General features: G+C 34.5%; 4 protein-coding genes and 1 long non-coding RNA gene across 7 annotated transcripts; 3 read left to right on the top strand and 2 right to left on the bottom strand.

The window, feature by feature from the left end:
* Positions 1-3,067: 3,067 nt before the first annotated feature.
* LOC131600289 (uncharacterized) lies at positions 3,068-3,712 on the bottom strand. The gene is made up of 2 exons (XR_009283091.1): positions 3,459-3,712; positions 3,068-3,367 (listed from the first exon to the last, which is right to left on the bottom strand). It is a non-coding gene; the product is annotated as an uncharacterized LOC131600289 (long non-coding RNA).
* Positions 3,713-16,107: 12,395 nt separating this feature from the next.
* LOC131595919 (phragmoplastin DRP1C-like) lies at positions 16,108-22,881 on the top strand. The gene is made up of 16 exons (XM_058868448.1): positions 16,108-16,320; positions 16,437-16,500; positions 16,690-16,797; positions 16,870-16,971; positions 18,124-18,174; positions 18,261-18,322; positions 18,730-18,820; positions 18,948-19,012; positions 19,098-19,292; positions 19,439-19,558; positions 19,650-19,720; positions 21,041-21,266; positions 21,370-21,420; positions 21,851-22,094; positions 22,416-22,555; positions 22,687-22,881. The coding sequence occupies exons 1-16, from the start codon at positions 16,189-16,191 to the stop codon at positions 22,810-22,812; spliced, it is 1,848 nt and encodes a 615-aa protein (XP_058724431.1). The 5' UTR covers positions 16,108-16,188; the 3' UTR covers positions 22,813-22,881.
* Positions 22,882-23,012: 131 nt separating this feature from the next.
* Positions 23,013-23,917, bottom strand: LOC131595917 (uncharacterized). The gene is made up of 2 exons (XM_058868447.1): positions 23,470-23,917; positions 23,013-23,296 (listed from the first exon to the last, which is right to left on the bottom strand). The coding sequence occupies exons 1-2, from the start codon at positions 23,815-23,817 to the stop codon at positions 23,120-23,122; spliced, it is 525 nt and encodes a 174-aa protein (XP_058724430.1). The 5' UTR covers positions 23,818-23,917; the 3' UTR covers positions 23,013-23,119.
* A 9,190-nt stretch (positions 23,918-33,107) lies between these two features.
* LOC131598317 (uncharacterized protein At4g02000-like) lies at positions 33,108-34,013 on the top strand. Its single transcript, XM_058870932.1, has one exon. It carries the CDS (start codon positions 33,108-33,110, stop codon positions 34,011-34,013), a length of 906 nt encoding a protein of 301 aa, XP_058726915.1.
* Positions 34,014-41,917: 7,904 nt separating this feature from the next.
* LOC131595916 (two-component response regulator ORR21) lies at positions 41,918-47,548 on the top strand. Of its 3 annotated transcripts, none has more exons than XM_058868446.1 (6): positions 41,918-42,271; positions 43,565-43,717; positions 43,805-44,203; positions 44,341-44,417; positions 44,723-45,844; positions 46,603-47,548. In XM_058868446.1, exons 1-5 carry the CDS (start codon positions 42,103-42,105, stop codon positions 45,839-45,841), a joined length of 1,917 nt encoding a protein of 638 aa, XP_058724429.1. In that variant the 5' UTR covers positions 41,918-42,102; the 3' UTR covers positions 45,842-45,844; positions 46,603-47,548. The 3 variants fall into 3 exon arrangements, with proteins under 3 accessions (XP_058724429.1, XP_058724428.1, XP_058724427.1); XM_058868445.1 differs by having other exon boundaries at positions 46,438-47,548; XM_058868444.1 differs by having other exon boundaries at positions 44,723-47,548.
* The last annotated feature ends 24,541 nt before the right edge of the window (positions 47,549-72,089 follow it).

The raw sequence follows: 72,089 nt of genomic DNA, 5'->3' as shown, positions 1-72,089 counted from the left end.
CTTGTCATTTATCTTCTGCACTTAAATCATTGCTTCATCTCACCTTAAAATTGACCAAGTTAAAATCAATCAATTTATGAAAAGTTTCAAAAACCATATAACACAATCCATCCGCTCTTGTGTTTGAAGTTACTTGGTCAGCAAGTGGTATTATAGCATAACAATTGTTATAAACTAACCGTCTTAGAAATTAGGGTGACATTAAACAATTTACTAAACAAACCTTCATCTTTTAATGTGGAGGTGTATGCTCATTTAAAAAAGAAAATGAAAATCTTTATAGTGGGAATGAATTGTGATATTTGGTCCGCTATTAAAAAAATGACCCATTTGTTCCCACACATCATTGTTAATGGTGTTGTGGGAAACAAACCTAGTGATATTTAGACCAAAGATGAAAAAGAAAAGGTGTCGTACAATTTGAAAACTAAAACTGTTATCATTATTGCTCTCAATATATATGAGTTTTTTTGTAGGGGCGGTAAAACGGGTCTGGCCCATCAAGCATACATGTTTTGCCCATATTTTTTGCAATGCGGAGAATGTTTTAGGTCCGTACCCTCTAATATGTTTGCCCCGTGCCGACTTGTGTTTTTGCTGGTGCGAGCATTAACATGAAATTTTGCAATTTTTACACTTAAAAGGTGCAATGTCCGTGGGCCCGTCCAACCCCACACTCATTTTTTGCAGGATCGGTAAGGTTTTATGCATGCACTCTTAACAAAGCCTTCCTGACCCCATTTTTTTGCCAGGCGGGCCTAAATTGGATGGGCATGCCCATTTGTCACCCCTAGTTTTTTGTGTTTCTCACTGTGATATTTCAAAAGAGATGTGGAAAACCCTTCAAGTTTCCCATGGATCTACAACCAACATTAAAAAGGCTAGGATTAACAAATTGATCCATGAGTATGAACAATTTATAATGAAACCTAAAGAAAATATTCAAGACATAGAAAAACAATTTATTCACATTGTTAATCACTTAATAACTCTGAGTAAATTTTTTCAAAATGAAGATTTAATTAACAAAGTCCTTAGATGCCTATACCACAATTGGATACCTAAGAATAACAATGATTTCTAAATGTAAAAACATGTATTCTATGGAAAGTAATTTCTCTCCTTTGTTCAAAACCTCAAGCTACTTCTGCTAGGATCACTAAGGGCCTCCTTGGGAAGGTGGAAAGTTGCATATCCACCTATTTTTGGGATAAACTTGGTTCGACCATACACCCTTGAGAGTTATTTTTCTTCGGATTTATCAGGTTTTGAAGCAATTTCTTAGAAGAATAGGAGACGTAGGTTCATTTATGGACGTGAAATGGTCTTGAGATCTTATATTGAGAAATGATATGTTTTTTTTGAAACTTGAGTTAGGATTAACTTGAAAGATGTCATTGATGGCGTTTCTAGTACCATGGAAGAGGATCGTTGGTGTTGGTCGCTTGATAAATCAAGCATGTAGTCAATGAAAACAATTTTTACTTCCTAGTTTAAGTATCTTCAAGTTAATGTGTCTATCTCTCATTATATTGGAAAAGTGCTTCTTTTTATCTGGATGAGTTGAACGCATTCAAAAGTTTTAATTTTCTCCTAACAATTAATTAGAGATATGATTTTCACCAAGGACAACCTATTTAGGCGTAAGGTGGTTGTTGACCTATATGGCATCACTTGTGTTCTTGGTTAGGGTACAACTGAATATGCTAATCACATATTTATCTCTTGTGATGTTGCATATTTTATTTGGTATAATATCTTTAGGTGACTTGGTTGAGGGTTGGTTTCTCCTAAGTGTTTTTTTCCTTTTTGGTCATTCTTAAAATTAGTAAGGTCTCTAGGGTCTACATATAAAGTTAGACAAGTTTTTTATTTGGTTTGTCATTATGATTTATGGGGATGTGAATATCAAAAAAATGAGGAATAGTTGGATTGGGAAATTTTTTGATTTTCAGAATGTTTTTTTTGTTAAGACCTCTTATGTTTTCTACACCTTCTCAGAGTGAGAGATGAATCCGTTTTATGCATGAATCCATAGTTGGTTTTGAAGTATTGAGGTCCTAGATTTAGGAGGTGGTGACTCTTTAGGAGTTTGGTATTGTTCTCTCCTAGGGTTTTCTCCTATCGGTTTCAAAGGTGTTTGTTTTTGTTGCTTTTTCTTTTGTTATTTCCCTTATTATTTTTTTCTAATAGTTTTTTTTTGTTTTAAGGCAGTTGAGCATCACTTGTGTTGTTTTGTTTCGTTTTATTTAAAATAAAAACTTCATGAGTTCCATTGGTTAGACTTTTAATTATTAATTTATTTAACCCAGACAATATGAGATAATTTTGATGAGACCAAACTCTTAAATGTACACGATCATATTTTATATTGAATGGTTAATTGAATTTGCTAAGATGAGACCAAACTCATGTTTTATATTTTATATTTTAGATCAAAGTCTGTTAAACTTCTTAGCTAATCTAAATTTCCTAAAATGCTAAGCAACTTTGACATCACATTAATTTAAAATCTTAAGGTTTTAGATATAACAAACATTTCATCCATTTTTAGTCGATGTTTGAATTAACTACTCACACTTGAATGATGATAATATTGATCCACATTAGAATCTCACTCTTACACCCTTACCATGTTGAACTAATAATAGGTGGTTCGATTGCAATTAGCACTATGTGGTCCAATAGATCTTGGTCCTGACTCTGATATTACTTATAATTGCGATTGAGACTAACTCAACCTTAAAAAGTTGTCTTGTAAGGCGAAGATTTCCTCCACTTGTAAACATGTTTTTGGATCTTATCTCATATTTGATGGGAGACTATTTAACAAAAAGATTGCAAACGGTTTCTTATAAATAAATCTTAACATTAGAATTGTAATTTTAACTTAAATCCATATTTTTTTGGGAATGAAATAGAAAAATCAATTCTCATAAATTAAAATTAATAACTTGTTTATATTTAATTTAAATTATAGTATTGTATGAAATTCTTATTGCTTTGATGAATAAAATTTATGCACGACTCTTGATTGAATAACTGCAAAGACAAAGATGATAATGAATTTTATTCAAATCCATAAGTTTAATTCAAATGTGCCTTTGTGATAAAGGCAATGTCACTCTTGACAACAATCATATTGATAATTTAAAAACATCAAAATCAAAATAGATGATTTAAAATAACATTTGATTAATCAATTGTGACAATCTTATTATCAATCTCCTGGAGTGCCTGCTTAATCAGCTAGTTGACGTCCTTTCTGTTCTTCAACAACCATGTCCTCTGCTAGGTTTTTTTCTTTTTGCAAGATCCTTATCTTGAGAAATTTCTTGCACGATGAATCTTTCTTGGTTTGGTTCATCTAGATTCAAAGAGATCGATGTTTTAGAATAAAAAAGATATCAAAATACAATACATGCCTGAATTTCAAAAAGGGTTATGACTTTGTTTACCTTCTTTGCGATAGCCTTCATTCTTTGTGTATAGAAAAGTTTCACCTTCTTCTTGAACATGGTTGCAACATAATTGCAACGAAAGTAACACGAAATCTGATTTTTTGTGTGTATTTTCCTTGTACCGTCTGGGTTTTATAGAGCTACTTGAGATTACAATCAGTCCTTATATGGATACTAGGTAAACTTTTGGCTTTCAAACGAAAACAAATCTAGTGATACACTTTTTCCTTATTTTATAATGTCTAAGTTCTATGTATTATATTAAAAAGCTAAGCAAAAGGTGTGTGTCACAAATCGTAACTCCTTAATATATTTCTATTGTTGCATAATAAAATAGCCTAAATACGTAAATTCTACATCGGGGTTGTTGAAACACATTGAATACTATCTAGTATTCTTTATGCTTAATTGTTAAGATTATTTAGTCTAGGATGATAATTTGGCCCATCCCTAGTGGGTACCCACAAAAATACCCATAGCGGGTAGGGTAAAAACCTGCAAGAATGTGTACGGAAACAGACTTAGATAATTACCCACTTAAATAAGCGGGTACGAGTGCAGGTATGGGCACATTAGTATCCATCCCACTCCATATCCGCATAATAAATATTTATTTACTTTAATGTATATTATTATATTAAAATAAATGTTTATCAATTTTTAAAAATACATCAATGTTAAACCATTATATATTTAATATAAGTGTTCATTTATTTCATAATTCAACAATAAATATTTTTAAAATATTTAAATGTTCTGAAAAACTTAAATATTTTATAATTGATATAATTATTTTTATTAGAAATGCGGGTAACAGGTCCGGGTATGGATACTTACATATCCATAGGATACGAGTACGAGTGATAAAGTTGTTACCCAAGCAAGCATGAGCTCGGGTATGATGAATTTTTATAACTGCGGATATGAGAATGAGTACTATAGTATCCTACCCATTTCCATCCCTTCGTTGAATCATATAAGAATATATGAGTGTGTAAATTCTTCATTTAAAATAAAATTCAAAGTCAATACTATTAGTTACATTAGAAGAGACTCAAAATCTTGTTGAAATCAGGGTCGTCTCAAAAAATTCAGAGCCCTGTTCTAATTTTTAAAATTAGCTCTAATAAAAAAACATAAAAAATAATAAATTTGATTAAATTATAAATGTTATTAAAATAACCTAAAGAGAAAATAAATTATTTTAAATATTTTAATAATATGTTATTTGGTAAATATTTATTTAATTATATTTTTATCCAAACTTTATTTTAAAAAAATTTAATGATAAATATGGGTTTATAGATTTCAATTAGTAATTCTAATATAAATATATAGTTTCCCTATTTTTCGAGCATTTAACCTGACACCCCCACACTTTTATCTGACACCTCCAGTGATGGTGCTATTATTTTTATACCCACACAAAAACGCTTTTATAATTTTTTTTATGGAAATACCAGATTTTTTGAAAAATTCGATAGTTTGTTTTCGAACTTTTTTTATACTACCGAAAATTTCATTATATTTCATAATTTCTGGCAAAATAGAAAAAAATTATTTAATTTTTTTTTCAAAAAATTCTACCAGAAATTTTGCAAAACTACCGAAAATTTTATTCTTGGCCACCCCCAAGTTGTTCATGAGCATTTTGGTAATAATGGAAAATGGAGGGTGTAAGGTATAATTTGGGGGTGACAGGTTAAATCCTCCTATTTTTCTATAGTTTATGACGGTTCAGTGGTCAATAAATGTCATGTGAATTAAAAAACTGGGGTTCGAATCCATTGAATGCTATTTTATTCACTTTTAATACAAATAATGCAATTTTGCGCCGCATGACATATAATATAACTTCCGCTCAGCAAATAATATATACACATTATTTTTTGTTCATAGTTCGTAAAAATATTTGAGGCCCTCATTTTTTGGAGGCTCTGGGCAAATGGGCCAGGTTGCACGGAGCTAATCTGACTTTGGTTGAAATACTCATGAAATTTATTAGTGTTTATTTACCCGTTAAATGAATTTTTTAATTCTTCTAATAGTTATTATATGTAGTTATGATTATTCAAATGTTCATACAAACTCTTACTCTTAATAAGGGTCTCTTACAACCTAACTAGAAGTCCTAAATTCAAATCTGCCATAGATATGCATCAATGTTAAATATCATAAGGGAGATAATTGTTACCTATTGTGGTACTCATTGTTTTGAAGGAATAATTTTTGCAGTTGTGCATAGAGGATATCTAGTTTTAACCAAAAAAACTCATAAATAATTTAATTTGTGTCTAGCTCTTCTATGTGTTGTGCAAGTACAAACGTATGCATCTATTAGATACTTTTGTCAGTTTTGATGATGACAAATTCTTATGTCTAGTGACATTCAAGTGAAGTATTTATCTACTAAGACGGTTCGATGGTCAAAATATTCTTAAGCAGTAAAAAATAAAGTCATCTCGATGACGACAACATCTTATGTTAAATAGAGTTCGGTGAAACCTTTAGCGAAACTATTTATAGCAATTTTTATGATGATGATCGTGAATCATGGGATGATGCAAAAGTGATGTTATTCAAGAATAAAAAATAGTATGAATTAAATATTGTAAAGTTGAATCTGAATTTAAAAGAGAAAAACTGTTTACGAATATCAATTTTTTTAACCTAATTTATATTTTAATTCCATGTGATGATTTAACTACTTAGAAAGTTTTACTTAGAAAGTTTAAGAAAGAATCAAGTTAAATTAGATATGAAGAAATAAACAAGATATTAGAAAATCTATACCACATAAAGATTTAATTTGAATATATTAAAACTCTAATTTATCAATTTAAAGAGACCACTGATTTGGTTGGATGAAAGTATGAAAGAATAGAAAAGTGCAGGTGAGAAAAAAAAGGATGTTGCAAATATTAAAAAAAAAAAAGAACATCTAAAAAATTATCCAAAAACAAGATAAAAGAGTAAAGTCCAATAATTTTACACGATTTTACTGATTTCAGAGTGTTTTAAAATTTTTAAATATACGATTTTACATAAAAACGTTTTTACTTACAATTTAATATAAAACATTGATATAAAAATGTGACATCTATATAGTTTTAAGTTTTAATTCACGATTTTAACAATCTTAAAATAGACGACAACTTTTTCTTGTTATATTAACTTTTAAAATCTCAATTGTCCCTTATGAAATTTTCTAATTTATTTTTTCATGTTAGATAACATCTTTTTATCCAACAACAAAAAGGTAATATTATTTTAAATATATTTTAGGCTAAAATAAAAAATAAAAAAAATTATAAAATGAAGGGAGCATATGTTTACATTATATTATATTATTCTCTAAAATATAAGTAGTTAGTAGACTTAAATAACCTCACCAAAAAAATTAAAGACCAGAATAAAACTCATTTGAGTATAAACAATATCTATTATTCTCTACAAATACTCCCTAATAAATGATGAAAAATAAGAGAGACATGTGAATATGAGAAAAAAAAATTTAAATATCTAGGTTTCATAAAAAAAATACGAAAAAAACCATGTTTTCGGGGTATTTACCAAACTGTCTAGGTTTGGGATACCAGAACACTGAATGCGCCAAATGAAATGGCGCATAGGTGTATATTTTGGGTGCATGCGCCAAATGAAATGGCTTGCCCTAAAATTCCCATTGCATGCGCCAAATGGAATGGCTCATAAGTCTAGGGTTTTGCCCTAGAAGCCAAACCATTTGGCGCCATAGTTCTAGGGCCTTTTTTTTTTTATTTTTTTTTTTCAATTTTTTTTTAATTCATTTTAAATTGGGAAAATGATAATTTTATTTTTTATTTTTTTATTTGTTATGATGTTTACTTAAAAAAATTAGTAGAATATTTTTTTCGGCTTTAAAATGAAATGCAGAAAACGATAATCAAAAGTGTAACATCGATTGCAATATAAATTAAAAACTAATCATCGATTACAATATTTTTTAAAAACTGAACATCGATTACAATATAATTTAAAAGCTAAACATCGGTTACAATCAAATTCAGAAACGACACAGAAGACTAATGAATAGTACAACAAAATGATCAATGACGGCCATCACCAAGATAGCCATCCGTTCCGCAACCTGGTCTTGTAATGAGCCGTTTACCGCGATCGTTGATTCCGCCGCGAATATTGACACCGCCTCTTGCCCTAGCCCTACCCCTGCCCCTTTGTGCTTCTTGTTGGGTTTGTGTCACCGGGGCTGGTACTGGGATGTCACGTGGATCGCTGTCTATGAATTCGTCGATGCCCCCATAATTATCCGGAAAACCGCTGTTGTAAAGTCGGTTACCCATTCCGTCAAATGTGCTTATTCGTGGCGGTGGAGTGGGGTGGGAAAAGACTTCCGGCGCATAGCATCCCGCAGCACTAGAACTACCTTGGTTAAAGGCGAATTGGTTTGTAGGTGTTGCGTAGCCGGAGGGGGCGCCACGGTAAGAGGATTCACCATGAGGACCATCGTCGGGACTAAGATGAAGGCTAGATGAACCGGGAGTTAGGTTTTGGCCGAATCCCCTTGATGACCCAGCAAATGTTGAAAATCTGAATGGTTGCGAGTGGGTCTGATATTGGTCAGAGGAAGGATGGCGGTCTTCATACCCTTGTAATGGTTGAGATTGGGATTGGAACATAGTTGATTGGCGGATGTTGCGTGCGGAACGGGATGGAGTACTGAAAATGTTTTGTTGTTGTTGCTGGAGTTGTTGTTGTTCCTGGAGTTGTTGTTGGCGGTGTTGCAGGCTTTCTTGTTGTCGCTGCTGAAGTCGTTGTTGTTGTCGGAGTTGTTGTTGTTCATGTTGTTGTTGTTGTTGTTGTTGTGGTTCTTCTTCTGGTTGTTGTTGTTGTGGCAAGATGTAGTTTTGTGCACGGGGATCATTTAAATAGAACGGAGCTGCAAGAAACAAGTTTGGGGTTGTGGCTGTACGATACCAATTCATGTATTCAGGAGATGGTTTCATTTCATGGTCACTAACGGGGAAGTTCAGGACATACTGGCGACGGTTCTTCCACATCTGGCGATGATCGGGTGCAAAATTCTTCCAGTGTTGGTGTGTCCATTGATGGTTCACTCTTTTTAGGTGCCACACTCCCAAGTCAACAGGAGGGTCGGGTATCCGTTGACGCATCCCAAACTGAAGCATTACCCGGTCGCTGTGATGCATTTCTATTATGTTGTACCGGATTAAGCAGCACTTTGTCGTCCAGATTTCTGCATCCTGCGCTCTAGGCTCATACTCGCACTCGAGATACGGTCGCCATATGAACTGCATGCATGAGATTTATACATTACTTTGGGAAAAAATATTTACGGAAAATACTTATAAAACAGAAGAAAAGAATTAGAGATAATACCTGATGGGGACCAAGGTGATCAATTAGAGATCGGTACATTGTTATGTTTGATCGAGGATTACGTGTGAAGTCCATTTTTTTCACACAATATCTACAACAAAAAAATAATGATTTAGTTAGAATGGAGTAGATTGTGTAAAGAGAAAATGGTATACTACAAACTTACCTCAAGGCATACGGAAAGTCCCAACTACCGTTGTTAACCGGGGCCAGTATGGGCATCCTCCACCACCCCCACACCTGCACCAACAGGGCGCATCCGTAGAATGTGCAGGACTCAGCAACCGCGTTTTTGCATAGTGACTGGTACAAGGTAGCCAGTACCGCAGACCCCCAGCTGTACAGACCAACTCTACTAAAATCCATTAGCAAACGAAGATACATAAAGTTAACCGTGTTACCAGTGCTATCTGGGAACAAAACGTTTCCTATAAGCAACAATACGTAACACCTAGTTTTCTGCAGTATGGTCTCTTGGGGAGACGCATCATTCAAGTGAAAATTTTTATAATAATCCTTTAACCTCTTGAGGTTAACACCTTGCCCCCTAGCACCAACGGCTCCTTCTATCAAGTCTATTCCAAGTGCCTCTTGGCATAAGCTATTCGCCTGCATAACACAACCATTAATTGCCTTACCATCAACAGGAAGGCCTAGTAGCATATGGACATCTTCAAGGGTGATGGTGCACTCCCCTGTCGGAAGATGGAAGGTGTGTGTTTCTGGCCTCCAACGTTCTAGCAAAGCAAGAACAAACTTGTGGTCAATAGAAGACTCGGCGATCCTGCTAATCGGACCGAAACCAGCAATGTTCAGGTATGGTATAATGCGTTCGTCCGGGGCGATGGTATGTTTACTACGAGTGCGAAAGCGTTGAACGTTCTGAAAAGAGTAAGAATGCCAAAAAAAATCAGTTAGTTTATCAGTTAGCAAGGCGTGATTTTAAAGTAACACTAATACACTTACGAAGGTAGCGATGTTCTGGGGGGTTCCTCTGTGTGTTTCGCCCATGGTTAGGAGAGACATGGTTGAAGGCTGAAAATTCGTAAGCTGATTGCAAAAGGATTGTTCTAAGAGTAGATGAGTTACAATGGTGATGTATCTGCAGAATTCCAAGTGCTATATATATTGATGAGGGAAAAACGGTAACATCATGCATGCTTGACATGTCAACACAGCCATAATTGTTTGGTGTTGCTTCTGCAGGATGTGTTGGCATGCATGCAGTCAAAGTATCGGTGACAAGGCATGGTTAGATGCATGCAGCTCAGGTCTATGTGACAGCTCGGGTAGCATGCATGCAGGAGTAGGAGGAATCCTGGCAGGAATCTGATCAGGAATCTTAGCAGAAATTTTTACAGTCGCATGCTTGTTAACAGTAACTCCATGCTGGTTTACAGTAACTCCTGGAATCGTTTCAGCACATGCATGTGGGGACCATGTGGGGCCAGGTGGTGGTCCACACCAACAAGGCATGCGCCAAATCAATTGGCATTTTTTTAAAAAAATTCTTCTAATGCGCCATTTCATTTGGCGACTTCCTGTAAAGAAAAGGCACTAATGCGCCAATTCAAATGGCGCATTAGAAGGATCATTTTTTTTTTTCAAAATTAGGGTTTCCGTTTATGAATTAGGGTTTTGGTACTGTCACCTACTTGGTCTTCCCAGAAGAAACCCTAATGAGAAAATGAGGCAACGGCAAGACGTCTATGCCTCTATAAATTAGGGTTTCGGGCGCACTATTACCCACACTGAAAAATGAGAACTCGAATAAGGCCAGATGGTTCGCACCGGACTTCTGAGCCTCCACCTCCTGTTAGGCGTCTGAATTATCAACCGGACGTTCGTAGAAGGAACGGCTACGTTATCTTCTCGGCAGTCAAACCTCCCATGCAAGTGATGTTCTGGAATATCCAAACCATGGAGCAGCTTAAGAGAAACATCCTCAGGTTTCTGGACGGGGAGTTCGTTCCAGGCGAACAAATCCGATCTATCAAGAGACTTCGAACAAGGGGAGGTGTTTTTCTCGGAAGGCAACGTTGGTGGGAGACTATGGAAGACGACATCCAATGCACTCTAATGATGGAGGACAGAGAAGACATTGTTTTAACCGTTGTTATATCCTAGGCGCTACTATTTCTATATCATTTCAGTAACTTCTGTATTGTTCAATTAAATGCTCTTAGCATATCTGTACCTTTCAATTAAATGTTGTTAACATATTTCAATGAAATGATATTTTATTAAAGTTATTAATAATTAACAATAAAATTTCCCTCTGCCTTCCACCCGCTATAAATAGCAGTGTCTGTGTGGAGTTGAAGTCCCAACCCTTATTTCAGTCATAGTGTAAACACTTAAAAATGAACTCTGTTTGGGCGGTGGTCTTCTATGAGGAAGGTAGTCACATGCGGGTTTGCCTCAACCCTCACTGGAATTTCCAGAGAGTTGTTAGAGCCATCAACACTGGGTTTCGTCAACTCGATGGTCCAACCAGAAAAGTTAAACAGCTAGAATACCGGTGTCCATACATTACGTTGACCGATAATAACCCTGAAGGCACCTACATGTATTATTGGGATCGTGTGAAAGACGATGTGGACGTGGATCTAATGTTTTGGACACACAGTGGAGAAGTTAACCGAGGCGTTGAAGATCCCCTTGTTATTGCAGTGACACTAGAGTAGTTTAGATTAACTGTTGTTTTATTTGTTCCAAAGAGTACTAGTTGTTCTGTGTTCTTTTCTCTTCTTTTGTATTCTGCAACGTAACATCGTGATTTACCGATGGTTTTGTGTTGTCAACGCATGGTCATGGAATTAAAAAAAATGTGGTTGTTGTGTTAGTTGTTTTCGTCTGGACAATATTTAACCTAGTGGACGGGTACAATAATTAACATACATATAATTGATAATTTATATACGTAATTATTAACTATAGTTATAATTAGTAAAATATATTATTAAACTACAAATAATTGTTAATTACAAATTTATTTGTTTATTAAATAAAATATATATGAACAGACCTAGATCAGTGTGACTGTCCTTTTTTAATCAATTCGGAATCTGGTGGCAGGCATAGATCAGTGTGTCTGTCTTTTACAGTCAATACGGAATCCTGTTGCAGACCTAGATCAGTGTGCCTGTCTTTTATAATCAATTCGGAAGATAGTGGCAGACCTATACTAGTGGGTCTGTAAGAACCACCATATATATATATATATATATATATATATATATATATATATATATATATATATATATATATATATATATATATATATATATATATATATATATATATATATATATATATATATATATATATATATATATATATATATATATATATATATATATATATATATATATATATATATATATATATATATATATATATATATATATATATATATATATCTATATTTATATATATATATATATATATTAATCTATATTTATATATAATTATATATATATATATAGAAATAAATAAATATATATATATATATATATATATATATATATATTTATTTATTTATTTATATATATATATATATATAATTATATATATATATATATATATATATATATATGTATATATTTATTTATTTATTTATTCATATATATATATATATATAAATATATATATATATATATATATATATATATATATATATATATATATATATATTTATATATATATATATATATTTATATATATATATATATATATTTATATATATATATATATATATATATATGTATATATTTATTTATTTATTTATTTATATATATATATATATATATAAATAAATAAATAAATAAATATATATATATATATATATATATATATATATATATAATTATTGCAGAACTAGCTGCCAGATAGGGTTGCATGCATGCTCTGCCTAGGGGAATCGTTACAGGAATCTTATCAGGAATCATTTCAGACGCGTGATGGGGTACAGGACATAGATCAGCGTGTCTATGTGTTGAGATAATGCAAGGACATATGAACCTCAATTTATAAGACATCCAACATATACTGAACATTACAACTCACACCAACAATTTTACCTAATCTGACCTGAGATTACAACACCCGCACACTTTCCCCTCCAAAAATGACTTCATCAACCCAGTATCTTGTCCATGCCCATCTAAACGGTGAGACCTACTCTCATGAGATAGCCGGTTTTGTGATGAGAAACACTCAGGTTGTACCATTGTTGTTGAGCAAAAGAGCAACATTTTCGTACTTCATTCAACGACTGTACTCTAAGATTGCAATGGGTCCTATTGCAAGCGTTTTTTACCAATGTCCCAATTTCAATGAAGACAACACCGTCAAGTTTTACGAAATGGAGATTGCCAATGACGAAGACTTGCAAGATATGTTCACCGCCCACGAATACTGTGGGTTGGATTCCATCGAGCTGTACGTCACTCTTCAGGCTGAGACACAAGAAACTAATGTTGTCCAGTCACAGGTTATTGACCCACCAGTCAACGAGCAAGACGAGGTTGACGTCATTGACGAGGAAGAAGACGATCTGGAAACCGAATTTGACGACATGGTCAACGAGGAATCCGACGACGAGCAGCAAACCTTGGTGCCTCCAGCTCATGCGTACGCACCTCCAGCACATATGGGTAACTTGAACCTCCAAGGTGACGAACCATCATCTGACATCTTCTTCACGCCCTACATCCAAAACGACGAAGAATTAAAGGAAGGAGACAAGTTTCCGTCTAAGGAGGCATGTCTGAGAAGAATAAAAAAATGGCACATGGCGAACAACGTTGATTTTGAAGTAGATCGTTCAAACCTGGAACGGTATGTAATCACTTGTAAAAATCCAGAGTGCGGGTTCAGACTGTTGGCCTCTTATAGGAAGAGAAGCAATGCATGGAAAATAGGGTCGATTACGCAGAAACACACGTGTGTCAACCCTAACAATTCCCAGGATCATACAAAACTCAGTGCCGATCTTATGTGCCAGGAGATCTTGCCTCTCATAAGCTCCGATCCGTCTCTGAAGGTTAAAAATATAATATCCCACATCGTCACAACCTTCAACTACACTCCATCTTACAGAAAGGCGTGGGTTGCAAAAACAAAGGCAATTGAGGCAGTCTACGGCAACTGGGAGGAGTCATACAAAATTCTTCCCCGATACCTCAATGCGCTACACAGTTACGCACCTGGCACTGTTACGATTCTAGAGACACTGCCCGCGCATGCCCCGGATGGAAACCCTGTCCAGGGAAACGGAATATTCCATCGGCTTTTTTGGGCGTTCAAACCTTGCGTCCGAGGTTTTGCACACTGTAAACCCATACTTCAAATTGATGGGACATGGTTATACGGCAAATACAAAGGAACCATGCTCATGGCGGTTGCACAAGACGGTAACAGCAACATATTTCCAGTGGCATTTGCTATCGTCGAAGGTGAAACTGCAGCGGCTTGGAGTTTCTTTCTAAGGAACCTCCGGGAACATGTTGCTCCCCAGCCTGACATATGTTTAATCTCTGATAGGCACGCTTCCATAGAGAGTGCTTACAACAATCCAGCGAACGGATGGCATGACCCCCCTTCAAAACACGTATATTGTATTCGCCACATAGCCCAAAACTTCATGCGGGAGATCAAGGACAGACATCTAAGAAAGGCCCTAGTCAATGCTGGTTATGCGTTGACCCAACCCACATTCCAGCATTATCGGAGTGAGATTGTAATGACAAATCCAGAGGCAGGTACTTGGGTAGATAATCTTTCCAGGGACAAATGGACAAGGGCTTACGACAATGGCGTGCGATGGGGCCATATGACAACTAATCTCGTGGAATCCATGAATGGCGTTTTCAAAGGCATCCGTAACCTACCAATCACAGCACTGGTGGAAGCCACATACTTTAGGATGGCTTCACTCTTCTCAACAAGAGGCAGGAGATGGGGTGATGTTAGGCAAGCTGGTCAACTATTAAGCGATAGTTGCATGAAATTTATGCAACAGCAGTCGGCAAAAGCGAACACTCATCAAGTGACTTCTTTCGACCGATTCAATCGCACGTTCAGTGTGCGCGAGACAATTGACCACAATGAGGGACTGCCAAGGCAACAATATAGGGTTCTTCTTGACGAAGATTGGTGCGACTGTGGAAGGTTTCAAGCTTTTCGTATGCCTTGCTCACACGTCATAGCTGCATGTGCGTATGCCCACCGCGACGCTATATCACTACTGTCTCCGATTTACAAGACTCAGACGTTGCTCAGAGTTTACAGTGTTGCGTTTCCTGTGGTGGCCAAGGAGGATTACTGGCCTGAGTATGATGGAGAGGTAGTTTGGCACAACGACGCAATGCGGCGAAAGAAAAAAGGGCGTCCCAATAGTACACGGATTAGGACCGAAATGGACGTCCGCGACAAAATGGAACGAAAATGCAGCATTTGCCGTCAGGTGGGGCACAATATAAAGAGATGCCCTAATCGTGGCACGACATCGTCGCAAGTTTAGTATAATCTGTATTTTTTTTAATGCAATGTATCAGTTTCGCTTACCACCTTTTGTAACCGTTCACCTCTTGTAACCGTTCATCGGTCTTTCATCAATAAATTGAGCTTTAATAAAAAACCGATATCGATAACGCATACATTACATTATTTAGGGTTAATAAGATTTTACAAACTTGATTTATTAGACGTTTTTACGAAAATAATAGACCGAAATCGAAAAAAATAATAGGCCGAAAAAAATATTCTACTAATTTTTTTAAGTAAACATCATAACAAATAAAAAAATAAAAAATAAAATTATCATTTTCCCAATTTAAAATGAATTAAAAAAAAATTGAAAAAAAAAAATAAAAAAAAAAAGGCCCTAGAACTATGGCGCCAAATGGTTTGGCTTCTAGGGCAAAACCCTAGACTTATGAGCCATTCCATTTGGCGCATGCAATGGGAATTTTAGGGCAAGCCATTTCATTTGGCGCATGCACCCAAAATATACACCTATGCGCCATTTCATTTGGCGCATTCAGTGTTTTGGTATCCCAAACCTAGACAGTTTGGTAAATACCCCGAAAACATGGTTTTTTTCGTATTTTTTTTATGAAACCTAGATATTTAAATTTTTTTTTCTGAATATGAAAGTGAAAGTGAAAATTCCATTTCAGCATTAATTCCTCAATCCCCGCCAAAAACCGTTTTTCAGTTATCTCTTCTTTTCCGATTCACATTCTTCATTCCCATTCTCTCTGCCATTTTTGATCTAAAAATCACACATTCATAGATTCACTCTTCTTCATCTGATCCCAAAATGGCGACTATGACTAGTTTGATCGGTCTCATCAATAAGATCCAACGTGCATGCACTGTCTTAGGTGACCACGGCGGCGGCGGTTTGTCACTCTGGGAGGCTCTTCCCTCCGTCGCCGTCGTTGGAGGACAGGTCTCACTCTTCTTTCCATTTTCATAATCATATCACGTGTTCGATCTAGAATTTACTTTCATTTTGTGTGATTGATTTTTCTGAATGTGTATGTATATTTGGAAAATGAAAACCAGAGTTCAGGGAAATCGTCGGTGTTAGAGAGTGTCGTTGGAAGGGATTTTCTGCCTCGTGGATCTGGTATGTAACCGTTGCTTGCTAGATTAGTTATCACCTTTTCTGATATATAAGTTCTTCCAAACACGCTCTTAGTGGACGTGTTTATCGCGCGGTGGTCATGCTGTTTTTTCGCTTATATTTGAAGATGAATAGCATTTCGTTGATGCGTGGAGAGTGGTTATTTATTTATTGTTATTAACTGTTTGCAAGGTATTGTCACACGAAGGCCGCTAGTGTTGCAACTTCACAAGACAGAGGATGGACAACAGGATTACGCCGAGTTTCTTCATGCGCCTAGAAAGAGATACACTGACTTCGGTAAATGAAGTTTCTAACAGCATTTCTTTTACTAGATACTGAACTTTGATATTCTTTTTTTGTCCCATGCAGTTGCTGTAAGGCAGGAAATTGCGGACGAAACAGATCGTATAACAGGAAAGTCGAAGCAAATTTCAAACATTCCGATTCAACTCAGTATACATTCTCCAAATGGTATTTTGTTTACAGTAACCCTTCATAACATGATAGATGAAAACAATTTTGTTCATATTTTATAACATATTGTATTGTGTCATTTTTACCAATTTTACCCTTTCGATGAACAATTTAAAGCAGTAATCAATGGCAGAATGTGTTAAAAAGAAAGGCTAATTATTGTCGATTTGTTGAAATAGTCTTCTCTTAAATATTGAAGGGCTTTTTGTTAGAGAATGAGCCATCCAGAGGAAATAAGAACCCTGCAGATTTTCTTTATGAAGAAGCAGAAAATTTGGTGTCGCCTAGGTAGTTAGGTTGCAGCTAGATTATATTAGGAAACATCCAATTGGATAGTATTCTATTAGTTTTCCTCTCTATAAATAGCTCTCTAAACTTAGAGGAAGGCATGTATCTGAATAACTAATTTTGACTGAAAGGAGAGCTGTTGGATTTCTCTCTTTTCAGTTTGCTTTCAGTAACATTATAATTTAATCTGTAAGCGAGCCTATGGAGAACTACAGATGCACATGACAGATATTCATATACATACTGTTCAGGGATAAATTTAAGAGTGAGAGAGGAGAAAAGTGTCAGGAAAATTGGCTTCCTCCCTTTCTCATTGTATTGGATACTATATATAATAGTGTCGGTAATTACAATTCATAATGACTAATTACAACTTGTAATGACTAATTTGCTATCCTATGAAAGTAAATTATTCACAATAAATACAAGGATTATTTCCTGATTAACAAAAAGCTTACCAATCTAGTTTATATTCGTAAAGATAGATGTCAAACAGATGGGACAGATCTCGATTGAGGAGTTCCTAGTGGTGGCCACCTGCAGAGACTTTGACTATCAATTGTGTGAGAAGGATGTATCAGTTGTGAATGAAACTGTACCTTCACTTGGGGTAAATGTCAACTTATATAGGAGCCTTTGGGGGACTTCTCGGGTCCATTGTAAGAAGATATGACAAATATTTTATAATATCTTGATATTATCTTCTCAGAGGGCTAGTTTCTTATTGTCTAACAATACTTTATTTCTAATAGACATCCTACTAATTGAGAAATGTAACATAATTTCCTCTTCATAAACATTCCTCATTTGGTGGAACTTTAATATGAATTGCATGATAAATTTGTATGTTTTTGTTGGCAGTTGTAAACTTAACCCTCATAGATCTTCCTGGATTGACAAAGGTTGCAGTAGGTAATACTTCACCATTTCTTAACAATTTCAGAGATAAAAATTGTTGGTATAATGTTTGAATAACATAACGTATGCTTTTTACACAGAGGGACAATCCGAAACTATTGTTCAAGATATTGAACACATGGTCCGATCCTATGTCGAGAAGGTAATTATTGTCTTGATATAAGAATAAGTAGATATGTTTAAGAATTGTAGTAAACATGTGTGGTACAAGACATTAACTAAATCGAAGTTATCAAAAGAGGAAAATTAATTTTTTATAGTATAAACTCCCTTTAAAGAAGACACCTTGTTCAAGTAACCGATCAATAAACTTCAACATTGGAAACCATAGACAAAAACTTAGATATGACACCCAGTTCAAGTGACCAACCTTTTATGCTTTCATTTAATAGTTACAAAAGTGTCATCTTGTTTTCAAATATCCGTAATTCCGTACATTATTTTCACAGTTTTCTTTATAAATCTTGTAAGAGAAAAAACAATTAGAAGTCACATTTTCTGATTAGCACTGAATAAAAATTGTTCTGATAGAGTCTACTTATTGTGCAGCCCAACTGCATTATATTGGCCATCTCTCCTGCAAACCAAGATATTGCCACTTCAGATGCAATAAAAATTGCAAAAGAAGTTGATCCTTCGGGTCTGTCATTTTATTCTTGAAGGAATTTAAAATTTAGATACTATTTCCTTTGATCAATCTCTCTCTGTCTTTCTGTTTTAGCCAAGATTCATTTTGGAAAACATTAGTTCTTTAATTCTTGTTTCAGGTGAAAGAACATTTGGAGTGGTGACAAAACTTGATCTTATGGATAAAGGAACAAATGCCGTTGATGTATAATTTCTGATAAACTTCATGGTTATCTACTGTTTTGATGTTCTACTCCAAATTGAGTCGTGTTATTATGTGAATCTTAAAGGTTCTGGAAGGAAGGCATTACAGGTTGCAGCATCCATGGGTTGGAATTGTTAACCGTTCACAAGCGGATATTAATAAAAATGTTGACATGATTCTTGCCCGCAAGAAGGAGCGTGAATATTTTGAGACAAGCCCTGAATATGGACATTTGGCTCATAAAATGGGTGCAGAATACCTTGCCAAACTTCTATCAGAGGTATTCTCATCTCATAAAAAATTTTCACATTATTTTTCTTGATGTTCTGGTTATATTACTGTTTTCTTTAAGTAACTTTTAGGCTGTAATTCATCAAATGACTAGTCATTTTCATTCCTTTCCTTTACTGGCGTTTATGACATCAGCATCTGGAGATTGTCATTAGGCAGAGGATTCCTAGTATCATTGCCTTAATAAATAAAACCATTGACGAGCTTAATGCAGAGTTGGATCGCATTGGCAGGCCTATAGCTGTGGATTCAGGGGTCAGAACCTAGACCATTTCTGAATTCAATCTTCATAGATTTGAAACTACTTGATTTATTCATTCTAAGCAGTGCCACTTTTTTTTCTTAGGCCCAATTATACACTATTTTAGAGATGTGTCGAGCATTCGACAAAGTATTTAAGGAACACATCGATGGAGGGTAAGTACATTTGCTGAGTTTTGGCATTAGCTACAAATTGTAGTTGAATAATTTTATATGGGTTCATTTTATTTATCGCTTACAACCTTTTGATAGATTGACAAAATAAGTGAGTCTGGACAAAATGTTTCTGATACCATTCATGGGTTGGTAACTGATAGAAATTGGATAGAACCAGTAACATTTATCAAACAGGATATTAGCTTTGACTTAGTAACGGTTCCTCCTAGAAAGACTTCAGTAACATAAAATTAAGATAAGGTAGAAAAGGTGGAATTTGTTTTTATCAACTAATAGTGGTTACTCTAACTGTGTGGATCAAATGAATGCTAATTAACTTATTTTGTTTTCTTCATCTCAAATAGTGTTTCCTTATTAATTAAAGGATATTTATTTACCGAAGGCTAATATGTCGCGCAAAATGCTAGTTATAAGATATATCCTCACATAGAAGCAGAAATGAAGGTAGTAGAAAAAACCATAATATAAATGAACTCAATAGGCTCTTGGAAGGCAAACTCTTATTACACCCCTTACTTGATTGACAATAACTTGTCAGCAAAAACACTTTCATAGACAGTTATCTCTACTTGAAAGTTCAATCTAATAGGGTTAGGACATTATCAGCTTAATAGTTTGCTTCTAATTTATTGTTTACCTGTGTTGTCTTTTGTTTACGATTTTTAATACTCTAGTTGGGTTCGTGTTTGCGTTGGCCTTCAGCCATTTGTTTATCATTTGTCGATTGTGGATTTTGAAATTATGACAACTTAATATCAGGCATTTTGGCAGTAAATGTCAGTATGGTGTTCTTGTAGATGGCATGTCCTTTGGTTTATTTTTCCTCTTTTAAGAGATTCTATTTATGGATACATTTGTACAGGCTCATTGTGCATTGCAAGTCATTCATTCTAAATTATTCAAGTATACTTTCTATTCTCGTTAGAATCTAGGCATTCCATGCTTTAACCCAAAGACTCTTGCTTGTGGAGGCATGTTCAAGATATAAAACCATTAGCAATTAGCTTTAGCATTTGTGTTGATTTAGCGCACAACAATGTGTAAATTGAAAATGTCTATCATTATTTTGCCAAGGTTTTGTTTTGAAATAATAGGGATGAACGAAATGATACCAGTTATGTTTAGGCCGAAGTTCTTTTAACTCAATAAAATTGAGTTTAATCATATCCGCTGTTACAGATACACCTTTACAATACACTATCATTTTATCATGAAATAATTTTATGCAACAAATATTTCTCACTGTTATTCTTATGGGAGCTAATATATTTGATCGAGTAACTAACTGCTATATTTCAGACGTCCAGGCGGGGACAAAATTTATGGGGTTTTTGACAACCAATTACCAGCTGCTTTGAAAAAGCTCCCCTTTGATCGTCATCTTTCACTAAAAAATGTACAGCGAGTTGTTACTGAAGCCGATGGTTATCAGCCCCATCTGATTGCTCCAGAGCAAGGGTACAGAAGACTTATTGAAGGATGTTTAGGCTACTTCAAAGGCCCTGCTGATGCCTCTGTGGATGCTGTAATCCTCTTGCCTCTATTTTGTTTAAATATCTGTTCTACGGAGGAAACTCTAATGCTTTTATTCCCTGATCAGTATTTGTTTTATTGTCATCTGCTTTCAGGTCCATCTTGTTTTAAAAGAACTTGTACGGAAGGCAATTGCAGCAACTGAGGTTAGCAATGCTTTAAGTTATGCTAAAGTATAAAAAAAATTGCAATATTTTGACATTATTTTGAATGTGAGCTAGTGTGTAGTCTTCCGTATTAGGTCAATTATCAATCATATTACACCATAACTATATTTGAAAAGTATTTAGTCTTTCTCTTTGTATATTTAAGATCAATTAATTCAACAAGTTGATATAAATAAAATCCTGGTTTTCAAATAACACACGTCTAAGTATAACTTTTTCACTAGGAAGTCTGAAAGAATAGCTTTGAAACGATTACTCTTTTGTCTTATTAATTAAAATTTCATTAACTTTGGCTTTACATGTATGGAAACTTAACATTACCTAGCTCTAATTCACTCAGAATCCAGGAATTTGAAGGTAAAATAAAGAATATACTGTTATAACTTATAACTTCATTCATGGCATGCAGGAATTGAAGAGGTTTCCAACACTTAAAAATGAAATAGCCACAGCTGCAAATGATTCTTTGGATAGATTTCGAGAAGAAAGTAGGAAGACAGTGACCCGGCTAGTTGATATGGAGTCTAGCTATCTAACGGTAGAATTTTTTCGGAAGATTAATCTTGAATCAGAAGCAACCCCTGGCCGGAATACCCCTAATAATCCTAATCCTAATCTGGACAATTACTCGGATAATCACCTCAGGAAAATTGGTAAGTATTAATCCCTGCGCACCACATGAGCAACACATAAAGTTTTCTGAAAATTCATTTATTTTGAGTAGCATGCTAAAGTTAGTTTTGAATTTAAATGCTATGGCATGATTGTTTGAAATGGTTTGAATGGTCAATCTACAAAGGTGGTTCTCGGCATGGTGTTCCTAGTTGTTGCCTGTTATATTCTTACTTGTTTTGGATTTTAAATACACTATACAAATCTGTAAGAATTTGAAATTCATGATTCCGAGACTTTCCTTTTTAAAATTTCATAAATTCACTCTTGATTGTTAAAACATTTTATCATTGTTATTTCAGGATCAAATGTTAATGCCTATATCAACATGATATGTGACACACTTAAAAATTCTATACCAAAGGCTGTGGTTTATTGTCAAGTTAGAGAAGCAAAGAGATCATTGCTTAACCGCTTTTATGTTCAAGTTGGAAAAAAAGAGGTTTGAATCTATCTTTAGTATTTTCTTTCAAGTTTCGCCCTTATGAGACTCATGCAAATAATTTTCAATAGCATATTTGTTATTAACCGCCTTGGCGACAAGGCTAACAAAAAACGTATGGTGTAATGCAGAAGGAGCAACTCGGGAACATGTTGGATGAAGATCCCGCACTAATGGAAAAGAGAACACAATTAGCTAAAAGGCTTGAATTGTACAAGCAAGCTAGGGATGACATTGATTCAGTGGCTTGGAAATGATAAGTTGCAACAAATTTTGAGTTCATTTTTGTCCATCAACCGCGTAAGGAAGACTTTTCATAGGTTTATTGTTAGTCTATTATTTTTTATATTGAATTGGAAAATAAAAATTTAAAGATTATTTTATCATGTTCTTGTTTTATTATTTTCTATAGGTAAGAAAACAATTTTGGAATGCTAAGTTAGAGACAATAATGCTATAGGTAAGAAAACAAATTTGTTTTGACAAAGTATTGGACAATGTATACAAATTAAATCAAATAGAAAAAAGAAATTATTAAAAAAATTAAGAAGCTAAATATGATCTTTAATTAGAAAGATTTGTCTTGAATTCTTCCCATGGCACATCTTTCTGCAGATACTCTATATTGGCAGGGTCAAAAGGCCCTTTGATTCTATCTATAGACTTTATCACTGCTCTGGCTGGAAGAATGCTTCTTGTTGGGTCAGGGGAAGTACTATAGCTTAAGGATGAAGAAAACCCCTGAAACAAAATCCTAAAATTCAAAACAAATTTAATGTGCTTTTTGCTTTTTTTTTTTTCAAGTAGATTCATTTTGGGGGGCTAAAATAATTTTAAATAGTTTGTTTGTTTAATTGGTTATTGAAGAGCAAGACTTAAAATCAATTATGGCATATATATGATGACAAACTGACCTTAAAGATAAGCACCTCTACTTCATTTTGGTCCACAAGTGCATGAACAATAAGTGCTTCTCTTCTTGCTGATTGACTGTAGAGTTCCAACTTTGAAATCTCTTCATTGTATCCATACTCATCATCTCTATCTTCGTCTTCATCTTGGTATCTAATTTGCCTTCTTGCACCACACCAAAGGCTTTTACCTCTTTGGTTGCTCAAATCTAGTTCTTTAAAGTTACAACACAAGCTTACATTGTGAGTTTGAATGTTGTCAATTGGAAATGGTATAGGAAGCCTAGGCCATGGCATCATTGTCCATCTGGCCAAACCATTGGGAAGTGTTGTAGTAGGAGTAGGATGCATATTGTATATTGTATGTGGTAGTAGCTCCTGTGATTTGTCAAATTATTAACTTGTTTTCTTTAACAGCCAAAGGGTGGGAGAAATTGGGAAATGTCCTGAAGATAAGGTTGGGATTGGAGCTTGCGGAATGACCCTTTTGGGCTTATAATTTACTCCCTCCGTCCCATAAGGTCCCGTTTGATGCGCAGGATAAGAGACAGGATATGATATCTGTATCATATCCTATCTCAATCCAGTGTTTGCTGACACAATAGGATATAATGCTAAAACTTATCCTATCCTGTCTCACTAGTTCAAATTGTTATCCTAAATCTGAGCTGGGTTAAAATCTGGCAGGATATGATAAGAAAATGATTTACTAACTTACCCCTAAAAAATATAATTTAAAATTAAAAATTAAATATGACAAAATATATATAAAATTTAATTTGATATTAAATTAAAAATATTAATAATAATTTTAAAAAAATATATATGATTGTCAGAAGGATAATTTTTTAACTTAATAAAATATAAAAAATTAAAATTTTTAAAAATAAAGTAATTATTAAAATTTTAAAAATATGAATACTAATTTTATTTTTTATTATATTAAATATATGTTCTTGCAAGGGTAACTTGTTATTTACGATATATATATATATATATATATATATATATATATATATATATATATATATATATATATAAAAGAATTCATGATCTTTTTTAAGAAAAATTGAAATTATTTACTCAATAGCGTTAAAGAGTTTTTTAATTTTAAAAAATTACCATTTTAATTATCTACTTATAAATTTTAAAATATTTTACAAAATAATTTAAAAAATATATAATTGTTTTACAAGGTATATATATATATATATATATATATATATATATATATATATATATATATATATATATATATATATATATATATATATATATATATATATATATTATCATGTGTGAACCAAACACATAATAGGATAAATCTTATCTTGTCTCTATCATATTCTATCCTTATCCTATATGATATCATATCCTGTCTCTATCATATCCTGCGCACCAAACGCACCCTAAATGAATACCATTTCACACATATTTAGAAAATGGTATAAAGTAAGAGAGAAAATATCGTTTTTACTATAATACATTTATTATGTATTGAGAATGATTTATTATGTATTGAGAATGATGAAACTTTTATTTATTAAAGGATAAAATTAAAAAAGTGTATTAGAAATTGAAATGAGTCATTAATTTTGAAATACTATTTTATTTTAAATGGATCATTGTGGGACGGAGTATTTTTGTTTATACTATTTTTTAAGTACTTAAAATCATCACTATCTTTTTGAATAAAAAAATATGGACAATGTTAAAGTTAAGATACTAAGTGTGGAATTTTTTTTAGTATTCTTATTTTTTTTTCAATAAGCAGTATTCATATAATCACTTAATATATTACTCACAAATAGATGACAAAAGGACAGACAAATGACAACTATTTTTTTTTAATAGGATTTTTTAACTATGCATCATTTATTTATGGTGACTAGATATTTTCATAGGAAAGAAAGTGATAAAATAGAAAAAGGGGGGTAAATATGATGAGTGAGAGTATATATAATTAGGGGTGGCAAACGGGCATGTCTGTCCCGTTTAGGTCAGTCCCATAAAAGTCCGCGAAAAAATGGGACACGGTGGAGGGGACATATTTGATTGTGCGGGTCTAAAATTTTGCTCCGTCCTGCAAAAAGTGAGAGCGAGACAGAGAAAGTGCGCGGACATTGAACCTTTTTGGTCTAAAAATAGTAAAATTATAAGAAAAAACTAATGTTCGCAAAAGCCCAGAAAAAAACGAGGCGGGGCAGGGCGGACACATTAAAGAGAGTGGGCCTAAGTCCTGTTTTACCACTCCTATTATATATAGGAGAGAAATAGAGGAAAAGATAAATGAAAGTTTCCTTCTTAATGTCAGAGGATCCATATCTTCTTTTTTCCACCATATATCTTCTTCCGAGCTTAACATAACCTTGAAATGTTTTCAACCCATCTTCACATTGTGAAGATTTTAACTCGTTAGTTCTATTAATAATATTTCATTCAACGTATGGTTAATGATAAATTATTTTAACAACAAAAAAAAGAGTAGACTATTACCTAACTAAAATAACATACCCTTTAACCAAATTCCACATATACCAAAATCAAAAACAAAAAAAGTTTAAGAAAGTAAAAATAAAAATAAAAATAATAACTGAGATTTCCTAGACAAACAAACAAAATAAAAGTTTAAATTCAGTTTTGACCTCCTATTTACATTATTTTGAACTTTTAAACCCTCTTTTACAAAACTCAGCCTTTTAGTCCCCACACTTACTAACTTTTGGCAATTTTTTTGTACCCCGCCAAAATTGCATATGTGGCATGTTCTAATGATGACATGGAGCAATGACCTTTGTGCCACATAATATAGATATTTTATGTTCTTACTTTTAATTAAAATATATTTTATGAAAATTCATTATTTCAAAAATATAATTTCTGAAAACGTGATTTAATCCTCTCTTATCTCTCAAACCCATAAGTCTCTCAACCTAACGACTCAACCCTAAACATTGGTGCTTCGAAGAACCTAGAAACACTAAACATGACGCAAAGTTCAAACCCAAGGACTGGTAACAACACGAGCGACATTCCACCCATTCCACTTTCAATGAAGAACTAAGAAGATGTCAGATTTTGTTTGAGGTATGTCATGATTCCCATTTATTTTCTCCTCGTGCAATTTTATCTTGTTATCTGGTTGTTTTAGATAATACACTGATTATAAACATTGTCGTTCATATCATCTCAGAGTCAATGCATTAAGTTGAGAATTCATCATATAGGAAAGTTAGTAGAGCATCCTGTTAAATGGTATGTGGATGGATTAGTGTCTGAAATGGATTGGTTGTGGGATACAGATTACATGTCATATATGCAGTTTGAAAAATTGATAATAAAAGAGGGATATAGGAATATCAAATGCATGTGGTATTAGAACCCCAAGTATAGTTTTAGTCGTGGTCTGAGACCCCTTAGCTGTGATGGTGGTGTTCTTAAGTTAGTTGAGGATTTAAAAGAATTTGATTTGGTGGATGTTTATGTTGAGCACACAGTAGAAGTAATAGATGAGGCAGCCATAGTACATGGTTATGATGAGGATGTGGTCCAAAATATGTTGAGGATGAGGTTGATACTGATGTTGAAGTTGCAAATGATAATGATATGGTTGAGAATGAAGTTGCAAATTATATTTTTGAAATAATGAATTTTTGAAATTATACTTTGTCCAAATTATATTTTTGAAATAATTAATTTTCAGAAAATATATTTTAATTAAAATTAAGAACATAAAATATCTATATTACGTGGCACAAAGGTCATTGCTCCATGTCATCATTAAAAGTTAAAACATGCCACATATGTAGTTTTGGTGGGGGGCTAAAAAGTTGCCAAAAGTTAGTAAGTGTGGGGACTAAAAGGCTGAGTTTTGTAAAAGAGGGTTTAAGAGTTCAAAATAATGTAATAGGGGGTCAAAATTGAATTTAAACTTTTATTTTGTTTGTTTGTCTAGGAAATCTCAGTTATTATTTTTATTTTTATTTTCTTTTTCTTAAACTTTTTTTGTTTTTGATTTTGGTATATGTGGAATTTGGTTAAAGGGTATGTTATTTTAGTTAGGTAATAGTCTATTTTTTATTGTTAAAATAATTTATCATTAACCATACGTTGAATGAAATATTATTAATAGAACTAACGAGTTAAAATCTTTATAAATAAATAAATAAAAGGTGAAGATGGGTTGAAAACATTTCAAGGTCATGTTAAGCTCTGAAGAAGATATATGGTGGAAAAAAGAAGATATGGATCCTCTGACATTAAGAAGGAAACTTTCATTTATTTGTTCCTCTATTTCTCTCCTATTATATATAGGAGTGGTAAAACGGGTCTGGTCTGCGGAAAAAATCCGTTTTGTCCGCACTTTTATATGAAGTGGGGTAAGGTTTTAGGCCCACTCTCTTTAATGTGTTCGTCCTGCCCCGCCTCGTTTTTTTCCGGGCTTTTGCAGACATGGTTAACACATAGTTGACCATCATCAATTCATCTGTAACATGGTTTGCATATAGTTGACCATCATCAGTTGACTCCCTGACATGGTTCACACATAGTTGATCATCATCACCTCATATGTAACATGGTTAACACATAGTTAACCATCATAAGTTGACTCCCTATCATGGTTCACACATAGTTTACCATCATGAGTTCATCTGTAACATGCTCCACACATAGTTGACCATCATAAGTTAACTCCCTAATATGGTTCACACATAGTTGACCATCATCAGTTCATGTATAACATGATTCATATAGTTGACCATCATCAGTTGACTCCCTGACATGGTTAACACATAGTTGATCATCATCAGTTGACTCTCTGGCATGGTTCACACATAGTTCACCATCATCAGTTAACTCTCTGACATGGTTAACACCTAGTTCACCATCATCAGTTGAATCATTGACATGGTTAGCACATAGTTCACCATCATTAGTTGAATCCCTGACATGGTTAACACATAGTTCACCATCATCAATTTAATCCCTGACATGATTAACACATAGTTCACCATTATTAGTTCATCTGTAACACGCTTCCTACATAGTTGACCATCGACAGTTGACTCCCTGTCATGGTTAACACATAGTCAGCCATCATCAGTTGTGTCCCTGACGTGGTTAACACATAGTTAACCATCATCAATTGACTCCCTGACATGGTTAACACATAGTTCACCATCATCAGTTGAATCTCTGACATGGTTAACACATAGTTGACCATCATTAGTTCATATGTAACACGCTTCCCACATAGTTGACCATCATCAGTCGAATCTCTAACATGGTTAACACATAGTTCACCATTATCAGTTGAATCCCTTACATGGTTAACACATAGTTGACCATCATCAGTTGACTCCGTATCATGGTTAACACATAGTTCACCATCATCAGTTGAATCCCTGCCATGGTTAACACATAGTTTACCATCATCAGTTGAATCCCTGACATGGTTAACACATAGTTGACCATCATTAGTTCATCTGTAACACGCTTCCCACATAATTGACCATCATCAGTTGAATCCCTGACATGGTTAACACGTAGTTCACCATCATTAGTTGAATCCATGACATGGTTAACACATAGTTGACAATCATCAGTTCATCTGTAACATGGTTAACACATAATTCACCATCATCAGTTGAATCCCTATCATGGTTAACACATAGTTGACCATCATCAATTGAATCCCTAACAGGGTTAACACATAGTTCACCATCATCAGTTGAATCGCTGACATGGTTAACACATAGTCGGACATCATCAGTTCATCTGTAACATGGTTAACACATAGTTGACCATCATCAGTTAACTCTCTGACATGGTTAACACATAGTTCACCATCATCAGTTGAATCCCTGTCATGGTTAACACATAGTTAACCATCATCAGTTGAATCCTTTACATGGTTAACACATAGTTGACCATCATTAGTTCATCTGTAACACGCTTCCCACATAATTGACCATCATCAGTTGAATCCCTGACATGGTTAACACATAGTTCAACATCATCTGTTGAATCCCTGACATGGTTAACACATAGTTGACCATCATTAGTTCATCTGTAACATGGTTAACACATAGTTCACCATCATCAGTTGAATCCCTGCCATGGTTAACACATAGCTGACCATCATCAGTTGAATCCCTGACATGGTTAACACATAGTTCACCATCATCAGTTGAATCCCTGACATGGTTAACACATAGTCGGACGTCATCAGTTCATCTGTAACATGGTTAACACTTAGTTCACCATCATCAGTTGACTCTCTGACATGGTTAACACATAGTCGAACATCATTAGTTCATTTGTAACATGGTTATTATTATTATTATTATTATTATTAATATTATTTTGGTAATTAATATTATTATTATTATTATTATTATGGTTATTATAACCATGTGTTGTTATTATTATTATTACTATTATTATAATTAATTTGGTAATTATTAATATTTTTATTATTATTATTATGGTTGTTATAACTATGTGTTATTATTATTATTATTTCTACTACTAATATTATTATAGTTTTATTATTATTATTATTATTATTATTATTATTATTTTAATATAAATTTTAATTATGCAGTTTTTCTATTATTAATTTTAATTTTAGTAACGTTTATATGTTAATGAGGGGTGCAAGTTGCAAAAATGATACTATTTCAATTCTTTGGTATTGATATTTGCTTCATTTTTCAATTTGCTCCACGCCCATTTTTTCATGTTTTCAATTTCTTCACCGTTTAATTAATGTTGCAATCATTTGCTTCAGAAAACTTTAGCTTTTACTATTTGGTCAGACATTGGAAATAGTAATTCAATTGTGTTGGGTGCACCATACTATCATATGTGTTATTATTATTATTATTATTATTATTATTATTATTATTATTATTATTATTATTATTATTATTATTATTATTATTATTATTATTATTATTATTATTATTAGGCTAAATTACAGTTTTGGTCCCCCTATTTTAGTCAACTCATGAAATCAGTCCCCCTATTTATTTTTTAAACAGTTTTGGTCCCTCATTTCTATTTTTCGTCCAAAAAATATTGATTTTTCAGTTTTTTGTATTCCTGGGATACTTTCTGAACGAGAGAGAACAAAGAGAGAGTTTTTTGGAGAATGAAAGAGATGAACGAGCAAGTTGGGAGAAAAAGACGACGATTAGAGAAGACTATTAAAGGAAGAAAACATCGTCAATAATTAATATTTCTTATTCCAAGTCAATAAAAGTATGCTACGTATCTAAAAAATTGTACACAACATTGTTTTATGAATGAAAAATGGACATGGGGGACCAAAACTGTTTAAAAAATAAATAGGGGGATTGATTTCATGAGTTGACCAAAATAGAGGGACCAAAACTGTAATTTAGCCTTATTATTATTATTCTGGTTATTATTATTATTATTATTATTATTATTATTATTATTATAATTATAATTATGTGTTGTTATTATTATTATTACTAATATTATTATAGTTTATTATTATTATTATTATTATAGGTCAAAAAATTTATTTAAACGTCAAAATAAATTTTTTAAAATAAAAAACTTATAATTTAAATTAACGTGAGATTTATAAATTTATACATAATTTATTTGTTAAATTAAAAAAAACAAATTTAAAATAACATGAGATTTTATAAGTTAAACATAATTTATTTTTTAAATTAAAAAAAATCAAAATTTAAATTTTACAAAATAAATTTAACGATAGATTTATTTAAACTTTATTTATTTTTTAAATTTTAAGAAAACATCAAGTTTTTAAATAAAAAACAATATTAATTATTATTTTAATGCAAATTTTAATTTTCTACAAAATTTAACGTTTATCATTTTTAATGCTTGCAACTTAAAATGATGCAGAATTAAAAATATCCATTTATCATGTTTGCAACGTTTCCATAATTTTTCTAATGACATGAAGGCAAAGAAATGGTGGTAGTAATATTTTTCATTTAAATTAATCATCATTTAATGTTAATCATTTGCTGCAATTGAAATTGACTTTTACTGTAATATGCAGGCATTGGAAACCGCAAAGCACTCTATAGAGTGTTATTGTGTTTTGGGTGCACCATACTATCATATGTTCAAATCTGATCCAATGACATTTAGTTATCTATTATAATAGTTATATATTATAAGGTGATTTTACTTTTTAAAATATTTAAAATATTTATTTATTTAGTGTACAAGATAAGAGTCCGATAAGAGTCGTAATAAAATAATTGTATTATATTGTTTTCTTAATTTAATATCTTTTATTTTTTTAATCAAGCGAAAACCAAATGAATTAATAACTATTCACCAAATTGACACATGATGTGCTCAATTTAAAAGTTAAGTGAAAGTTAAATACAATTAGCATTAACACAATCAAGCAAAGAAATAATTTTTTTTCTATAAATCCCTCATCCTCAAACAAAACAAGGAATTATTATATCAAGTGTTAAATACAATCAAAGCCTTTGAGCTTCGCCTTAAACCACCACCAAATATGTAATTTAATTTGTGTTACTTCAGAGTTTGCGTCAAAAACTTTATTATTGAAAAAAAAAATCATTGTGAGCTCTAAATTGTTGTTTGTCAAATAATTTGAAATCAATTCTTAATCTTAAAAAAAAAATTGCAACCCAGTAAATTCTTAAACCTGTAAAATACATTATTACGAGAGACATTTTACACTCCCAACCAACAAAAGACACCACATCAAACCTTATGGGATAAAGATTCAGAAAAACCGTAATCAAATATGCAATTTTGAGCATCAACCCTTAGAACACCCCTTTTTAAAGAAATTATCTCGAGTTGGTATTCGATTATCCGAGAAATGCCAAGCAAAATCAGATACTTTTAACAACACCATTTTATTTCAAACCAAAATATTAGCATTTCACTCCATTTCACATTATCTTCTCTCTACGTCAAAGTCTGATAAGTTTTTTTAATTAAAAAATTTTATGAATGAGTTGTCCTCCACATTCAGATATCAATATCAGACACATTAAGTTTGTAAAACAAAGTTATTGAAAAGACCATAGCACCCTTCCAACAATTCCTCATCCTATCCCAAAAGTGGTTGCATCAAACTCCAACCCCACCCCCTTCAACACATCTCATCCACGGTCACCCCTTGCTATGAGAAAGACCAATCAACTTAGGAAAATAATCCCTTAACAACAATCCCTCTTCCAACCAAGGATTGTCTTAAAAACAAAAAGATTCCTCCCTATTACCCATCTTACGAAATAAATTAAAAATTCTCACACCATCTTTTTACACCGTTAAACTGTTGACCAAATGACTCCAAATACAAAAAAAGGGAAAACTAAATTGGTTGAAAAATGAAGTCCAATAATAAAAATTTTGATTTATAAAATCATTTAAGTTAATTTTATAAAATAAATAGAGATTAAGTAGCAACATAATTGGTTATTTTTTTTAGTAATTAAATTCTATTTTTTTCCTGGCTCTGCTAGGGTTTGTTTTTTCTTCTCCTTTTGAGAAGCCTGTGTTTTTTACTTCTGGTTATAATAATCCAACAGTTTCCGTTTTGCTTAGTCCGATTGGTGTTCTTTCTACATCACAGTTGTTCGATGGCGGCTACGTTTGTGGATCCTAATATGGAGGGTTTGTCGTTACATGATGAAGGAGAGGAGGAAGGATTTTGTTTTGACGTTGAAAGTGAAGAAGGAAGTGTGGAAAATCTGAAGTTCTGTCTAATAGGAAGATTTCTAAGCGATAGACCGATCCACGTAAAATCTATGAAGGCTCGCATGGCGGATATCTGGAGACCAGTCCACCAAGTTACGATCAAGGAAGCTATAGAGGGGCGCTTTCTTTTTCAATTCAATCATAGGTTGGACATGGAAGCAGTGCAGAAGGGCGGGCCGTGGACTTATGATAGTCACCTTTTAATCTTGGATCAGGTGCGATTGGGGGTGCAGATTGAAAATATACCGTTGTATCATGTCGACTTTTGGGTGCAAATCCACAACCTTCCAGCTGGCTTTATGTTAGAGAAAATCGGAGTAACAATGGCGAACTTTATTGGTACTTTTGTTGAATATGATAAGAACAACAACTCTGCTTTCTGGCGACAATACATGCGGATAAGGGTGAAGATTGACGTCCGATTACCGTTAAAAAAGTCCACAAGAGTGAAGAATAAGGGTGGAGATTGGTGCAACGTTATCTTTAAATACGAGAAGCTCAGTCCTTTTTGCTTTGTTTGCGGTGTCCTTGGTCACTCGGAACATAGATGTGCGGTACGATTTGCTATGACTGAGGATACAGGAGTAAGGGGGTGGTCAGCGGAAATCCGGGCTGAAAATAGGAGGATTGTGGGCGGTAACTCTCGTTGGTTGAAAGAAGATGATGGAGGAGAAGTGCAAAAATCTGGTGCTGACCACACTCCACTAGCGCGTGAAACTCAGCCTCCAAGGGGAGAGAGTGGCGCATCTGATTTTTCCAGGGGGAGAATCATTCACATTTACTGCTAGAGACAATCCAATCATTCTCCATAATGAGCATTCATTAGTGGCTAACAGTGGCCAGACAAGCAATCAACAACATTTAATTTCTTCCCAATCCCAATTCAATTCGTTGACCGACAATAATGGTAGCAGCCAACATTTTCCGCCTTGCTTTCCCCTCCAACTCGCGACAGCTAACTTAAACCTTGCAATACCGGACCCACATGCTCCCACTCACATTAAACCAAATGCACTCAACCTTAATTATTCCGATGGATCCCCTGCTTTTACCCAAACAGTTCCCTACACGATATCTCATGCTAATATGTCCCCTATCCAAACAGCCATCAATACCAACCTTATCCCTTCTTCCACTCACCTGGTAGCCCACCATATTAATAACACCACATTTTCGTCCCCCACAATAACTTCCCAAAAATTCCTTCCAGAATCTCATGCAGCCCCTAACCAAAACATGCAGAACCTTAACCCTTTGCTTGGACCCGTCAAAACTAATACTTCCATAAAAAAAAACCACATGCCAAACAACAAACCAACTCAAGCCCGCATCGTAGAGTTAAAGCTACTATCCCTCACTGTCTCTCTGTTGCTCATAACAGTGCTACCAATCCCTCAACCTCATCGAGCAGCACCACTTCCGAAATATTGCAGTTAGAAAAGAAACGTCGAAGGGACGATGTTGTTGAAGAAAAAGCAGCATCTCATAAAGACCAGCAGCATTTTTTATCGGCAAGTCCTGGCAGCCAGGACTGCCGGGAATAATGCGTATCCTTAGTTGGAATTGTCGGGGTTTGAGCAGCCCGAGCGCAATTCCTAACCTGAAAAAATTGGCTCAACAGCACAGGCCCGATGTTATCTTCCTTGCGGAGACTCTGTCAAATTCTCGGAAGTTAGAAAACATCCGGGTCATGCTGAAGTTTGACGCTTGTTTGTCTGTTGATGTTGAAGGAAGAAGTGGCGGGATTGCCGTTCTATGGAAAAATACCGGTAGTTGCAGTATCATTAACTACACAAGAAATTTTGTGAATGTTATTGTCACTGATAAAGACACTAGTGCATGGAGACTTACTTGTTATTACGGTTACCCGGAAAGAAGTCGTAGGAAGTTGGCTTGGGACCTATTACGAGAAATTCGTGACATGTCGAGCTTACCGTGGTGTGTTATTGGAGATTTCAATGATCTCCTTTCCCAGCAGGATAAAAATGGTAGACTCCCCCATCCTAATTGGCTGTGCTCAGGTTTTCGTCAAGCCGTGAGTGATTGTGATCTTTCCGATATTTCACTTGAAGGCTACCAATTCACATGGGTGAAAAGTCGAGGCACTGATCATATGATTGAAGAAAGACTAGACAGGGCTCTTGCTAACTCCGATTGGTTGGTGACTTTTCCACATGCTAAGCTAACTAATCTTATCGCATCGCATTCCGATCATAGCCCTATCCTTCTAGATTGTGATCCGATTCAGCAAGCTAGTAGGAGCTTTAAATTTCGCTTCGAAAACAGTTGGTTACATGAAGATGATATATCAGCGGTGGTTAGTAATGGTTGGCATTGTGAGGGAGAATCTGATGTTATTAAGCGCATTTCACCGTGTGCTGAAAGTCTTGAAAACTGGAGCCGGTATTTGCGGAAAAATAGGAGAGGTGATATGGATCGGTATAGGGCAGTGATGGAGTCTAATAGAGGTGGTGCTGACTCGCACTCGGCAGAGCGCTTTCGTGAGGCTCAGCATAAGTACAACAAAGCTTTGATCAGTGAAGATTTGTATTGGAGACAAAGAGCTAAGATGCACTGGTTAAAAGACGGGGATTTGAATACGAAGTTCTTCCATCTTTCGACGACTGTTAGAAAGAGTTTTAAAAAAATAGTGAGCTTAAATCATGAAGATGGTAGTTTGGTTACTGATCCGCAAGGCTTAGGGGTTATTGCGCAGAATTACTTTGAACATCTTTTTGCTGGCAGTAGCAATAATGACTATGAACAAGTGTTATGTGGTATTCAGCAGCGTGTATCATTGGAAAATAACACTAATTTGACTTCACCTCTTACTAAGAATGAGTTATATGTGGCATTGGCTGAGATGCACCCTGACAAATCTCCTGGGCCCGATGGTTTTAATCCCGGTTTCTATCAACATTTTTGGGAGGTTTGTGGAAATGATATTTTCGAGGCAGCTTCGTCGTGGCTACAGCGCGGCTATTTTCCTGAAGCCATAAATGATACCAATATCTGTTTGATCCCTAAGTGTGCTCACCCTAACAGAATGCAGGACTTTCGGCCAATATCGCTGTGTAATGTCATTTACAAGATTATTGCAAAAGCGTTGGCGAATAGGTTAAAGCCGTTACTAGATAATTGAATCTCGGAGGAGCAATCGGCATTTGTGGAGGGTCGGTCTATTCTACATAACGCCATGATAGCATCTGAAATCATTCATTCCCTCAAGAGAAAGACTCAAGGCAGGAGAGCTCAGTTAGCGCTTAAGATTGATATCAGTAAGGCTTTTGATAGAGTTGATTGGGGCTTCCTAAGATGTATGATGCTGAAGATGGGTTTCTCAGAAAGATGGACACATTGGATGATGATGTGTGTTACGTCAGTTCACTATTCGGTTCTAGTTAACTCGGACTCTGTTGGACCTATTATACCAGGGAGAGGACTCAGGCAAGGAGACCCACTGTCTCCTTATCTTTTTATTCTCATATCAGAAGGTCTCTCAACCCTCATCAAGGGATCTGTAGCGAAAGGAGATATCCATGGTATCCAAATTTGCAGAGGGGCACCTAGTGTGTCCCACCTGCTTTTTGCTGACGACTGTTTTCTTTTTTGCAGGGCTGAAGTGGAGGAAGTTTCTCATCTTATGAGAATTTTGGACATCTATGCAAAAGCCTCCGGACAGGAAATCAATCTTTCCAAATCCGAGGTGTTTTTCAGTCGGAATTTGAGTTTACCTGCCCAAGAGGATCTTGCAAATATCATGGGTGTCCGTCATGTCTTAGGGACAGGCAAGTATTTAGGGTTGCCCTCGATGATAGGGAGGAGTAAGAAGTCTACTTTTGCCTTCATCAAAGACCGTATTTGGCAACGAATTAATTCTTGGAAAGGTCGGTCCTTGTCAAAAGCTGGTAAAGAAGTCATGATTAAATCCGTTCTTCAAGCTATCCCGGCTTACGTGATGAGTATTTTTATTTTTCCCGAAGCGGTGATTAATGATATTGAGAGAATGTTGAACGCCTTTTGGTGGGGTGGAGGTTCCAATAATAAGAGTATCCGTTGGATGGCGTGGGATCGTTTAGCTTGTTCTAAGAAGGTTGGAGGTCTTGGATTTAGAGATTTTAGAGCTTTTAATATGGCTATGGTGGCTAAGCAAGGTTGGTTTATTATGAGTCACCCGCAATCCCTAGTGTCCAGATTCTTCAAAGCAAGGTATTTCCCAAACACATCTTTCTTTGAAGCTAACCTTGGTTCTAATCCGAGTTTTGTTTGGAGAAGTATTTGGAAAGCTAGAGATGTTCTTTTGCTTGGTTGTAGGTGGAGTATAGGTGATGGCAGCCAGATTAAGGTTATGCAGGAACCTTGGATCCGGGGTAAGGTTGATAGGTGTGTTCCGGGTCCTCAACAACAAGGTATCTATAATTTGGTTGTTCAAGATTTGTTGTTACCAAATGCCAAACAGTGGAACATGAGTTTGATTAGAGAGTTGTTTGACTTTTCAGGAGTGGACGCTATTACCTATGTTCCGTCAGTGGAGGATGTTGTTGTTGACCGTTTGGTGTGGAGGGAAGAGAAAGATGGGCATTATAGTGTTCGTTCTGGTTATCGCCTTTGGAAAAGTAGTAAGAAGCCTCCTAGCCAGGATAATATTGAGGTTAATTGGAATGGTTTGTGGTCTATCACTGCTCCCCCACGTGCAAAACACCTTCTTTGGCGGATTTGCTCGGGTTGTTTGCCTTCTCGGGTTCGACTACGACAACACCATGTTCCTTGCCCCACTATGTGTCAATTTTGTGGGGAGGAGGAGGAGGATGATTGGCACTTGTTTTTTGGATGTCCTGAGACTATTGAGTGTTGGAGATCAGCAGGTTTGCATGACACTATAGCACCCTTCCTTCATCATAGTAATGACATTCGATCTCTTATTCTTAATTTATGTAATAGGGAGGATAGGAAGACAGCGGGACGCTTTGCTATGATGATTGAGTTATTGTGGCATAACAGGAATGACTTTATTTGGAATAATGAGAAGGAGAAAGTGTCAAGGCTCGGTTGGTTAGCTTTTCACAAGTGGCAAGAGTGGTGGCTGGCTCAAAATCATAAGGATGGAGAACCGTCTCTTTCTTCCACTCTTTCTTGGAATTCCCCCCCTCCCGGATGGTTTAAATGTAACGTTGATGCGGGTTTCAACCGTACTCAAGGAACTACTAATAGAGGTTGGTGTATCCGAGATAATTTGGGGAATTTTGTCAAAGCAGGTGTCGCTTGGGATGTTGGCTCGTTCTCTATCCTTGAAGCGGAAGCGTTGGCCTTAAAGGAAGCTATTCAAAGTGCTTTAACCCTTCATCTTGACAATGTTATCTTCGAAGGCGATTCTCTTCAAGTTGTCCAAGCTATTCATTCTAATAACATATTTACCATTGAACCATCTTGATATATGGAGACTTTGGACCTATGTTCTTACAGGTAATATCAAGGTGATCCAAAATGTTGGAGTTTATTGATATCAAAGTTGCGATCAATTGTTTGGTTTTGATAATGATTACACTTAATATCCAATGGTATATAGTGAAGTCTATATCTCTTAAAGATAGCTCAAGAGGTCAAAGATGCTCTCAATATCAAGATGTTTTATTAATATATCCTTTTGAAGGCGATCTTCTTCAAATGTCTAGAAAACTCACCTCTAACTTCAAGTCATCTCTTTGAAGTCAGCTTCGCCATCTAACAATGTTTAAGTGAAGACTTCTCATTTAAGATTCTCTAGTGGTTTGGTCTCTGGTGATGGTAATCAACTTGAATACTTATCAAGCATTATCAAGCTAGAATATCCAAGGTTTTTGTATCATAATGATGCCAGGACTTGAAGCTTTGGAGTTTTAAAAGAGAGAAAGTGTGAAGGCTTGTCTGTTCGTGTTTGTTTAAGTGAATAAAGTCTTGTTAATGCCTAAGATTTCTATGGAATTACTAATAAAAGAATCATATAGACGTTTAATGCCTTTGAAGATCCTCTCTTAATTTGTTAAAACCACCTAAAAATGTTTTAAAGGCCTAGATAATTGATTAGTGAAGTGTCTGATCAATTAGAAGCACTTTTTACAAAGAATAATCAATTAGTCCTAGTGTTATTATCAATTATTTCATTTTTAACGCCTATAATCGATACTGCGGAGGTGGTGATGAGATTTTCTAGCATAACTTCATGGATATGTCTTGGTTCTTTCAGCTCAATGTTATGTACGACCGGCTTCCCAACGTCGTTGTGAAATGTTACCTTAAGGTGGACCGGGGAAGTTAGGATATCCAGCTATGCCAAAAAGGACTTTTAATGGAAGCCGCTGATAGAACTCTTACATGGAACTACCAGAAATTAGAGGGATACCTTCCTTTCATATTCTGCTTCTCTGAGCGATGGTGGTAAATATGCCATTCTACAAGGGTGAGTTACAAAAGCATTGAAGGCTATGAGACTTATGTCACCGCAAAGACTAAAATCTAGCTCATGGAGTCCTAGCTGCTTGAGTGTATCGATGTAGAGGACAATACACAAACTCCCATCATCTATGAGGAAACATGCTATTGTATGATCCGCCACGGTAACTGTTATAGCCAGCAGTAGCTCTGCATTTGGGATTCCATCTACCTTCTCGCGGTCTCGAGATCCTAACATCGACATGTCTTTATTTTATGATATGGTATCATTTTTTGCTTGGATGAGGCTCTTCCGTGGTGGATCTCCATCGCACATCGCTTTCACGCGGATCTCATCGATGACTAAGGTTTGAGGTGGTACAAGATCGGGGAATTCAAAGGATTTCTTCAATGCGATGTAGGAGGATATTCTTCTTTTCATTTTATAATGACTTTGGTAGAGATTTGGCTTCTGGATCGAACATGATTTGATCGTGGAATTTCGCGGGAATTAGAAGTCAATTTTCACAGACGACATCACTATTTCGCGCAGGAACTTAAATTGATGTTGATTGACGATGTTAGACTCTTGAGACAATGTTGTTGATTTCTTATACAATGGCGCGGGGTGAACTTACAAGTTAACACTCTAACACCCAAGTCAATTACAAAGTTCAAGATGAGTGACATGAAAAATCGAGATAAATAAAGTGTACCTTGAATATTCTCATGTGTTCATTATATATGTTGGATTACTTTGGTTGTGCTTTCGACTTTTGGGCTGGATATTTAGATCTCACTCGTATTGGGCCTTTGGCCGACACAGAATAATGATGTTGCGGAATCCTTCCAGGAAAGTCAAGGATTATACAATGTGTTTACATGGGGGAAATCATCCACGTAGAATAAATGCCAATACTTAGAAAAAGTAAAATTAGAGTGAAACATACTTGGAGCGATGTTGGGAGGATCTAACATTGGTCGTGGAAAAATATGAAGATATTGAAAGGGATCAGACTTGCCCCCTTAATAAAGAAATATGTAGAACTGAGGTTGTAGCCACAATTTACTTTGAACTAGCCTCAAGTTGGAAAAGTAAAAAAGCACTAAGTCGTCTCTCGTCATAAAAAAATTGAGAATAGAGTGCTTGTCAACACTTTATGTGAAGCTTAATGGTTACTTTATCTTCTAAAAGACTTCTTTATCCCTCATCCTCGATCAATAACCATTTTATGCGACAACACTATTCTCATTCATATTGCCTGAAACATTGTTTTCTAAGAGAGGACCAAACACGTTAAAATGGACTATTACAAGTACACGATAAAATACAAGCAAATATCATGAGATGATGTCCATTAACAACAAAAACTAAATTATAGACTTATTCATTAAACTTCTCCATCTTGACCATTCTCTTCGTTTTTAAAATCAAAATATTTAACATCCATTGAGCTATTACATTATAACTTATAACTACATAGTTTATTTTTCTTCTAAACTATATTTTTTAAACATGTTAGTTACTTTGTACTCCCTCCGTCCCACAATGAGTGATCCATTTGGAATAATTTAGTGTCCCAAAATGAATGACCCATTTCAATTTTCAATAAATTTTTTACAATTCTACCCTCTAATTAATTAAACTTTCACAATTTCCAATACATGATTAGGGTTACTATGATAAAAGTATTATTCTCTCTCTTACTTTTCTACATTTTTCTTAATATGTGTGAAATGGTGGACTGAGTCACTCATTATAGGACAGAGAGAGTAATAATTTATTAGAGATAATTCTTCTAACAAACTCTAAGCCCAACATCTATGTTTAAGAGTTAAGATGATATTTCTTCAATTTTTAAATTGTTTTTCTCTCTAATTCTACAATCCTGAAAGAATCAGCTTTCGTTGCCATGTGTCATCAAATTGTTTTTGGATTTTCGGTTTTTGGTGAACACACAATTATGACACTTTAAAATCGTTTATGGATTTGTTTGTACTCTGTTCACATTATGATAGTTCATATTTGCACGCTTAGAAGAGGAAGTAGTAGTAGTATATGTATACGTATACGTATACATTTACATATACATGTACGATCAGTAAAAACAAATCCGTACGATAAAGAGCAGAGAACTAGTTGTCAAAAAGAGAAAAAATCAGAAAACTAACGCGGGATAAAAAACCTGAACAAAACATCCGAGCCGTTGGATCTTAATTCAACGAACCCGATTCAACACTCCAGATTCCCACATTATCAACTCCATTTTCGAATTTTTCCTTTCCTTTTTCCAACTCCCACTTCTCTTAACTCACATCTTTCTATTGTCAAAAAAAAAAAAAAAAAAACTCACATCTTTCTCCTTCCAAATCAAACCCTCTTTCATTCCTTCATTCATTTCATCTCCACACTTTTACATTTACACAATTGCCCCTACGAAACGACGTCGTTTAATTGAAGAACCAACCATGCCCGCGTCTTTGCAGAAAATGGCGCACTCCAGCACGAGCTCCGGCGGCAACTGCAAAGGCTCCGCCGTTTCTGAGTTTCCGGCCGGGTTAAGAGTTCTCGTCGTTGATGATGACGTCACTACTTTGAAGATTATCGAGCGAATGTCTCTTCGCTGCCATTACCGCGGTTAGTTTTCGTCAACCTGAAGTTTTCTCATTTGTTTTAGTTTCTTCAAATAAATTCGTTGAATTAGTACTGATAAATCAAATTCACGTGTTTTTGTTTTAATTTTAACTGCATCATTGTTGAATTTGGCGAAATCATGTTGTCACTGTCATTTTGTTAGTTAGAGTTCTAATATCTAGTTTTTGCTACAACATGATATTGATAAATCGAATAAGCGAACCAAACCATAGCAAAAGTTCACTATAACGGAACCCAAACGTTTCAATTTACTCAAAACCAAACCGAATCAGAAATTTTGGTTTGGTATACCGTTTCGAAATTCCAAACCTTACCGAACTGTTAGAAGACAATTTCCCGAACCAATCCATTAAACTACTTATGGGATTTTTTATAAATAATTTAAAACTTGTTTTTAGAATTTTCATTTTCAGTTTTGGTTCGGTTCGGTTTATTTATCACATGGCAGTTTGGTTTATTTGTCATATGGTTCGGTTCTAGATTTGTTTGAACAATATGGTTCGATTATTAACCAAATATAACGGTTCGGTTATTTTAACTTCGGTTCGGTTCATAGTTTTTTTTTATAGTCCTAGTAATACGCACAACATAATCCACCAAATAGTATATGCTATATCCTATATTGTATGTTTGAGGCAGATTAGATAATGACATAACATGATGTAAATTATAATTTAGCAGCAAAATCACCCTTATGTCAAGTGTTGGTAGAGGTGGATCAGCTGTGGCAGTGACAATTACAAACTGTGCTGGGTGATAGAGATATTGTTTTAATTAAGGTTATCAAGTTGGCGATGGAAGACGATTTTGAATATATACGGTGACGAATGATCTTAAGTGGCTGGCAATTAGAATGGTAATGGATGCAGAGGGGCAGTGGCTAATGATGCTAGGTGGCAATAGCAACTGTATAGGATATTGAGTGATGATATTGGGAGGCGTCAGCAGGAGGTGATGAGAGGATGCTAGGTTGCATATGGTGTCATTGGGGGAGTGAGGGTAAAGGAAGGTCACCGGTAAGGGTGAAAAAGGAAAAAAATATATACTATTATGTTTATTTCTAATACAAGTCTCCCTTAAGATAAAAGTTACACTAATGAACTCTTAAGTTTGAAATAATATTCGGAGTTTTTTTTCCTCCCAATGCAACAGATATTATAAATTAACTAGATATATATGGTAGATCTAGTTCGGATGCTGCTGATTTGCAAGTCCTGTTAATTTAAATAATATAATTTCTTTTTAATTTGTAATATACTTTTATTTATCCTGCAGTCACAACATGTTCTGAGGCTACTGTTGCTTTGAAAATTCTGCGGGAGAGGAAAGGCTGTTTTGATGTTGTGCTGAGTGATGTTCATATGCCAGACATGGATGGCTATAAACTCCTTGAACATGTTGGATTGGAAATGGATCTTCCTGTTATTAGTAAGCAACAATCTCTTGTTTGTAGAGTTACTCTAGTGTACATGTAATGTGTAATACTGAAAACTGGTTTTGTTCTGCATATTGCAGTGATGTCTGTTGATGATAGGACAAGTACTGTCATGAAGGGAATTAGACACGGGGCTTGTGATTATTTTATTAAGCCTGTAAGGTTGGAAGAACTAAGGAATATATGGCAGCATGTTGCCAGGAAATTTTTGAACGAAAACAAGGAACATGATAATTCTGGCAGCGTAGAAGATAATGACCGCAATGCACGAGGGAATGATGATAATGATAATGATAATACTTCTGTTGCTGGTACAACAAAAGGAATAGTTAAAGAGCAAAAAAAGAGGAGCAATTTAAAATATGAAGATGTTGAATTGGAGAATGATGATCTATCTACATCTAAGAAGCCTCGTGTAGTATGGTCAGTAGAACTGCATCAACAATTTGTCAGTGCTGTGAATCAACTAGGGCTAGACAGTAAGAATTTCCAACTTTTTTCTTTCTATTTCTTTTGCTTTTGTATTGAATGACTAGAGCCGTCTTTTGAATGAAGTAATCATAAAGTATTTTAAGCATTTATTGCTTATTAGTTGTTTCTTATCCTCGTGTTTCAGAGGCTGTACCAAAGAGAATACTTGAATTGATGAATGTCACTGGTTTGACGAGAGAAAATGTTGCAAGTCATTTGCAGGTATTAGTCCAATTTGTGGAGTCATTACTTACAACCTTCCTTTAGAACCGTTTTCATTTTTTGATTTACAATAACTTAACATGCAACTGACCTAATCAGTTACACTGACTTTATGCTATTAGTCTTTTATCTCCTTCAATTTTCATATATATTATGTGCTATGTTTCATATGTTTGGACTTCAGGATACCTCTATTTTGATTATTATTGCAAGCTGAGGCATTAGATTGTTGATTAATGAACTTATGTTTTGTAGTGCCTAACTGTAGTTAACTTACCATTGGGAATTGACATATCTATTGGCAGAAATTTAGACTTTATTTGAAGCGATTAAGTGGAGTCGCACAACAACAAAATGGGATGCTAAACAGAGTTACTGGGACTATAGAATCCAAGCTAGCTGCTACGGGAAGATATGACATAGAAACTTTGGTAGCGTCTGGCCAAATTTCCCCTGAAACACTTGCAGCTCTTCGTGCTGGGCTCTTAGGTCACCCGGTAACTAACATAATGCCTACTTTGGACCAGACTGCAATAGTACATGCATCTGTTCACGGGCCAAAACATTCTTGTGCTGATGATCCTACTGAAGCATATGGTCCGCCTCATGTAAACTTCCCTTCCAACAGTGTCAATAATTTCCCTCACTCCATCTTTAAAGTAGATGATTCATCATCCAGATTTGGAGCATGGCCGCCATCTAATACACTTGGTTCAGTCTCAAGGGGGAGGTTAGGCATTCAGAACAATAACATAGTGATTGATATATTGCAGCACCAACAAAGGCATCAGCATCAGCAGAAACAACAGCATTTGCCGACTCATGATCAAAATCGATCAATCAATGTGCAACCATCTTGCTTGGTTGTTCCTGCTCAATCTTCTGACACTTTCCAGGCAGTAAATAGTGTTGCTTCTGTCAACAAGGATTGTAGTTTTGACAGAAATGCCATTATTGATTATAGTCAATTGTCACAAAAATCAAATAATTCATCAAGTACATCTCAATATCCTGGCGGAAACACCAAAGCTACCTCTATTTCTCCTCTAATGCCCTCTTTTTCAGTAGGCTCCAGCAATAACAATATTCAGAATCAGAACTCAACTTCAACATCTGGTGCTGCAAGACCTTTGCCTAGCCATCTGCCAGTGACGTTTAGACAAGTTCCATATGATATTAAATCCAGTGATTCACTTGATCAATTATGTCTTAGAAATCTTGGATTTGTTGGCAAAGCTAACTGCATACCAAATTTTAAAAATAAAATTGAGTCATCTGCAAGTGATTTTAGTCATAGGAAAGTATTCATGGCTAGCAATGGTAACACAGTGAAGGAAGAACCAGATTTGATCAGATATCCAAATGTGAGCCACCCAGTTCTACAGAGTTATCCATCTCATGACCATTCAAGTGCATTCACATAATAGGTAACTTCAACAATTCATCTACCATAATTATTTTGTATAAGATGATGAATCTGTTATACTATTTGGTCAGTGAATGGAACACTTTATATTAGTTGGGCATAATGTAAGTAGAATGATGGCTTTAATTTTGTCTCGAAATTTCTTGAATGGCAATGAAGAGGCTATTTAACTACGTTAATCTAAACCATTAACCGTGTATCCTATTTCTCTGCATAAGTCGTGTACACAAATAGATTGAACTTCTAGACCAGCCTTCCCATCAAATAGTATCTTATATGAAAATGCTTGGAAATGGTTGGTTACTGAGATACACACATGTCTATTGTCTTTGGTATTTTCTAAACAGAGGTAGATTAATAGAAGTCATAATAAATAGACACCTGATTTAATCTTTTGAAGCTTGTTAAAGCCACAGTGAGGAGGGTGGCGGGTAATATTTGGCAAGTACTCCATGTATTATGGACATTATGATGCTATTTGGTCAGCCAGCGCCACCTTGTAGAAAAGGCTTTGATAGCTGTAACTTGTACCAAATGTTTTTATTTTTGAAAATATGCTAATTAAATACTAACAGGTGTTTTTTCTTGGAAAAGGTTACTACTTAGTACTTACTACTAGTTGAAGATATTGCAGCATGATTTTTGCATTTATATTGGCTGTGAACTTGTGCCTGAATTTTTGTTTGCATCATGTTGAATTGGAGAAGAGACGTCCTTTCCTCTAAAGGTACATATTGTTGTTTTCTCCTTAATTGTTAGGAAAACAGTTGCTGAAGTTCTTTTGTGTTGTCTGCACTATTGTTAGCTGCATTCTAGACTCCAATGATGACTCTAACTCTGTATAAAGGTTAGTATTTATGAATTTTAGTTTAATCCTCAGTAGCTGCACATGTATATTGGAATGCTATGTAATTATAAACTAGTTTGCAGGGAAATAAAGTTTTTAATCAGATTTCAACTGATTAAATTATTGGCTACATGCCGGGAAATTAATAAATTTAGGGCTTCTTTGCTTTTATATATAATTTTGATAGACAGATAACAGTGGTTAGTTTGCTATGAGGAAGAGGAAATATTAGTGGCGGGGATTGAACCTTGGATCTCCTACATAGAACACTTTGTTTGTAATGTAAAACGAGCTGTATGTCACATTAACTATGAAGTCCTTAGGATTGTTACTTATGCTTATTAAGATTTAGGATCAATTACAGTTTTTGTGACTGTTAGTTGGAAGACAATAGGAATAGGACTGTGTTTCAGCCATAATGAAAGAACCAAAGGTGGTTGGTTTATTTAATTGCTGAAAGCTAGTCTTGAAAGAAGTTTGCATCTACATTACATTTGATATGCCTAGGGTTGGAGGCTGCCAAGAATCTGATAGATGTTAGGCATTATGAGAGGAGGATGAATGGTTGTATATCATACGGTGTCGGATGCAGTGTTAGGTTTTTGTGTCTAAATAACACCTCATTTGTTTAAGACTATCTGTGGGCATTCTTCCACAGCTTCTTATTCTGGCCTTGCAAATTGCCCAGACTATGGCAAACCTCTACTGAGAGGTAGATTCAGCCCTTGTGTGAAACATAAAGTATCTTTGAATTCAATTTGCTGCTGTTACAGATGGATCAAATGCCTTAAATTCTGAGCATTCCAAACTACCTTTGCATGATCACAAGTGAATAAAAATTTACGAAAAGTTTTCAAAGCCATGAGAACATTAAAAGCAAGAGAATTAATCACAAAACAGACACCTCTTAGATCAAGTATGTCCCCATATCAGTGCCCGACATCTGACATGTGTCAAACAATTTGGACAATTTTAATAAAAACATTATTTTTACAATGACCAATAACCAATATGAGTAACAGTTACGCTTAAAAGTAGTTTCTTATTATTTCAAAACCAATAACCAATAATTTTACATGCATGTCATTATGTTGGTAACCATATGATTTATTTATACTTCAATATATATTTCTCTAACCTTTCATTTTTCTACAAGCTTAGAAGGGTTTTATATCATGTGGGTGTTGTTATAATGAACTATTTTGACATATAAATGCAATGTGCTTAAGTAAAGTTGATTCAAAGTGGATTTCAAACAATGATGATTAGGGGGAGTTAAGATTCTCTCCATTTCTTAAAAGAAATAGAGAATACAAGTACTAATGTTTTCATAAAATACATGTTAAATTATATAAAATATATGTCACACATTTCAATAATATATGCATTTCACTCGATTAGGGGTGTTCATGGGTGCGGGTCGACCCACGAACCCGCTAATCCAAACCGAACCAACTCATAAATTATTCGAACCCGTTCATTTACGGGTATACCCAACCCAACCCGCAACAATCCATATAGTTTTTTTCGGATATCGGGTTTGAGTTCTGCAACTCGCAAACCCGGTGACCCAACCCATTGATGTTACATTAGTAATTTCTTATTTTTTATTATTACTTTAAATAAAAATATAAATTACTATCTCAATACTATCCATAATTTTTTCAAAAAAAACTTTATTCTCTACCAATAATACTACTAAATCAATGAGTTTACGTAATTTTAAGATTAAATGTTGTTTCTTATTTTCTTTTGTATCATTTCCAACTTACATATTTTATAAAAATAACGTGTCTTGTGGAATGTTATACTATTATCTAGTGTTAGGTCATGTTGAAGAATATAATTAGATACTACATGATGTGCTTCATCCATTGTGTGTTAAAAATGAGTATAAATGTATTGAATTATGTTACAATATTTTAAAATTGAAAAAAATTATTATTTTTTAATTTGAAACACAACCCATGAATCCAACCCAATCCAACCCATAAATAAACGGGTTGGTTCGGGTTGGTTTTGATAATGAAATTGCGGGTTGGACGAAAAACCCAATCCATTAAAGTTTGAATGGGTTGGATAACGGGTTAGGCCAAATCTGGTCCAACCCAACCCATATACACTTCTAATGACGATGGATGGTTGTGCAAAATTAGAAATCAATTGAATGACTGTAGCTAAATATTTATAAAGGTATTAAAATCAAATTAAAAAAAAGGTGTTGTTCACTTCACCTATGTGGTGATGACGCACCCTATGAAAACTCTATAATGCCATTTGTATCATTCAGATTTCAAAATTTGGACGTGTCTATTATACAACAAATCAGTTAATGAAACTCCCATTTTTGTAAAAAAAGGGTCCGAATTAGTCTTGCCTGCGTATTTCCCGTGTTTTGTTACAATGCCTTTTACATCTTTTGATCACATATAAGTTTTTAAACTACTTCAGAACCGGCAGACTTGAGGCACTTAACATGATGGTGATATATTTGGGAGCTGACTTGGGAAAACCCGACAGGAAATAGATGACACCAGAGGATGTCATGCTAGATTTTCATTTCTGGTGGATCTGTAATAGTGGGAATGAAAGGTATCGTCAACAGTGTGCAAGAGCCTGTAAGTTACCTCGTCCTCCAATTAAAGGCTTCATTAAGCTTTTAGTATAGGTATATCAAACAGTCGGCCCCCCAGTTACACTCCCCCACTGTATCCAAATCCATGAAGTACCGAAGGTATGTTACATCCACGTAGTTAGCACTTTTGTCCACAAAAAGGGACGTGCAAACCAAGAACATTAAGTAACACCTCAAAGCACACTGACGGTGATACTAAACAAAGAAGTCGTCGCCCTCAGTCTCGGAATCAGCTCTCGCAACTAGGTTGTCGTGATAAAGGTCATTCAAGAATGAGAACTTCGCATGTGCCCCAATAGTCGAGGAACACTGCTCAACTGCCTTTTCTAGTTTAGCACCCAAATAGTCAACCATCCACTCAATGGCAACATCACGAGTGATGCAGGGTGATTAAGGAACCTCCCTCGGATAGGAAGGTGTGGCGAGCAGGCGACGTCATCCAAAGTGATTGTCATCTCTCCAACCAGAAAGTGGAAAGATGGTGTCTCCTTGTGCCATCTCTCTACGAATGTCCCCTTGCATTTCGTGGCTAGTGGTGTTATAATCGGAACAACAAAGTCTAGAAAGCTTGGATGCAAAAATGGCCTCCCTGAACTAATTCGCATTAGGATGATGCAGAGTGAATATTTTACGAGCGTGGTTCAGGGACTTTAGTATCGTCTGCTCTTATAAAGATAAATATTAATATCGCGATGGAGGTGTAATTAAAAAAGTAAAAGTGTAATAAATAATATATTTGTCCAATGGAAACATGTCGGGTGACATGATCGGAGTAATATATCAAGAGGGAGGTGTCAGAGGACCCTTATGGATAAATCAGGGTAACATGCACGGGTTTCGGAACATGAACCTCCTTGAGTGTAGGAACATGAACCACCTCTAGTGCCTCCTTATTATCCCTATATGAGGATGCGCGGGATAGACGACTCTTGGGAGTTCCTCATGCGGTACCCGACCGCGTTCTCGACCCCTCGTAGCCTGCTTAGCTATGTCACGCCGAGCGAAAGTAGTTTGGATTGGCCTGTCGAGTTTAAATATGTTCGGGTTGTCAACCATGTTTTTGAGAAAAAAGTAATCACTAGTCAAAGAGAAGGAATAAGAAGAGCAAATAAAAAATAAACAACCCATGCATCATTTTGCAAGTGCATCTCCAAAACCCCTCAGAGATGTTTTCAGTGATGCACTTCCAAAAACACATGCGACGACCATTTTTTAACTTCACCTTCAATCACCAAAAAACTTCATTTTTGTCACCAAACAGCCACATTATAAAATAATACTTCAACCTATTAACTCTAAATGATTCTAAATAACTTATTATAAACATGCAAAGTAGATAAAAGGAATTTTGAAAAACTTACACAAATTTAGAGTTTTGAGAGTTGTTGATATTAGGAGTTTAAATGAGTTTCCGCTTGTTGGAATGAGTAGAAATCAGTTGAGAGTTGTTGAAAGTTGAGATTTTAGGGGGTTTGGGTATTTTGAGAGTTTGTGTTTGAAAAGAGACAAAAATGAGGAGTTTCTGTCGTGGGTTTAATCTATATACCCTAATTCGGAGATACATCTTCGATACACTTCTGATTTTGAAAAAAAAGTGTTTTGGTGATGCATCTCCGAAAAAAACCCCTAAAAGAATAAATTGTAGTGCGTTCGGAGATGAATTTTCAAAATAAAATATTAAAGAGAAAATTTCGTCAGAGATTTTTAAGGGGTCCATAAAAGATTTCCTATAAATCATTAGTATAACTCTCGTCTGTACATTGCCAACAAAGTTCTTATGAGATCTAGTGTATTATTTTTGAAAATCTACATTATTGCGTTTAATATTTTTTATTAGGAAAAACAATTTTTTTTCAAAAATTGAGAAATATAAATCAGGTAGTTGGTTTAAGTTGTTATATGTGAAAGTTGAGTAGGGATCCTCTACTGCTTTATGGTTTAGTCATCCTTCCATTTTGCAATCTAAAAGGTGGATAGATCACACAGAAAAGCAATAGCTCGTGATTAGATAAATAAAAAAAAGTGAATGAATGGCTAGAATTGGAGCAGAAGGAAAACATGAGAGAAAGGGGAGGAGAGGATCCATATCCTCGAAAGTCCTTGGTTCAAAATTCAAATTTGCCAATAGATACCGGTCTTCAATTTTGTTATTGGTGTTTGTAATTAAATTGATAGAATACAATGTTGAAACTTCTGTCCTCTTTGATACAACGGAATAACACTACTATTGAGACAATATAAAGTGTTAATCTTTTTTTTGAATCAAATAACAACTTTATTAATGGATTCAAAAATTGTTACACCCACGTGATCCTAAGGATCCAACAAGCCAATCTACAAGAAAAACAACATAACAAACCTAAGGCAATACAATTCTACTTAGAGAAGCTCTAAGCTTAGGCTTTGCCCAACATTTGTATACCGTGGCATCAATTATCTTCGAGACAACTTCTTTATGGAATGTTTTATCCCCAAAACAAGTTTGGTTCCAAAACCTGCAACACTCATAAACTGTTTCCGTAAACGCACATCGAAGAATATTCATTTTACTCCCTTTCTTGTTGCACAAGCTAATAATCCTGAGCAATTCCTTCTTCCATTCTCTCGGTTGATGCGAGACTTCCAACCATCTAACAATACTTTCCCAGATTTGTTTCATCTCAGCACACCCAAACAATAGGAGATCTTGAGTTTCCACATTCCTGCAAAATACATAATCCGTGTTAGCTAACATTCCCAGCCTATGCAACCTCGCTTTCATGGACAGCCTCACATGACAAGCCATCCACATCACTTGAATAGCTCTAGGCCTTGCAACATTTCCAAACATTATCTTTTTCCAAGGCATATCGTGACCCAAATCCCTAAGCAGCCTATACACCTTTCGTGTATTATACTGCTGCTGATTCATTATCCTATGCCAATCTTGAACATTGTTCACCTTCGATCTCAGGTTTAGCATGTACTTCATAATCCATGATGTTGACTGTTTCACATTGACAGTCAGGATATCCGCCCCCTTCAAGTAGTAGCTATGGATCCACTGTATCCACAGGCTATCAGCCTTCTTATGCAAGTTTCATAAATTCTTCAGCATACTAGCTTTGTTCCAGTCTTGCAGCTCAATAATATTGATCCCACCCTTGTTACGAGGCTTACAAACCTGATGCCACGAAATAGGAGACTTTCGGGTAATCACATCTGATCCTGCCCACATAAAAGACCTGCACGTTGCTTCAATCTTCTGAATAATCTGCTTGGGAATTGGAATGCACTGCAACAAAAAGTTACTAACGGTAAAAAGCACATTGTTAATCAATTGAATCCTACCTGCCATACTCAGTAAATGGACACTCCAATGACGAATTCTACTCACAATAGAATCCACTAGAGCCATACAATTATTAATACTAAGGTCTTTTTGTTAATCTTTATTCATTATGTTTATATAATTTTTCAAAGTTTTAAATATATTTAAGAAATTCCTCTCACAAATTATTTAATGGTTTGTTTAAAAAAAATAGTTATTTTTTTGTTCATATATTTAAATTAAAATTTTACAAAAATTTAAAATCATTTGATATAAGGTCTTTTTGTTTTAACTTTAAAAAACTTTTTTTTGTATTTTTAAAAATAATTTAATAAAATAATTTTTAAAATATTAAAAATAATTTTAAATTCACTTTTTATAAATTAAAAGACTAATTTTGACATCAAGTAACAAAAATATACATTATTGAAGATTAAAACATAGTCAAAATAAAAATTACTCAAAAAATATATTTTAAAAATGATTTTTTTTTTTAAAAACTAAAAATAACTTCAAATATAAGTAATTTTTTTAAATTTTAATATTCAAACAAAAATTATGGTAAAAGAATGAAATACCAAAATGACATTTTAATAAAAACTATTTAACCAATTTTTTAAAATAAAAATATATAACACTATAAAAAAAATTTAAAAATGAAATAATCAGCCTCATAATTGAATCATGCATTTCCTAAATGTTATATACATTATATTTTTTTCCTACGATAATTTCAATTTATATAAAAATTTGTTGTGACTTTATTTTATTTTATTTTATTGTTTTTTGCATTTTTTCCAGCCTAATTTTATCATCGTTCAACATTGTTACCACCTTTATGAAATTAGAATTTTAACTTTGTCTTTTAATGAAAGATTAATACTACTAATGAAATAAAAATAATAGTGAAAAGTTGATAACTTTTATGAAAAGCTAATAATGAAATGAAAATAATAGCGAAGATTTTTTTTTAATAATCAATTTTTAAAATAAAATACAAAACTAACTCATATTTTAAAAAAATTATCTCAATAATTACGTTTGGAGTGTTTTACACGTTGGCGTCATTCCACATGGCGTCTCCTATTTATTTTTAAATTTTTTCAGTTATATGTAGATTTACCTGCGATTTAATGTTATCTGCGGATTTATTTGCAAATTTACCTGCAGAATACTTTAATGTTTGATCTGCTAATAAATTTACAGGTAATTGAAAAAAATTTCAAAAATATAAAAGGCGTGGAATAACGTCAACATGTAAAACACCGCAAACATAGTTACTGGGAATATTTAAAATATGAATTAATTATATATATATATATATATATATATATATATATATATATATATATATATATATATATATATATATATATATATATATATATATATATATATTAAAAGTTGGTTATTAAAAAAAATCTTCAATAATAGCAAAAGGTTGATAAAAACATGGAATTCTGATGAACGACAAAATTCAATGAAACCCTTACTATACTAAAATGATCAATTGAGAAAAATGAAAAGACAAACTAGACTCACCAATGTATTCAAGTGACATTTGATAGAGATTATGATTTTAGGATTAGCTTCTTTTGTAACTCCATATAGGTGCAAAAAAACTTAATATTTAATTTAATAAACATAACATTACTTTTACATTATAAAGTGATAAAAAAAAAAACTTAATTGTTTACTACATGCAACAAAAATGGCTGAAGTTTTTATCTTTGTTAGTACTATGATCCTCCTATTTTTCCTATCTTTTGTTGTATGTGATGGTAAGTTATTTCTCTCTCTTTTTTTTTTTTTTTTTTTTAATTTTACATTTTATTAGATTTAATATTTTTTATCGCTACGTATGTTAATTAGAGTTTATTTTAGTCTCTTAATTTAAAAAATGTTTATATTAACTCTTTAAAACTATCATATTAATTATTTTTTGTTTAATTAGCGGCAAATTTAACAAATAATTTTTTTTTATCGCTAATCAAATGAAAATGATTAACATATTACATGTTAAATAATTAAGTGATCAATATGAATTTTTTTAAGTTAAGAGATTAATATTGAATTTTATTTTAATTAATAGACCAAAATGAATTCCAATATCAACACACATGCCAAAAAAGATATTTAACCTTTTTTTATACTTTATACTCATTTTTTATTCTCTCTTTGTAATACTTTTTAACATTGCAGCATTTTATGTATGTTTTAAATACCAAGATTGTCCAAATGCGTTGTGCGGTATTCTTCAAGCTAAGAAGTGCAGTTGGTTTATTTGTTCATGTGAAGATTATAACTAACAGTGAGCTTAAATGTTATGATTATTACTACTTTAAAATTTGAAATAACATTTAAAAATAAACAAAATTTTCTTCCTAATGTGACAATTAAAAAGGAACCTTGTGTGTTATGCCAACCATCTCTATATTTGAATTTGGTATTTTGAGAGTAAAATGATTAGAGGATGAAATATTATGATCCTATATGGCTATGCTTTTTGATCATCAAAAGATTAGCTACCAGACGGTATTGTATCAGATGATCAAGAAGACTTTTTTTGGTGTAATGTTGGCCATATCATAAGATTAAATTATTGTCTTTAGGCTATAAGATTTAATAATGTCTTTCTAGATTTATCTGTAGAGGATTTGGTACCACAATATGTTAAGCTCGTTTAATCTAATGTTTAGAGGGAATCTTCAAAACAAGTTCTCACTTCCCTAGCATAAATTTCTGATAATGTTTCTAATAAATTTCTTGAAATAAACATTAAAGGATAAAATTGTTATCACTTATTTTTAGAATATATATATATATATATATATATATATATATATATATATATATATATATATATATATATATATATATATATATATATATATATATATATATATATATATATATATATATATATATATATATATATAAAGACGACTCAAGTGAAACATTTCGTTATAATGAGAATAATTCAAATTTCAATGGATTAAAATTGTTTTCCTTTCCATAGCCCTCTTTATTTGAATTTATATGATTTTCATCAAACTGATTTTATATTATATTTTAAAAGATAAATATCTGATTTTAAGTCTTTTAGAAATAATGATAATCAATTGAAAGAAATTTTAAAAATATAATATTTTATTTATTAAATAATAGATAAATATTACTAGTCAATAATTAAAAGTAACTATATATTAATTCAAAAATATTTACTGTTAATATTATTAAATATTTTTTTCTTTCAAATATAAATATATCATATTTTATCCCATATAATATAATATTAACAAAATTATAAGACATGTGCTCTGGAGATTTCCGGTGGGATATGAGATTTCGACGTTTCGATTTTGTTTCTCCCTTCATTTTTTCGGTGCATTTTTGGCTTGAAGCTGGTTTAAACTCCTTTCCACCCTCGTGTGCAAAATCTTTGCTTGAAGCTTGAAGACTAATTGCTCCAAGTTTCTTGTGGAAAGGAGACTAAACGTTTTGATCCATCATTTGGAAGGAAGACTCACTACTTCTCTCCTTGTTTACTGTTTGGTTGGAAGTTAGCCACAAACTTCATATTCCTTGTATAAAGGGGTTCGAGAGTTCAACCAACTAAAAGCTCTTACGTTTTATTGAATACTCTCTAGATTAAATCTTGATGACAAGATTTAGTCTTCTTGACTAAACATGTATAATTCCTGATGTCTTTTCTCTTCCCTTAACTTTTACTTTCTGCAATTTAATTTTTTTTTATCACTAAAATATTCTAAAATGTTTTTTAACTCTAAAATTAATTCTAAAAGTTTTTCAAAATCAAATTTTTCTGAAACACACAATTCACCCCTCTCTTGTGTGTGAAGTGACATGTCCAACAAGTCCCTTAGATTGTAGGTCTTTTTAATGTGTGGTGAGTTCCAGCCTTGATTTATTTTATTAATGCTAGTATATTTTACTATTATCTTTTTTATAATTGTTTGACACTTTTAGTGTGTTTATATAACTATGTGTATATTTGATTTATTTTGGTCGGTTGGGCATTACCGAGAAGTTGAGACAAGTGAGAAAATTAGCCAACCGGGAATTAAATTGAACAAATAGAGTTGTTAGGAGATGTTTATGTTCATGAGTGTTGGTTTGATAAATATGTGATTAGATTTGGGATAGGTTGATGATTTAAGTGATGAATCAGTGGTTAATGGATGTAATAAACCTTGTATGAAATATATGTGATGTTTTCCTTGCAACTTGGATGGTTTTGGGTTGAAATCGGAGCTTTGGAAGAGCTCCAAAGGTGAAAACCCCGTGATTATGGTTTTTAGTGTTTTAGGCGTCTGCGCTTAGCGAGCTAAAGCTGCACCTAGCCAGCTAGAACCACACTTAGCAAACAATGACAATGTTTGGTGTTTTCGGATCAATTTTTCGAGTTATTTCCAATTCCAACGACCGTTGGTTGCTCTTTTGTTGTGTTTGATGAGTTGTGTGAATACTATATGGAGGTATGAGTATGTGTTGATGAATACTTGTATGATTTTATATTGATGAGTTATGTTTACATATCATACTTGTTATGTTGAGATGGTGGCCTTATAATGGGTGATGTTGACGGTTCAAAGAGGAAGTAGTGGTGATTATGGTGCATGTTTGTTGTTGTTGTTGCATATCATACATAATGTATGTCAGTGATAGTTTTGCGGACCTCGATCCAACGACGAGTCTTTGGTTCAGAAGAGGGAACAAGTGATGAATCCAGGTTTGAGGGGGAACCATTGGGGAATGGGAAAAATCAGTAACATAACTCTGATGTCCAAAATTTGCGTCACATGCATTGAAGTGGAAGTGTTGATCATATTGTATACATATTAGCGTCGTGAATTGATTATTGTTGTTATGTATGAGTTATATGTTTAATGATTGGATTGAATATGCTACCCTTGCTATATTTTGCACTGCTAACATATTTTGAGTGTATTCTCACCCCTGTTTGCTTTGTTTGGGGTATCTGTACTCACTTGAGGTACAAATAATCAGGTAAAAGAGTACCTGTTACTTGAGCTGGAGCATGACGTTGAGGCCTCTTCATTTATTTATTGTTTTTCGTGTTATCTAGTTTTGTCGATGCTTTGATATGTAACATTGGGTCTGGGACATTTTATCATTGTTTTGAGTTTCTATTTGAATTATTTAATTAATTAAGTATTTTGTGTTATTAAGACAAATTAAAGTATGACTGACATTTGAGTTATGATGTTATTTCATATTAATATGTTGGTTGAAGTTATATGTTGTGTACATGTAACACCGATGCTTATAAAATTATGTGTTTATCTTTTATAAACAACGAGTCGTGATTTCAGGGTGTTACAGCGGGTCCCTCAGCTTGGTCACCTTTTTAATGAAAGGTGAGTCCCTCAGTTAAAAGGAGGCATTTTTAATTTGATGCGAGTCCCTCAGATGAAGGCAACATTTTTAATGTGAGGTGAGTCCTTCAGCTGAAGAAGACTTTTTTAATGTGAGACAAGTCCTTCCTTTTGTTTGCATAAGCCCCCTAATTGAGGGATGAGTCATCTCCCCTTGCCAGATGTCTTATGATTAGCTAACATTTCATATGAGAATGTTAATCTTTTAGATGGTCACACTTACTTTTATTTTATGTAACTAATAATGGCTTGTTTTAGAGACCTTAAACTCTAGTGCCATGTGTTAGAAGCGTGTTGTGATTTTCAAAATTATGGGGGAGTCTAAAAGGACACTTATAGTTTAACTCCCTTATGAAAGTTCATCCTTCCACTTTATTGCTCTATTTTTCTCACATGACTTTTGCAATCTCATTTGGACTGCACAACGCTTCTACGCCCCTGATTCTTTGTTCACAACCCTCTTCTAGGTATGAATTTTGTTTTCTCTCCCCTACTTCTGTAATGAGTGGGTTTATGAAGAAATGTGCAAAATAGGGTTTAAGTTAGTGTAGGGCTGTAGGCTTTGAGGGTTATGATCATCCCCTTTGACGACTGCGCTAATGATGGTGATTTATTTTTGTTCTACTACTTTTCGAAGAACAAAAAGACAACGGTTGAATCTTCCATCCTGCCCAAGTACGCCGAGAACATTGGACAATATTACACTTCTTACGAACATATCCTCCATTTCTAAACAAGAGTGGAGGTTTCCTCTTCAGAAGATGAGAAAATGGTTATTCTATAGGCTTTTTAACCGTTAGAGATGGTGACCATGTTTGTCTCCTCTTATCATTCCTTTAAGTATTTTTATTTCAACCTTCCCTTTATCAAGGATATAAGGGTTTTCTTTCATTTCCCCCTTTTTTTATGGAGGTTATGAGGGTTCTCAATGTAACAGCCCGAGCCTTCAGCGTTTCCGGCACTGTCACCTCATGAACTGGTAGTGGGAATGAATTGAACATGTACTTGAACTCCATGATACATGGTTCGATACCCACAAAAGGAAAAAACTTTAATAGAGAGTGGAGGTAAAGAAGATCGTGAGGTGGTAGTGCCGGGATTGCCTTGCGAGGGGCCCTGGCTGTTACACTCAACATCGTGTCCTTTTTGTTGTTTCCTAACACTTTGGGTTTTATCAAGGCTTTTGATATGATTTGTGAAAACCTGGAGATTAATCCTACTATAGAAGTTTTTTTCACATTTTACACCACCATACCTAGGATAGACGAGTATCTTTATGTGGTCATTCGGAGAAGGCTCTGTTTATGTCTCACTTCAATCACTAAAAAATTGTAAGTACGAGTTCGTCCATGTGAGGGGGTGAGAGGATTCTTTTGGAGTGTAGGGAGCTGATGGTGCCCCCTTTTTTCCCTATCATGAACGAACGATCTTGTGGCCATCACAGGATATGACAAGGAGTACCTTACCCTCGAGGAGGCAAGGATTGTTCACCTCTTATTGAAGTTTAAAGTTATGGAATCACACACAGTAATTAAAATATGGTTGGAGGGAGGCAATCATCTTGTCGCTTACTTAGGTAAGTTTTGAATACCCAATTGTCTCTTGTAAGTATTTTTAGACAACATCTATGACCTTTGTGCATTATTGTGCAAATCAGATGATGAAGATTATTGTTGAGGAGAAGAGAAAAAGATGGGAGAGGACTCAGGCTATTTGTGCGGATACTAATAGACCCCAAAGTCACCTAGAGGGCTGCCTCATCAAAGTAAGGCAAAGGAAAGCTAAGGATCCAACTCCAAATTCGTCCAGTATGAAGGCTCGGAGGTTGGAAGAGGGTTCCTCCCCTGCACCTAGTACTGTATCATCCGCTTTTGGGAATGTGAGCATTCAATTGCAACCTGAAGGCGAGGTTCCCCCACCTTCTGATACTTTGTGGAATAATGTTGATTTTGACACTCTACGATTTAAGAGTTCTCACCTCCCCTTCTCCAAGGAGTTTCTCGGTGACTACCTGGCCCTCCAATCTAACTTCGGCTACTGTAAGCATGAAAGATAAGGTTCAATTGATAGCGTCGATGCTAAAAGATTTCGACCGGGAGAGGTGAGATAAGGATGAGAAGGAGACATGGGAGAAGCTCTAAAAGTATATGGATGCCTACAATGAGAGTCAGAGGTTGTTGAAGGCTCTTTAGAAATACAATGAGACCTGTGAGGAGAAGTTGGAGGATGTGAAAGCCAAAACTGAAAAGATCCCCAATAAAGAGAATTCCTTATAGGAATCCCTGGATGTCGCCATCCTTTCCAAAAAGGAGTTGGAGGGATAAGTGTTAGATCTTACTAATGAGTTGGTGTAGACTTTTGTGGTTAACTTTGAGCGGGAAAATGTGAAGGTTTCCTTCCTCTATCCTAAGGTGGACTTAAGAAAATTGGACTTCCTTAAATTTCTCTACGATGGCCAACTAGTGGGTGAAGATATGGTGACCCCTTTAGAGCTTAAAGGTTCAACTCTCTCCAAGAACACCCTGGATGTGAGCGGAGCGAAAAAAGGATCCCACTTTGTTGGTGTTGTTTGATGTTGTGGACATTGTCCTCATGTGTCTGACTATGACGGCGTAGTTCATCCAGGCGGCGTGCATCTCCACCTAGGCGTTTGGATAGCACTACCACTAGTATCCTACGATGCAGGAGATGGATCCATCCTGTTAACCATGTATGAGAAAGGCTATGTATGGGAGTGGAAGGTGATAGTGAGTATGGTGATTGTGATGTCATGTCTTAAACAAATAACCAACCCACTTTCGTTGGTGTAGCTTATCTGTTTAAGATAAATTTTTGAACAAGTATTATAATGAGACTTTCTTAATTGAGCTTTGAGACACTTTTGTCGCCTTAAACTTAGTTGTCCAAAATTCACGTTCGTATATCAATTCACACCCTTTCAGCGTGTGACTGGTATCTAAATTATTTCTACTTTCGTAAAAACGTTTAATTTAAAAACTCAAATTCCAAAATGAATTTAGGTTTTGCTTCTCGTATTAAAATTATAAAGAGTTTACATGAGGTCTATCACAAGAGAGTACTCATGACTCATACTCCTTATGAGACTACTCTAACATGATAATCGTTAAAATGGCGTAAATGCAACCATACATGATAATAACAATAAAGTAAAAACTTGAAATAAGTAGAAAATCACTTAATAAAACAACACTCCAATGGATTCTTTGATCCAGTACAACAACAACAATAAAATGAAAGCAAGATGGAGAAAAATAAAACACTCAAACTATATGACTGAATTCTAGGATCGTGTATCACTATTCTCTCTAAACCCTAAGCTTTTATAGACCTCCAAGCCTAATGACAACCTTCAAACCGAGTTAATTCCATTCAAGACTCATTTCCTTAAACAATTGGATGGTTGGAATGGGAAAAGGAAGCAAAACGTTTTAGAAACAACAAAGTTTGTAACCACTATTAGGGTTGCTACAACCCATAGTATGGAGGGGACATTGATGGCCAGTACGGCTAGTAGCTTAGACTACGGCCAGACCGTAGTGGCTGCTGGATTTTCTATGACCAACTTTCCCTCTTTTGGTGACTTTGTTATCCAATGGCTTCTATTTAGTTCTAAATGGTCATTTTTACTTGAACAACATAGAAAACACATAAACACGCGTAAAAAAAAGGATTAAAACAACAAGATTTGAACGTAAAACATACTTAAAAATAACCCCCATAGCTACTTATCAGAGTATACCTTTTATATCACCAAAGTTGACAAGACATTTAATTATCTACTTAAAGTTGAACATATTTGAATATTAGATGATCACACTTAACCTATATTTGAGGAGATCAAAGGCAATATATATTGCATGTGGTGACTAAGGCGAAGTTGTCTTTCTCGACGAGAAATTTTCAGAAAAAAGGGGTAGATTATCTTCTGGCTTATGTTTGTTATGGTTTTGATACTAAATTATTTTGATGTCTTTTCTTTGTTTTTCCAAATAGCAATCAATGTTGAAGTCTATGGTAGCAATTACATGCTTTGTTCCTAAAAGCAAAGGGGCTTTATTGATTTTTCTTGCGGATTTTGGATTAATTCAAAACTTATAGCATTTGACAAAACATAAACCTTATGTTTCACGATGACAATCATGAATTAGTTTATGGTATAATTACTCGAGAAATAGACTTTCCTAACTCGCAGGGACATACTCACAAAGACCACATGAATCAAACTAGGTTAATTCCTCCATTTATTATTCACTAGGAACCTCTCCTTTGTTTTTAAAAAATGTAATGTAAACGACACTATATTTCAACAACACATTTGTTATAGTATTGGAATGTGCGTGAGAGATAATCATGATTGTTTGTTATGGCGAAAAAAGATTGATGAAGATTAAGGTTTTTGGAATTATCACGGCATCACAATTGACATAAAATGTAATACACACACATCTCAAAAAAGACGTATCAGTGTCTGTATTTATGTCGGACACCTACACCGACACTTGTGATTATATTTAATTAATAACTTTTTTATATTATTACTGATGTCGTCGTACAGGGCCGGCCCAAGCCCTAGGCAAGCGAGACTATCGCCTTAGGCCTCAAATTTTCGGGCCTTTTAATAGGCCTCAAATGCAAAAAAAAATTAGGCCTCAACTTCTATATAATAAATAAGCGGTTCACAAAAAGTAGTAGGAAACACAATGGCTTAGTGGTGAATGATCTTAACAATTATAGTTTGGCACACGGGTTCGAATCTTATTGTGGCCTTTAAAACAAATTTTGCAATTATTTATACAATAATATTAATAAATAATAATAATAATAATAAAACTATTATATATATATATATAATAGTTTAAATTTAATTAAATATTATTTTTAATATAATTTAAATCAAAACGTGTTGGACATATATATATATATATATATATATATATATATATATATATATATATATATATATATATATATATATATATATATATATATATATATATATATATTAAATTTAATTAAATATTATTTTTAATATAATTTAAATCAAGTTTCGCCTTAGGCCTCAAAATGCGTTGGACCGGCCCTATCGTCGTATCAGTGTTAACTTAATTTTTGAAATATACATGCTTCGTAGTTTAAGTCTATGTGTCCGGCCTCAAACAAGCACGACCTCATGGTTAAATCTTGACCCTACAACTCTTTACTCGAGCCCATCAACCCAACATTCCATGTAGAATGTGATCAACATTATATCATCTTTGATCTCTCTTATACCACCTCTACCCATATAATTAAGAATGTTTACGGTATTAAAATTGGTTGTCTTTAGCTATATAAATAAACCAACTCTATACACTTATGCCTAGGTCACTTTTAATTGAATTCTACTTACACTTAACCTTAAGCACAAATTACCACTAACCAAGTCCCTTGAGTTATAGTAAGAATGATAACCGATCTCACTAATGTCATTTTTGAACTACACTGCAAAATTTGTACTTGATGTTATTTATGTTTAGAATAATGCAAGTGTGAGTGTGAATAATAGTCTCACACAGGGCCGGCCCTGGGCCAGGGCAAGCAGACCCACAGCCCAGGGCCTCAAAAAAATAGGGGCCTCAATTTTTGGAGGTGTAGTTGGCAATTTATAATAATTATATAATAAAATATATTGCTTTTAGCGAAACCAATTACCAATTGTTTACTTGTGTCCCAACGGTTAAACAATATCTATGGGGCAATAATGTTAGCGGTTTGATCCTGAGTGGCTACAGAAATTTTAGTTATCAATTTTTTACACAAGAACACTTTAATAATTCTTTAAAAAACCAAACTTAGTTAATTATACCTTGGTTAAATTTGGTCAATTAACTTAGTTAATTCTTTAGGAATGTAGTTACTAATTTTTTACAACATCACTTCAATCTTTCTTAAAGAAAAAAAACTTTGTTGGCCACACAAATTTAGTTTTTAATTTTTTACAAGAACATCTCAATTTTTCTTTTTTTATTTAAAATAAACTAATTTAATTATACCTTAGTTGTGATAAAAAAAATTATACCTTAGTTTTTTTTTGAAAAAAAAATTATACCTTAGTTAAACTTAATTAATTATACTTTAGTGCCAACTAATTGAATTTCCATAGGTTTCAATATAATTTTAGTTTTTGTGACAACTAATATTTATTAAATTTTAAATATAAAATAATGTATATAATCAATTAAAGTTTATAATGAGACTTGAAATAAAATTTTATTCTCGATGGTTATTTATATAATTCTTGTAATTTTATTTTAATTTTTTGTTAGTTTAATTGCTATACATTGTCAGTGTAAATTTTTTTACACTATCAATACATCAACCCTCTCAATTATATTACTTTAAAAGAAATTAAAATAAAAGTCAAATATTTTTAACAAATTAACGGTTGTGATTAATTTACGGTGTAAATTCTGTTAATGTATTTCAATTATATTTATTTATTTTAGTATAAATTTTAGAGACTATTTATATGTTATAATTAAATATTTTTGATATTGTCTCCGAGATTTTTCTTCATTTTGGAGACGATTAAAACTTTATTTTGTTGTTAGGGGTCCATTTTTATATTTGCCCAGGGCCTCTAAAAAGTCAGGACCGGCCCTGGTCTCACATTGGATATGCATGTGGTGACTTGAGCATATATGAGTGGGAGAACCCACTCACCTATCACTTTAAAGTTTTAGGTGGAGAAGTTGTGTGTCTCCCACAAAGGTGTGTTGCTCATGTGAAATGTCCCGAAAAATAATAATGTTCTTCGCTCGACCCTCCCCCGATTGTTGCGCTAACAAATGGTATAACGAGCTTTTGGTTTGAGAAAGGGATCGGCTTACTTGTAGTTGAAGAGAGTCAGCAGATACATGTAGTTGAAGAGTCAACGGATACACTACGCCAAATTTGGCTTTTAGCAGCACCCCTACGAAAGCGCTTTTAGGAAAAGCGCTGGCATAGGCTTCGCTAAAGACAAAATTAAAAAACACGCTAAAAAAGCGCTCTAATAGTGGGGGGGTATGAAAGCGCTTTTAAGAAGCGCTCTGGTAGGGGGGGGTTATGAGAGCGCTTTTCAAAAGCGCTCTGGTAGGTGGGGGGTACGAAAGCGCTTTACAAAAGCGCTCTGGTAGGTGGGGGGAACGTGGGGGGAACGAAAGCGCTTTTCAAAAGCGCTCTGGTAGGGGTGTTTAATGAGAGCGCTTTTTGTCAAAAGCGCTGGTATAGACCAGGCTATGAGAGCGCTTTCCAGAAGCGCTTTAGTAGCCTTATTACTAAAATTTGATATTACGCGTTCAGAATCCCTAATTCATCTTTTTTCTCCCATTGACGCTAACTTGCCCAGAAAACCCAGAAAACCCATTTTGTCTCCCCCATCTTTTTTCTTCCACTTCGTCTCCCCCACTTTGTCTCCCACAACTCAAAGTTCTTCACCGCCGCCGCCGCCGTGTAGCATCTCGCCTCCACCGCCGCCGTCATCTTCATCTTCATGTATGTCACCTTGTTTTCTTTTGCTTTATTTTTAATTGTTTTTGTTCGACTGGCTATGTTTCTTAATAGGTTATAATCCATGAACACAATTTCTTGTTGCTTTGTTGTTGGGTACTGAATGTGTTGTGCTGAAGAACACAATTTTTCAAGAATAGAACACATTAGTGCCATTATTTTAGCTAAAAACAGAACTTTGATATTTTTATATCTAAATTGCAAACACATTTGTCAAGAATAGAACACATTAGTGCCATTTTCGTTTTTAATTATAATGGGTTGTTTGAAATGAAAGCATGAAATGAAAGCTATAGTATATGATATGAAATGAAAGCTATAGTATATTATGAAAGCATGAACTACTTGCTGCATAATTTCTTCTTTGTCATATCATTGAGTTATTTGAATTGTAATGGGTAGTTCAATTGAGGGTTAATAACTTGTCTACACCAAATGATTATTAAGAGAAACTACGTTCACTTTAATGTTTTATGGTTTTACTTGATTCTAAAATATGAGTGAGGATTCTTTCATTTCTTAAAAGGAGTAGAGTTTTGAAAAATGGAGACCTTTGTTACTAAAGTTTGTTTAATTGTATAAATGCATATATATTTGAAAGTGATAATATGTATTTTGTCTAATTTGATTTCTTATAATCTCAAAGCATTACTAATTCGATATTTATTTCATTTCATATTAAAAGTAATGTATGAAAATAAATTAAGATTCTATTTTAAAAAGACCGTTAGTTATCACTTAATCCTACTGGTGGTTATGTTGTAAGTTAGTTATAAAGTTAGACTGTTAGTTGAGGTTAATTGTTAGGACTAATGAACTAGCCTCTCATTTACGAACCAATGTATGTTGAACAAGCCGTGGTACACATGTATGCATCTGTTCTTTCTCTTGTTTGTAGTTACTAGCTAATTGATAATTGATTTCATATCATTTTAAATAATTGAGTTCTAGATTGGGTTTATTTTGATATTTGTTAGTAGTGGTGTATTTAACCGCATGGTGTGTGTGTTTAATTTTACAGTTACTTTGAAGTCTCTGGTTTCTACTTGTACAACGCCGATTCAAACCTACCCATCTCCCACATCAAGTCTAACTCAGGTTACTATCCCTTTCTTCTTGCTTATAGTTTGTTATTTTCTGCTTATAGTTTATTGTTTATGGTTCTATTTAATATCAATTTAGTGTCTCTCAACCAATTTTTTGGTTTGTGGACTTATATTACCTTGAAATAAGGTAATGTCTTCTTTAAGAATTCGGGTATTCTGATTAGGTTTTCTGATTAGGTATTCTATTATGATGATAGCTATTTATTATCTTGACAGAATTCCTTAGTACCTGATAGAGAAACCAAGAAGCATTTGTTTAGCTTAATTAAGACATGGATAAGACATGGATGAATTCAAACCGATTGTCGAAAGAGTACGAGAAAGGGGTATGGGAATTTGTTGAGTTTGCGGTTGCGAACTCCAAAGACCCGCTTCGAATGTCGTGTCCTTGCTTGGGTTGCTGTTATGCCGGGGGTAAGGTTGACGGGAATCAGTTGGGATCTCATTTACTACGGTTTGGAATTGATAGAAGTTATACATGTTGGACAATGCATGGTGAGAAAAGTACCGGGAATGCTGGGTCGAGGTGTAATAGGAAGTATGCTTCAAACGACGATTGCACAGACACATACGATTGTGATCGAGTCGAAGAGATTGCAGAAGCGCTGGAAGAAGATCTAGCGGATTGTCCCAAAATGTTTGAGAGGTTGGTAAGCGATGCAGAGAAACCGTTGTATGATGGTTGTTCAAAATTCACAAGATTGTCTGCGGTGTTAAAGTTGTACAACTTAAAGGCGGACAATGGATGGTCGGATAAAAGTTTCACAGAGTTATTAGCCCTTATGAAAGATATGCTACCAGAGGATAATGTTCTTCCCAATCGAACGTATGAAGCCAAAAAGATGTTGTCTTCTATTGGAATGAGCTATGATAAGATACACGCATGTCCAAACGATTGCGTTTTGTTTCGAAACGAGTATGCAGCGTTGAATGAGTGTCCTAAATGTGGTGCCCCTCGATATAAGAAAAAGTTGTCTCCTGCTAAAGTCTTATGGTATTTTCCTATAATTCCGAGATTTAGACGCATGTATCGTAGTGAGACCGATTCAAGACACTTGACTTGGCATGCAGATGAAAGAATTATTGATGGAAAGTTGCGACATCCGGCAGACTCACCACAATGGAGTAAAGTTGATACTGAATATCCTGAATTTGGAAAAGAAGCAAGAAACCTTCGGTTGTCATTGTCTACTGATGGAATGAACCCGCATGGTATTCAAAGTATCTCGCATAGCACATGGCCTGTGATTCTTATGATTTATAACTTACCTCCGTGGCTATGTATGAAGCGTAAGTACATGATGTTATCTATGCTAATTTCTGGGCCTAAACAACCAGGGAATGACATAGACGTATACTTGGCACCCTTAATCGAAGATTTAAAGTTTTTGTGGGAGAGAGGTGTGGAGGTTTACGATGGGTATAGGAAAGAAAGTTTCAACTTGAGGGCGATGTTGTTTGGAACAATTAATGATTTTCCAGCATACGGAAATCTATCCGGGTACAGCAACAAGGGTCAAAAGGCGTGTCCTGTTTGTGAAGATGAAACCGATACGACACGATTGGCGCTTTGTCAGAAGAATGTCTTTCTCGGCCATCGTAGATTCTTAAATTCTAATCATCACTACCGTGGGTGGAGAAAAGCATTCAATGGAGAGGCCGAACATCGTACAGCCCCGCCTTTTTTGTCAGGTGATCAAATTTTTGAAAAGGTGAAAGATGTGAGCACTCAGTTTGGCAAGCCTTTTGCACATTCAATTGTCAAGGGTGGGTGGAAGAAGAAGTCAATTTTCTTTGAACTTCCATATTGGAAGTCGTTGTACGTAAGACATTTCCTGGATGTTATGCATATTGAAAAAAATGTATTTGACAGCGTTATAGGTACGCTACTCAATATACAAGGAAAGTCTAAGGATGGCGTTAACATAAGGAATGACATGGTAAACATGGGGATGAGAACTGAATTGGCGCCCGTGACGAAAGGAAGACGAACATATTTGCCACCTGCTGTTTACACTCTATCTAGAAAGGAGAAGAAAACATTGTGTAAGTTCCTCAGTGAAGTAAAAGTTCCAGAAGGCTACTCTTCAGATATTAGAAGACTTGTGTCCATGAAAGACCTCAAGTTAAAGAGTTTGAAGACGCATGATTGCCATGTTATAATGGAACATTTTTTACCAATAGGTATACGTTCTATTCTGCCAGAAAAAGCAAGAAGCGCAATAACTAAGCTGTGTTTCTTCTTCAGGTCTATTTGCAGTAAGGTGGTCGATCCCGCGATCTTACCAACATTGCAAAATGAGATAGTTGTTACTTTATGTGATCTTGAAATGTATTTTCCTCCCTCGTTTTTTGACATAATGGTTCATCTAGTCGTTCATCTTGTGAAAGAGACACAACTGTGCGGACCAGCTTATATGAGATGGATGTACCCTGCTGAACGTTATATGAAAATATTAAAAGGGTACGTGAAAAACAGAAGTCGACCGGAGGGTTGTATTGCCGAGCGATACGTTGCTGAAGAAGCGGTTGAGTTTTGTACTGAATATCTGTCAAATGTTCAATCAATTGGACTCCCCAAATCTCATATTGTCGAAAAAAAAGAAGGAAAAAGGCTAATTGGAAATAAAGTTGTGACAGTATCAATGGTCGAACGGGATCAAGTGCACTTGTATGTTCTGCACAATGAGATTGAGGTTGAGCCGTTTGTTGAAATGCACAAAGTTGTTCTCCGAGATTTAAATCCAAATAGAAATGAGAACTGGATAGTACGAGAGCACAATCGAAGTTTCATACCGTGGTTTAGAGATCATATTTATTCAAAGTATCGTTCAGATCCTGCTTCAGTAACAGAAAGGTTGAGATGTTTAGCCTATGGTCCATCTGTAATTGTACTTTCTTATAGCGCATACGCAATTAATGGATACACATTTTATACCAAAGAACAGGATGATAAAAGTACTATGCAAAATAGTGGTGTAACCTTGGTAGCTGAAGCTATGCACATATCAAGTGCGAATGACTTAAATCCGAAATTTGCAAATTTGTCATATTTTGGGGTTATCGAGCGCATTTTGGTGTTTGATTACGCGAAGTTTCAGATTCCTGTATTTGGTTGCAAGTGGGTTGAAAATAATAGTGGCGTACGAATGGATAAGTCAGGATTTTTGCAAGTGGATCTCAATAGGGTAGGGTACAAAGATGAGCCTTTCATTCTAGCCTCTCAAGCTAAACAAGTGTTCTATGTCAATGATCCGACAAGTACGAAATGGTCTATAGTGCTTTTATCTAACAAAATAGTTGATGAAAAAATTGAAGATCAAGGTGATATTGGTGTTGGCATTGAATCTTGTACAAGAAACGATCAAAATGAGAATGAATCTTGTATTAGAAATGATCATAATGAGGGTATTTGGATCAATCCAACCGTCCGCATTGTTAAGAGACGCGTAGTACACAAACCTACCAAGAAAAGAAAGAGACGTTAGTGATAAAGGTAATAGTATACATAGTCCGACTAATTTGTTTTATTCAATTTGGTGCATATTCTCGTTTTGTACATAACTTTTGAACCATGTATCCGCTTGTTGACTTCTTTACATGTAACTATACTATTTTGACGATTCCGGAGCTGCTCATGCACTTATCTTTACATTTCGGGACTATTTTTTTATCGGTTTTGCTTCTGCCCGTAATCAAAAGTCGGGCTTAGGGTCTGAATTTCGGAAAACCGACTTTGTTTTTGAGTCCGTGGCGACGTTTTACCATAGCCATGTAAATTTCGTTCAATTCCGATAACTTTCTTTTTTACGCTTATTTTGATTTGTACCGATTTCGTTTCCGATTTACTTGTACATGCATGGTTTGACTTCCATTTGACTTGTATAGATTGTTAGCTTATTAATAGTGTACTAATGTGCTTTAGTTTGTTTGATACAGGTTCAATGGCTTCAGATAGAGATGCTCCACCTGAAAACCCACCTGAAAACTTACAAGAAAACTCACAAGAAAGAGTTGCTTCGGATACAAATGCTCCACCTGATACTGAAGCAAAAGAGGTTGCACGAGGCATCACTATTATGAGGAGTATCATACGACATAGAGACCAAGGATTAGTGTACCGATTGGAATGGAATTCTGATAAACAACCAATTGGTCCTAATTCTGCAAAGTTGACAAGTTATATTGGTACACTTGTCCGTATGCATATTCCGGTCTCCATAGCTACCTGGAAATCGAAAACGAAAAATTTAGAATTGGAGGAGAAAAAACAAGCGATTTGGGAAGAGCTTCAGGTATATATCATATATGGTTAATTGTTGTTATTATCTTGACGATAAATTGTTTAAATTATTTATACTAACACACTATGCGTACGTTTTTTTGCAGAGGACTTTTGAGATACCAGATGAACGTAAAAGCTACATACTTAGTTTGGCCGGCAAGAGATATAGAGGGTGGAAAAGTTTTTTGACAAACACCTATCTTAAGGATAAAGATGGAAAATTTCTTGAAAATGCACCGGGACGGCCAACAAAGTATGCGACCTTCATTGATGAAGCAGATTGGGCTGAGTTTGTAAAGCAAAGAGATGAAGCTTTTCAGAAAAAGAGTGCCACGAATAGGGAGAGAGCATCCAAACCCGCGTATCCATACAAAAAAGGGCGTTTGGGATATGCACGCTTAGAGGATAAAATTGTAAGTAAATAGAAATTCGATTTAATTAATTGTCTACATGTGCATGTTTTAATTGACGATTTTATCGTTTGTGTCAATGCATAGTTGGAGGAGACTAAAAGTGAGGAAGCTTCACTTCCTGTACATGTGTTGTGGAAGGAAGCTCGTGTGGGCAAGAATCACGCTGTCGATCCCGATGTTCAGAGAGTTTATACTGAATGTGTAAGTATAATACTATGTCTTTAATTAAATCAAATGTTTTTTAATATATAAATGACTTTTTATCTCCACTAATAATTATTTAAATGTAAATGAATTACAGGAGACCTTGTCGCAATCGGCATCCACCGGTGAGGAGAGCGTACTTAGTAGAGTACTAGATGCTCCCGAGTATCCCGGTCGGGTGAGGGGTAAGGGTCATGGTGTGACTCCAACCTCTTTTTACAAGAGTCCTAGGAGAAGAAATCCTTCAAATGAAGAAGTGTTGCAAAAGTTGGCGGAATTGCAAGCACAAGTCTCTGAATTGCAAAGAGATAAAGAGGCGTATATGAGAGAAAAATGCAACACTTCATCGGTGAAAGAAACTAGTGATAAGGCTAGTATCAACTATCAAAGGAAATTTCCCGAGGTAATTATAATTTTTTTTCCTTTTAAATTGTTCTATTTTATTAATGATAATGACTTTATATTTACTATTGGT

The sequence above is a fragment of the Vicia villosa genome, linkage group LG4, assembly GCF_029867415.1.
Source record: "Vicia villosa cultivar HV-30 ecotype Madison, WI linkage group LG4, Vvil1.0, whole genome shotgun sequence".
Lineage (NCBI taxonomy): Eukaryota > Viridiplantae > Streptophyta > Magnoliopsida > Fabales > Fabaceae > Vicia > Vicia villosa.
Note: the sequence above shows the minus strand (reverse complement) of the source record. Positions and strands in the feature narration are given on the sequence as shown.

What these genes read in the sequence shown, in the direction of transcription:
- LOC131595919 (XM_058868448.1), top strand. Translation starts at nt 16,189, where the DNA reads ATGGCGACTATGACTAGTTTGATCGGTCTCATCAATAAGATCCAACGT. An exon ending in TTTTCTGCCTCGTGGATCTG is followed by an intron (nt 16,501 to 16,689) that starts GTATGTAACCGT and finishes ACTGTTTGCAAG; the next exon opens with GTATTGTCACACGAAGGCCG. An exon ending in AAAAGAAGTTGATCCTTCGG is followed by an intron (nt 18,821 to 18,947) that starts GTCTGTCATTTT and finishes TTCTTGTTTCAG; the next exon opens with GTGAAAGAACATTTGGAGTG.
- LOC131595917 (XM_058868447.1), bottom strand. Translation starts at nt 23,817, where the DNA reads ATGCATCCTACTCCTACTACAACACTTCCCAATGGTTTGGCCAGATGG. An exon ending in TAGAGGTGCTTATCTTTAAG is followed by an intron (nt 23,297 to 23,469) that starts GTCAGTTTGTCA and finishes ATTTTGTTTCAG; the next exon opens with GGGTTTTCTTCATCCTTAAG.
- LOC131598317 (XM_058870932.1), top strand. Translation starts at nt 33,108, where the DNA reads ATGGCGGCTACGTTTGTGGATCCTAATATGGAGGGTTTGTCGTTACAT.
- LOC131595916 (XM_058868446.1), top strand. Translation starts at nt 42,103, where the DNA reads ATGCCCGCGTCTTTGCAGAAAATGGCGCACTCCAGCACGAGCTCCGGC. An exon ending in AATGGATCTTCCTGTTATTA is followed by an intron (nt 43,718 to 43,804) that starts GTAAGCAACAAT and finishes TGCATATTGCAG; the next exon opens with TGATGTCTGTTGATGATAGG. An exon ending in GAATCAACTAGGGCTAGACA is followed by an intron (nt 44,204 to 44,340) that starts GTAAGAATTTCC and finishes CTCGTGTTTCAG; the next exon opens with AGGCTGTACCAAAGAGAATA.